The 72,089-nt window shown below is 44.6% G+C and overlaps 1 long non-coding RNA gene across 1 annotated transcript; it reads right to left on the bottom strand.

Annotated features, from left to right (window-relative positions):
* Window positions 1-27,543: 27,543 nt before the first annotated feature.
* On the bottom strand, window positions 27,544-36,248 carry LOC143842711 (uncharacterized). The gene is made up of 3 exons (XR_013233314.1): window positions 36,089-36,248; window positions 31,116-31,205; window positions 27,544-27,675 (listed from the first exon to the last, which is right to left on the bottom strand). It is a non-coding gene; the product is annotated as an uncharacterized LOC143842711 (long non-coding RNA).
* Window positions 36,249-72,089: the final 35,841 nt, after the last annotated feature.

The raw sequence follows: 72,089 nt of genomic DNA, 5'->3' as shown, positions 1-72,089 counted from the left end.
GTAGGTTGTAGTCTTGTACCAACTGCACTGGGCACAATTAGATGTGCTGTTCTTAATGTACAGGACCCCGGATGGCTTGGGACTTAGATATCTAAAGCAGTTCGGGGGCCGGTACTGGTCTGTAGATCAGTCGGTACCGGGCCGCGGCTCCTCTTCATCCTCCTCCCTGGCTGCTGCCTCGGGGGCTGCCCTGCCACTCTGCTGCTGGCTCACCTTTGGTGCTCTCCAGTAGCCACCATGGCTGGGGATCTCCCTTGGCAGGGCACTGCACAGTTGCTGCTGGCAGCGCCTCCCAATGGGTGGCGGGAAGTCAGAGGTGCCGGCGGGAAAGCAAGCAGAGCAGGGGCTCAGGCCGCAGCGGCAACATCCCTGGGCCTCAGTAAAATTGTCAAGCATTGACCGGTCCCCGGTGATAAAAAGGTTGGGGACCACTGATCTAAAGGACCTCTTAGACCCTCATGAACCTGCCCAAGCACTATGGTTATCTTTGGGTGCCCACACACCTTCTGAGACTAGGCAGATAGCAATTGAGGTAAGGGCCTTTTTGGTCATTGCCCTGAAACTCTAGAACTCTCTCCCCAGGGAAATTTGCCTGTTTCCTTCTGTTACCATTTTTCATTGGCAGATGAAGACTTAAAAAAAATGTTTGACAAAGTAATCCCTCTTTCCTAACCAATGCTTTAATTGCTGTTTTTATGTCGAAGTAGGTTTTGAATTGTTTTATTGAGATGTGTTGAAGCAGTTGTTTTTTGCTGGCTTAAAAATGTGATCTTATCAGATATGTTTTAATTGTTAGCCACTTTGCTGGCCCTTGTGATGGCACAAAGGCAGGATATAAATGTAAACAAAATCTACAGGATCACCCCTCCCAATATCTTTGGCAGCTCAGCTCATCTAATCAAAGCCTTCTGAATCTGCAAATGGGTTGGAATGACAGCTGCCTGGTCATTCTCTGTTGTGGCCTGGCAACTAGAGGGGGAGCTGGGGGAAGGGATGAGGAAATGGGGGACAATCATCAGCAATGTCATCTTGTCCCTTCTGGGAGAAATCAAGAAGTGACACCAGTCCTTTCTAGGATTCTCCAGAGACCTTGTGGATTCCCGGAGAGGCTATCCCAGATGTGATGTCTTGCCATATCTACCCATCCATCCATCATCTATCTAGGTATCTGTTGAGACATCTATATCCTGCCTTTCCTCTTAGTTCAAGGTGGCTTGCAATAAAAATTGTAACATCCCAAGCAAAAACCAGGTTCGAACAAGATAAAATCAACAAGATAAAATAACATGCCCTAATCTTTCATTCCTCCCCACTTACAATAAGGTATTTATTAATTAAATTAATTGACTGGCAGATGTCCCTGATGGCCCTGCTCCCACATGCTCCTATCATTCTGCAGAATGAAATTGTTGTTGTTAACTTCTATGGGATTTAAGGCAGTCTTCAATGTATATTTTGTACTATTTTTCTTGCATTGTTCTCTGAGTTTGCATTCTGGCTGTTGCATTGCATGAAGTCTAATATCAAACCATATTTTTGCCAGTCTTGTACTCCTTCTTTGTCTATGTTATACTGTGCTTCTAAATGTTCTCTAATTTTTGGTGGTATTTACTAAACTGTTCTTAAAGCATTGCTTCTAATTGTGATCCGCCTTGATCCTCGGCAAAAAAGGCAGACTAGCAATGAAGCAAATAATTAACGCAAAATAAATGACCCACAAGGGCTGGAATAACATGTAGCCTCTTTCTTAGATTTACTTTTTGTTGACACATATGTTCCTTTCTACCTGGTTCTTCACAAGTCAGAGAAACAGAGATGTACAGTTGTTATTTCCTGTGGTTGTTGTTCATAAGGCTTTATCGATTTTAATAACAGAAAAAATAGGCACAAGGCACCTATCCAGGAGTGGACATCCCGAAAATTGCACCATCAACTGCAGATAGTTCTAAACCTACACAGCAACCTGGTTCTGCTATTGTTGAACTAAGGTTGTAATCCCACACATACTTAATTGGGATAACATCCCACTAAGTTCAGTGGAATGTATCACTTAGCAAGCATATACAGGATTGCACTGCATGTCACCTGCAGGCAAAGAAAAATTTGTGTGCGTGTGTAGGGGAGGGATCCCACTGTTGCATTTAATATATTGGTACAATGGCACACCAGCAATTCTGCATTTATTTGAGACCACAGGGCTTTGCCCTCACCTCTATGTGCCATGAAATACAGTTCACATGTCCCAATGCCTTGTGATAAATGGAAGTACTTACATTTATATAGCTACAATACTCTGAAGACGGAGCAGCAGAGCCATTGCTGACAACTTGTTTCTGATACCAGCGATTCCGATAAAAAAAAATAAGAAAGGCAACAATGCCCTACAATACATGGAGCACGAATCAGGTCAGCCCAGAAATTCATCAGCTAATTGCACTTTCACAAGTGACACTTGCCCTTGGGAATGACTCCGAGGAGTTGCAGGCGTTGGTGGTTGCTGCTAAATGTTCAATGCTGCCCACACTTAGCTGGAAATAAATCCCAGTGAATGCAGTGGAGTTGTTAATAAACATACATAATTAACAGAACCGATACAAAGCGTTCGGATTTTTGAGCATTCGGAATTGAGTATATAAACTCTTGTTAACCAATAGAACTTGACAAGGTATTGGACATCTTTGTTTTACAAGATTATATCGTTTGCCTGTGAGATCATAATCAGAAAAATAAAAAAGGGGAGCGGGGAGGAAAACAGAATTTTGAACTGCTTTAAATGAAAGCAGCAGAATTCCCTTGTATATCTAAACAATCATTGCTTTTTTCTTTCCTTTCTGTCAATGCTGGGGCAAATATCTTGTCACTGAAAACAAAACTGAGAACCAGCATACACTAGTGGTTTAAATTCAGTGGATTCTAATCTGGAGAAGTGGGTCTGATGTCCCACCCCTCCACATGCAGCCAGTATGGTTACCTTGGGCTAGTCGCAGTCCTCTTAGAGGAGAATAGAAGGGGAGAGGAATAGAAGGATGTTTGTAAGCCATTTTGTGACTCCTTCGGGCATGGTATAAAGAAAACAACTCTTCATCTTCTTTCAGGTTAAAAGAGAACCTTTGTAGAAATCTCTCTAGCCAGGCCTGCATCACCCCCCTCTTTTGTTGTAACAGAAGTACTAACCCTGCCAATATTAAATATGCTTCTGCTGACTGGGAAGTTTTGATAGTCGGCATCTTTTAATGCCTCAAGTGTATAAGCAAACAGAGTTAACAGTAGGCATAAGTTTCATAGATCTATTAGACCAGGGGTAGTCAAACTGCAGCCCTCCAGATATTCATGGACTACAATTCCCATGAGCCCCTGCCAGCAAATGCTGGCAGGGGCTCATGGGAATTGTAGTCCATGGACATCTGGAGGGCTGCAGTTTGACTACACCAGACAGACAGACGGACAGACAGACACAGGATGGATGGATGGCTGCAGAGAGGCAGGCAGAACAGTGAATGAGTCTGTGCAAACATCAATAACCATCGGCATGTAAAATGATATCCAGATATGGTTGGAAGGAAACGATACCCCCACAGAGGCATGACGCGACCAATTCTGCAAGCGCAGGAAACAAAGCTTGTCAAGCAGACAAATTCATTCCACAAATGTTTTGATCTTCACGAGAGATCCGCTAGCATTCAAATATTAGCTGCTGTCATTCCCATTGCCTAGAGTTTGGAAATAAAGCAAAAAAAAGTGCAATCTCAGTATTCCTCCCTTTTTCCTCTTCTGCGGTTTTCTGTGCAATCCAATAGTGCTCATGCAAGCACATTTCTCAGTGGAGCAGGCCAAGAGGTGGAAGAGCCAGTAAGCACCTGACCACTCAGCGATGGTGAAAAGGAGACCAAAGATGGCAATAAAAACCGGGGAGTGACCATGACTATGCAAAAAAAGCTAGGGAGCCATGTGACTGCAAGAGCAGGCTCCTGGGTGTGAAGTGGCATCTGCAAATGGATGCCGTGTGTGAAGTTCCTGCATTGAACCAGCTGCTAATGGGCAAACTGAGTGAGGCAACTGCCACCAACCAGCCAATAAGGAAGAAGTGTAGATTGAAGACCATCAGCTAAGAACCAGCGTGGTGAAGGGCAGTAGCTTCTAATCTGCAGAACCAGGCTTGATTCCCCACTCCTCCTCCACATGCAGCCAGCAGGGAGACCTTGGACCCTTAGAACTCTCTCAGTCCCACCTCGCAGGGTGTCTGTTGTGGGGCGAGAAAGGGAAGGTGACTGTAAGCTGATCTGAGACTCCTTTGGGTAGCAAAAAACAAGGTACAAAAAAAGTCTCTCCTTCTTCTAAGTGGCTGATTGAAGGAGGGCCAACATTTGCATGTAAACACAGACTGGGACACAGCCAAATTTTAAAGTGATGACCATCTTTTGACAGCAATATTTCTTACAGGTTTTGCTGGATTTATTTGCAACTGATTTGGGTTGGATGACTGGGATCCTCTGAGCAGTTGTCTACAATCAAAAACAGTCATTGCAGCATCTGAAGGGGCTTCCTCCTGAGGCAAGTCATTGGCCCATCTAGCTCAGTATTATCAGCCTTGATAGGCTGGCTCTCTACGGTCTCCGGTAGGAAGTCTCTCCTGATACTGAAGCTGCCTGCCAGGGACCTTCTGGGTGCAAAATGTGTGCTCCAGAAGTGAGTGGGGCTCCTCTTCCAAGAGCCATTGTGATAACATTTGGCAACTCTGCTCTCCTGGCGATCACTTTTGATCCTACCTTTCCTCCTCAGAGCACACGGCAGCATTCATATTTGTCCCATTCCCATCCTATGGTCACAAACACCCTGTGAAGAATAGTAGGCTAAGAGAGAGACAGACACACACACACACACACATACACAGTAAAGCCCAGAATTGCCCGTGTAGCTGCATGGTTGACGGTGGGATTTCTAGAACCTCCTCTAACAATCCAACCACTCTACCACATTGGCTGTTTCCTTAGTCACAAGACCTGCTGGTCCTCAACCCTATCTTCATTTGTTCTCTAGGGGCTCATGACCATCCAGTGGCCCACCACAGCCACTCCACATATTAATGGAAAGCAGGTGGTCCAATCTCCCTAGGGTTGTACAATTTTGAATTACATGTTTTTGAGTGTTCCAGATACTGAAGCTATTAGCTATCCATCCCTTTTTCTGGCTTAATGACTCTGAACAGTTGTCAGATTTCCTTAGTGGGTACCAACTGTTCATGGTTCGTCCCCTGATAGCTCTGTTAAGCACCCATGAGGGGAGAAGGTGGCAGGAAGGATTGGCAGAAAAATAACCTGTACTGTCTGACTCAAAGCAGATGAAGGAAAGTACCACTTTTCTTCCAGGTTCTCCATACTAGCCAGTATCAGCTTCCTTTCTCCTCTGATGGTACTTTTTAAGCAAACTATTAAGTTCCAGGTGAACATCACCATGAGAAGGGGAAAAAAATCACAGCAAAGTAGGAAAAACAGGTCAATCAAATATACTGTGATAGTTAAAATACTGCGAGGTGCTGGTGAAAATCCTATGGATGAAGGAGTGAATATAATTGGGTCACAAAAGAAAACAACTTATTGTCTTGAGATGAGAAAAAAAAATTATTTACTCCTCCTCAAACAGAAGTTAATACTCTTAAATATTTACAATTAGCCTTAAGGTATAAAATAACAAGCTCATCTGGAAAAAGGAGTCAATAATCATAGAAGGATCATTCAGTGGCGTACATCAATCAATCCTTTAATTCCAAAAGTATACTAGTTAGATTCTGATACATTGAATCTTTTTAAAAATAGAGGAAATGGAGAACAAACTGATGGCTAAAGATAGCAGACCGGCAAACTGTGCATAAACGACTCACTGTGCATAAAGCATTCAGCCGGCATTCCCCAAAACTGACATTAAAGAAAACAATCTGACTTGAATAGGAACTGTTTTATAGATTTTTTGTCATATCCATATCTGAATAGGTACTGGGCATAATTTATCAAAATGTCCGACTATTCCCCTCCCCCGCTATGTTTTTTGTCATTTCAGGATGTCTGATCTAGTGTCAGAGGTGGCCCTTTGAGAGGAATTAATCAATGCAATTCCCACGAAACTCCATTGAGCCACAGATTCCGATCCTCTCCCTTTACAGCTTTGTAGGCTGGTGAAAAGGAGGAGACCATAATGTGCAATTATGAAACTACAGCGAGAAGTAATAAAATTGCTCCAGGATTTCTCTAATAACACATTTATATAAAGGGCACGGCACGACAAGACTGCTGCCCGAATCATGACAGGGATATCTGAAGTCCAGTCACAAAACACGCAAAACCTTTGTACACTGCCAAAGACTATTCTTTGGATCTGAAGCCAGTGACTTGATTGGGAAACTGTGCCCCACATTATATGCTATTAATAAACCTCCACTACAGAATAATAAGTAGCAATTGTTCTCTTCTAGTCACTGGGGTCTGTGTCATTGCTCTAGTTTTATTGCAGACTAGGTCTGAGTTTTCTTTCATCCAAGCCAAGGTCCCACCCTCACTCCGACCAAGCCAATTAATTGTTCTTCGTTGGAGGGTGGGGGTGGCTGTCCTAGATTTGAATATAATAGGAATCAGTCCACATATGACACTGCTGCACCCAGCAGCACTTATGCAGTGCTTGGAGGAACAAGGGAGCTAGAATGGAGGTCATAATAGTTATCCATGAATAAGAGCACATCCACTGGGAAACAAGTGTATTGATCCCATTAGCAGGCAGACCCCCTCCTCTCATAGATAGACATCCATAAACACACTTCCTGAATGTCATGGAAAATAGCATGTACTCTACATTGTCAAGCCAAAACAACACTAAAATAGCTGTCACCCTAGTCTTAAGTGTCAATTGCACTTTTTGTTCCAAGCCAGTCAACAAGAGACACTTTGACATATAGTTTAGATCATGTGAGAACAAGAAGCCTCCTCACACCCCAGGAAGTTGCATAACTTAGAACAATAGGACCACTTCCGCACGAGGAATTTACCCCTGCCTGGTCTCTCATTGTTCGCAAGATTTAATGCTGCTTCCTCATGATGTCGGCAGCAACTTGCAGCTGTGCAGGGGCTGGTGCAGGTTTTCGTCCCCTTTGCCCTGTGATGAGGGAAAGTGGTATAATCCGCTTCCCCTTTCTTGTTGTGGTGTACAACAAAGCACAAACTGGACAAGCCTTTCTGAAAGGGGGGGGGGACACACGTGACAGTCTTGGTAGCAGTTTGCCTGCTCTCGCACCACCCTCCCCTCTCCATTTCTGGATCAGAAATGTTTTTAAACATTGCATGGTCCACGTTGAGACAGGAATGTGAACCAACATGCCCATGTATCATCAGTGGAAATAAAATGTACTGTCATGTTCTCTTCAAAGTGCACAGTAATATGTTGGCAACAGTCGGCAATTCTAGCCAAAAAACATTCATGTTTTTGTTTTCTGGTGGGAGGTCGTGGACAGGGAAAGGGAGGGGAGGAGTGTCATGAAGCAGACTTTTCCCCATTAGCATGGCAGCTGTGTTTTGTATTTTTAATTTGTATTGTGAACACACAAGACATGTTTATGAATCCCGAAAATAAATCAAGAAAAAATGTTTTATTGTTGTTGCGGGTCCGTGAAGCAATGTGGAAGTTTCCTTAAAAACAATCATTTATGCAGACTATTGTTTGCTTTAGAGCAGGGATAGTCAAACTGCGGCCCTCCAGATGTCCATGGACTACAATTCCCAGGAGCCCTTGCCAGCATTCGCCAGCGAATGCTGGCAAGGGCTCCTGGGAATTGTAGTCCATGGACATCTGGAGGGCCGCAGTTTGACTACCCCTGCTTTAGAGGGTGTTAATTACTGGTTACTTCAGATCTAATTGCCAGTAATCACCTTCTATCTTTCAGTTATGTCCATTTACTTCATGAGCTCATACATTTCTATTTTAGAATGAGTTGACTACCGTTACATCTAGTAGCAAACTAGTTGGAACCTATGTGGATTATGAAAAGCGCACGTTAGGGCCACCCACATATGATCGGGTGAGATATCTCCATACATGGGAGAGTCCTCAAGCGTGCAGGAAAATAGAACTTTGTAAATTAAGCCCAAATAAAAGAAAAATTCTTAAAATGAAGATGGAAAGTTGAGAGCCATGCGTGAAAGGGGAAAGTGGGAATGCAGAAAATAGCCTGCTTGGATTCCTGAGAACTCATAGAATGCTTGAGGTGTCTCGAATTTGGCTGGATTTCCAGATTATACCCCTTCTATGATGATTCTTTGCAGGCTTCTAAATGGGAAATGTTACCATGGTGAAGCGTTCGTGTGGCTGCATTCAGTTTCCACGTTCCAAAGGCATCATTTTAAAGTGAGTGGTAAAATACAAAACTGACTAAGTGAAAACATAATAACAGAAACATCTCATCCATATAGATCTTCATGGAAGGATGAAAGGGAAGAAGCACCTCATGAACCCCTCCCCCCCCCACTCCCCGGTCATGGGATCAATATGAACATAGCACTAAGTCCCTACTTCAAACACATGCAAAGGCGATTCTATAGTCTGCACCGTGGAGGAGCAATCAGGTACCCTTTTTCCTTTTCACCAAAGGCTTAAAGAAACATATCACACAGGCAGTTCACATAAAAGTCCCATGAGAAGGTTGACCTGATTGTCCCAGTTCTTCTCCCTCGACAGAAAAGAATGCTATGAGGGAAGGCTACCTGAACAGGGTCATCATATGCATGGGGCCACATCTGATTTTCTTGTCCTTTGGGTGGGCAAATGGATGTCTAAAATAAAGTAAAGGTAAAGGTATCCCCTGTGCAAGCATAGTCATGCCTGACCCTTGGTGTTTTCATGGCAGACTCAGTACAGGGTGGTTTGCCAGTGCCTTCCCCAGTCATTACCGTTTACCCCCCCAGCAAGCAGCTGGGTACTCATTTTACTGACCTCGGAAGGATGGAAGGCTGAGTCAACCTTGAGCTGGCTGCTGGGATCGAACTCCCAGCCTCATGGGCAGAGCTTTCAGGCAACATTTCTGCTGCCTTACCACTCTGCACCACAAGAGGCTCTACAAATGGATGTCTAGAAGAGCCTAAAGACTACAGTTTGGCACTGCTGATGCTTTTCATGTGAGATGCTGGAATAGTGGGAGGGGAAAACGTTATTTCAGTGACAGGCAATAACATGCTGAGGAACAGGGCAGGAAAAAATGCAGCACTCAAGGAGAGAGAGGGGGGCATCCGTAGGAAATTTCTGAGTCATTTCTAGCTATTTAACTGAATAGGATGTTCTGTTAATGAGAGGGATATTGTAATACCCAATAAGGGGTGGCCCCACTCCCACGCAATCTAGCGCCCATTTCATTCCTGAGTGAAATGGGCTTTAGATCTAGTATTACAATATTTGTATATTTCTCAAAGGCTTGTGAATTAAAGTGCGTTTTTCCTGCCCCATCTGAGCAGATTTCTTTCAAGTCCTAGCGACTGTTCTCCATCTGTGAGATGCTGCTTTTATTGATATATACTTGTTGCTACTTTTATAGGCTTTGGCTGGGTTGGGGCTTTTAACTGTTTGTAATATACTTTTTATGTTTCATAAACTGCCTTGATCGGTCTTATTGGGTAAGAAAAGCAGTTCTGCATCTAAAGGATACCAAATCAGGGCCAGAAATGCTATTTATCCTCTGGTATCGAAAACTGGAGAAGCATCATTCATGCAGAGGCCTGATTTGTCCCAGAAAGCGGCTATTTGCTGATTAAAATAGGGTTAATGGTTTAAAATCCAAATTGCTGGGAGCACTAAGGTTTTATGGTTTCACCCTGTTGGCCTGATGGCTGTTTAATCTTTTTTACTTCTGATACCTCTCTGAACAATAACAGGGAACAGGAGGAAGGGTTGGAGAATGACCCACCTCTTCCAGGAGGAAGGCTGGGTACTCTGATTTAAAACCACTTTGTAGGACTCCCTGTACTCTGGACCAAAGGCCCTTCCACATTCCAGTAAGAAAAATGAATAGTTTTAGTGACTGCAGTGAGTATTTTGAAATTTAGGTGAAATACACTCAATGGGATCAAGGCTTCTTCACCCATTTGATACCAATGAGAGCAGTTCTGCAGCTTGATTCCTAAGTATAGTCTAATCTCAATGCTCTCTATATAAAACAAGTAGGACCCCCCCCCCCCAATAACTTACCTGGGATTCACTCATCTACCTATGTTATGCAGTGTAGGGAGTAAGCCTTGATGACAAATCAGTATTCCCTTTTAAATAGCTGGAATGAAGCCGCTTGCTCTTTTTCACATCTTTGTTCCTCGATAAGATCGTTGGTAAGTATAATTTTGTTATGACTGATGTCTTTACTATTTCTGAGCTGCCAAAACTTCCCTATATTCGTGCAATTAACAAAAGACCCAAGACTCCAGAGAGACTTTCAACAGCAACAGTGCAATCCCATGCAGAGTTACTCCAGGCTACATCCTCTGAAATCAGCAGGCTCCAGCTGCAGTAACTTTGTGTAAGACTGCACTGAAAATCAGCCTGGGAACAAGATCTCGGCTCTTGTCTTGCCATTGCACATCCCTCATTTATACGAATCTCACTAAGTGGCTGTCAAAAAGAAACAGAATCATTCCAAATACTCATTCAAAACTCTCTCTCTGACCAAGAAAATGTTTTCCCAACTATTATTTGACTTCCAGACCTATTTGTAAGGATCTGAGAAAGTACCCAGTTAACTCACTCTATTTTACCGTTGCAATGGGGCCTAGCAAACATACAAAACTGTAATGAGAAGGCACTGTTTTTTATACACACACAACTAATGCAGTGCAAGGTAAATACCAAAACAACGAACATGTAAGATACTTCTTTCCAGAAGAACAGCTGCTCAGACTTGTTCAGGTGTAATAAATACCAGAGGGAAAGAAAGAGAATTTGTATGCATCACGGTTTTTATTAAATAAATATTCACTCTCACCCAGTTGGCTGCAGACCTGCTAGCTAAGGACAATTTAATGGTGATGTGTCCTTCATAATAGGTAGGGGAGGCATGTTGACTTGCAGGAGGGCATTTTGGGCTCAAGGAAGACACTCACACATTTTAGTTGGCTTAAACAAGGCCACAGCTTTATTAATACTCCACAGGAGTGTTGGCACAGCATGGGAGAGGGAGCCTGGCTTGCAGTCAGAAGACCACAAGAACCCAGACCCAGCAGCGCCCTGGAGTCCTTCCGGATCCCCCGCTGGGAACACAGGCCTCCTTGCTGCTGGGATCCCATCCATAGGAAGAGCCAGTGGCGCCCTGGGGCCCACCCGGTTCCCCCACCAGGAACGCGGCTCCCCTTGCCACTGGATTCCCACCATAGGGAAGTGTCCACCTGGGGCGCCAAGAGGAAGCGCACACTTCCCTCGGCCACCGCCCCAGGCCACCCGGCACTGTAAGCCCCGGGGTGCCAAGGAGAGGTGCCCACCTCTTTCTTGGTCCCACCCCGGGCTACCTGGCACTGCGAGCCCCAAGCCTTCCCAGCTGGGTCGGCCCTGCTCGCAGACCTGCCACCTAGTAGGGAGGTCCCAAACCTGGGGAGTCCGATGCGCAGACCGAACTCCCCCCAAACAGGCTCCATCCCATGCCAAAACCGCCAGCTGTGACAAAATGCAATATAAAGACATCATCCAGTGGCCATACAGCCATAAGCTTAACAGTCAACAAAACAGGGTGGGTGGGAGGGAAGCTGCTCGGGCGGCAAGCCTGGTGCAAGAGGCAGGGCTCCTCCACGTGGTGCCTTTTAAGGCGCCCTGAGCCCATGCCCAGGCACCAACCAGGCTAGCACAATCCTCTCGTCCTGCGTTATCTTTACTGCTGGCTTGGAACCTCCCCCCCCCCCACGTGTCTTCTTGCCGCCCACTCCTCCGCTGCATCAATGGCGGCTGCTGATAAGTCTTCGCCGCTTTTTATGGACCTTTCTGATGTCAGTATCTGAATTCTTTTCAAATCGCTCTGCAAAGGAACAGCCCTCCAGGATCAGCTTACAGGTTAGCCATCCTATAACTTTTAGCGTTTTTTTTTTTCCTAGTGGAGAAATAATAGCACCTCCAAATCGTTCAACTGGAATAAAAAATACAGAATTTAATGTAGAGAGAAAAAAAACAACAGTGGGAGAAAAGGAGTTTTTATGCACGTTGTATTTAAACTAGACACAACCAATCCATCTCCTTTAACAGCCACTCTCTTTCTAAATCAAAAACATTCTCACCACGGTGGAGCCACAGAACATTGGGGGAGAAGGTGCACATAACTCATCAGAAAGGGAAGGGATTAAAAGGCATTTAAAAAGAAGATGCAGAGTTCAACACATTTTTGGTACAACCAGGGGTAGTCAACCTGTGGTCCTCCAGATGTTCATGGACTACAATTCCCATGAGCCCCTGCCAGAATTTGGGCATTTGCTGGCAGGCATTTGCTGGCAGGGGCTCATGGGAATTGTAGTCCATGAACATCTGGAGGACCACAGGTTGACTACTGGTATATAAGCCAAAGACAATATTCGTGTGAGCAATGCTCTTGAGAAAAGGAGATAGACGGTTCTCTCCTTTGGGATCTGAGAACAGAAATCTGGGGCTGCTTTTTCTTCTCCAGACCATTTCAAATGCATCAGTAAACAGATCCACCTACGACGGCAAAAGCTGATACTGTAATTTGCCTGTTTGAGGAAGGTGTGTTTGTGGAAAGTGACAGAGAGATTTTGGCTGTGCTGCTGCAATTTACCTCCAGGTAACATGTTTTTATGCTTATAGGCAGGGGGGCCAGGTTCCTAGGTAAAATGAAGAGCTTTTCATTGGTAGTCCAAGGCAATAGCAGTCTCTTTACTCCAAACAAACCGTCAATTCCTTTTGGTAACTCCAATCCAATATACATATATATAGGTAAAGGTAAAGGTATCCCCTGTGCAAGTACCGAGTCGTGTCTGACCCTTGGGGTGACGCCCTCCATCGTTTTCATGGCAGACTCAATACGGGGAGGTTTGCCATTCCCTTCCCCAGTCATTACCATTTACCCCCCCAGCAAGCAGCTGGGTACTCATTTTACCAACCTCGGAAGGATGGAAGGCTGAGTCAAACTTGAGCCGGATGCTGGGATTGAACTCCCAGCAGAGCTTTAGACAGCATGTCGGCTGCTTTACCACCCTGCGCCACAAGGGGCTCATATATATATATGAATTGTCCAAGCTATTCCAAATCAGTAATGGATCTTTTTATTTCTTCTTTTTATAATGATTCAAAACTTTGTAAATCATCCAAAATCATAACAGAAATAAATCACAATCAAAACGGGTTCTTAGGAAAATAATATCCCGTTTTCCCAAACTTCCTCAAGTGATTGAGATCCTTCATAATATTTTCACTGATCCATATTAATCATCACATGGGCTCTCAAGCTCATCGTGCTTTTAGATCCTAATTGGCCTCATCAGGAGGCAAAAAGCTGAGATGGGGCAGAGGGAAAATGCGGAAGGGGTTTCCCCATGAGGAGGGCTGCAAATGCAAGGTTTACTATCGGGTGTTTGCAAGCAGGAGGCCATGCGAGTTTTACCCCCTCCTGGTTAAAACCTGATTTTACACTCCTGGTTAAAAAATCCCTGAAGATTTGTAAGTGGAGTCTGGTGAAGTCGGAGCTTGAGGAGAGACCTCGACAGGGTATATTGCCATAGAGCCCACCCTCCCAAGCAGCCATTTTCTCCAGGGGAACTGATCTCTGTGGTGATGAGCTGTAGTTCCCAGGGATCCCCAGTCCCACCTGGAAGAGGTGAGGAGGCAGCCTCTGGAAGACTCCAGCAGGAGCAGACCTGAATAGGCAAATCTGTTTGCTCTTCTGGCTGGTGCTGGCATTGGCAGAGGAGCTGGAACGAGGATAGACCCACCTGCTTTCTAGTGAGGCTAAAGTATATGGATGGAGCATGGCTGGGCATCTCCGCACCCTGCCTGCCTTGGCTCAACAAAGCCTGCCGTTTGGCCACAGAGGAATCATGGGCGCACCCTCTCTTTTGCCGCCTGCATGTCAGTATTTGAAGTGCAGAGCTGGAACTGAACTCCTTCGGACAGAGTTGTGAGATGCAAAGTCCGTGCAGCCACCGTGTGTAGCTACCATTACACGTAAGCCTCTCCGCAGAGTAAATAGCAGGTCTCCAAGACTGACCCTTTCAGCTTGGGAAAACAGCCCCTTCTCCCCCATGCACCTGACCCAAATTGGGGTTCTATGTACCTATAAAGCATGGACCTTCTAGTGCACGTCTGACTTAATGCCTTTGTGGCATCCATAAGAACTTTGCATTGTACAACTCAGGGCTCTGTGTAGATATCTGCTTTACACAGCTCAAGCATGCACACGGACTACAAAATGCTGCATTTTACTCCAACCTTACATTTTCACCCCCTACATTCATCCACAAACAAAAATTCTGCCTTTCGCACAGAAAATTCGGGCAAGTGGGCCAGAGGCCAGAGTTTTGGTTGCTGCTCAGTTGCCTCTGTCCCCTAAACCGGCTTTCCCCTAATAGCTGATCAGCAGATCTGTTGACTTTTCGTTAGGGCACGGAAAGCACTTCAGTCGAAATCTCGGTGGGCGAGAGAAGCGGCACTGTGCTGCATCCCCCTGTTTACCATCCACACGAGCTCCCTGCTCATTTGAATCCCTTCTCATCCTGGCTGGCGCTCCTCTCCAACGGGCCTGCCAGGAACGGAGGGAGAGTGCCAACGCGTTCCATGTGCTGCTGGGGGACTTGGGGATAGGGCCTGCTGCCTGCCAAGAACAACAGAAAAGATCACCAATTCCTTCACAAGGGCTGCCGAACAGTTGTCAGATAGGGATGACAACATTTAGGCACCGGGGAGGCTACTTCTAAACCATTTCAGGCACAAACGAATGGCAATGGGTTTTTTAAAAAGTGGGAAGAGGCGCTTTGTTGGATGGAAGCTCAGGGACCCAGGAGAGCAGAGTTGTGCCCCTAAGCATATCTGCGGGGAAGAAGTCAGCCCCACCACCCTCCGTACAGCTTACTCCTGGGGTAGCCAGGTCTCCTGTTCCTGTGACAAGCATACCAGGGCTGGATTGAAAACGGAGTGCTTGCAAGATGCCTAGCAACCAAACAAAGAGGAGTTAGTAGTTTTTACAAGCCCTGGGCTGAAGTGCAGTCTGTATATTCACTGCAATGCACGGTTGCTGTAATGTACAATTTAACAGGCTCCACAAGCATGCTGTCGGCTGCAAGTGAGAAGCAGTGTCCCTTTAAACATTTTGGTCGGAGGAAAAAGTCTCCCATCAACAATTAATATTATCTGCCTTGGCGCTCGGCGGGAGTCCCTTTACTGCCAGCAAAGCGACACAAGCAAAACTGATTAGGAGGCAACCAGCCTCCTGTCTTTTAGGCCCTGTGTCCAAATAGCCTCCCACTTAATCAAATACAGTTTAGATTTGCTTTTGTTAAATCGCCTCCTCCCGCAGCAGTCATTTGCGCAAGGTCGCCAGGGGAAAGAGATCCTGGCAAGCGGAAGGCGGCTCGACTGGGCTTTGCACACCGTTTCGGAACAGAATTAAGGCTGGTTCAGATCTGCTGCTGCCTCCATGGCAGAGCCCCTAGGGTTGGGAAAGATCTGGAGACTTTGGGGGTGGAGCCGGGCGTGGGTGCGATTTGAGGAGGGGAGGGACCTCAGTGGAGTATAATACTATGGAGTCCACCCTCCAAAGCAGCCATTTTATCCAAGGGAGCTGATCTCTTTAGTCTTGAGATCAGCTAGAATTCCAGGGCACCTGCAAGTCCCACCTGAGGACTGGCATCCCTAAGTTCCCCCCAAATGCTTCTCAGTGTGGTTTCGCTCAGCATAAACTGGTGACATCTCATCGTTTCCATCCAAATATGTGTGCAGTGGCTCATGCCAGCATTGACTAGGGTTATTAACCTCCAAATGGGGCCTGAGCATCTCCCAATGTTACAACTGATGCCCAGAATGCAGAGATCAGTTCCCTCTTAGAAAAAGGCAGCTTTGAAAGGTAGATTCTATGACATCATATCCAGCTGAGGTCCTACCCTTCCTGAAAGCCAGTCTTCTTCAGATTCTACTTCCAAATCCCCCGAAATCTTGCAACCAGGAGGTGACAACCCTAGAACTGCAGGTGGGGAAGTTGTGTGTTTCTGCAGTCTTCAAGGGCATGTTCTATGGCCGATCTACAGAAGTCTTGCAGCACTCTTATGGAACAATTCACATACCGCTTTCAAGAGGAGCAGCTAGTTGCTTCTTTTCATTTAAAGGATGCATATAAACCAAATTAAAATAAATGGTTGATTCTATCAAACTAAGCTTTGGCCACAATGGTCCTTGAGCCAATGTCAATCAGATACTTCTGCTGAAGGTTCACTGTTGATACATCCATGCCCCATGAATTTAGTAAATTATTTTTATACAGTATATTAGCTGTTAGCCCTCATATTCTGGCCCTGAATTCCTAGTTAGTTCCTTCTGATGGACCTCATTCTCAGGAAAGAGGTTTGGGGTGGTGCCGTTCCATAATGTCTGGATTAACCTGTAATAGTCCTTTTATGAGGAAGACTCCTTTCTCTAGGTTAGTCTTATCTGAATAAGTAGTAGTAGAAGAAGAGTTGGTTCTTATATGCAGATTTTCTCCACCCGAAGTAGGCTCAAAGCGGCTTACAGTCGCCTTCCCTTTCCTCTCCCCACAACAGACACCCTGTGAGGTGGGTGAGGCTGAGAGAGCCCTGATATTACTGCTCCGTCAGAACAGCTTTATCAGTGCCGTGATGAGCCCAAGGTTATACAGCTGGTTGCCTGTGAGGGAGCATGGAATCAAACCCGGTTTGCCAGATTAGAAATCCGCACTCCTAACCACTACACCAAGAGTCAAGACACATGTTTATTCCATTCATTTCATTTTAAATGCAGTGCATATCCCTTTAAAACAGCAGTGCATCTCCTCTTCCAAGTATTCCAAATTTGCCAGATTGTTTGCATTTATGCTAAGGATAGATAGGAAAACTATCTAGGGGTCCTCTTTTGTTTTATGAGGATTTAGATTAAAGATCTTTGACCCATTTCTCATATAATTTGCAAGATTGCTATTTTTGCACACTGCTGCTTTTGCCACTCAAACTGGGTGTGTTTAACTGAGAAGCTAGAACAGATATTTATGCTAAGCAAGGGAGGGTGGAGGGAGGCTAAACCAGAATACCTGGAGTCCATGCCAGAATATGTAAGGCTGCTAGGTTCCTCCTGGCCACCAGCAGGGGGCAGGGTTGCTGATCCAGGTTTGGGAAACTCTTGGTGATTTGGGGTGGAGCCTGTGGAGGGCAGGGATCTCAATGCCATGAGGTCTACCCTCCAAAGCACCCATTTTCTTCAGGGGAACTAATCTCTGTTGCCTAAAGATGAGCTGCAATTATGGGTGATCCACAGGGCCTATCTGGAGGCTGGCATCCCTAAGACTATGACTGGAGAAGTGGTGTCCCAAGCAATTATAGCTGTGTTAGCAAATTTGTAACTGCCAAATCAATTAATGAATTGCCTTGCCCTGGGGAAAGCTTGCCGGAGAAAAGAACCTGGATAGTGGATGCATTATACCTCAAATAAAACTTGGTTGGTCTTGAAAGTGCCACTCGACTCAAACTCTGTTCTGCTGCTTCAGAATAACACAGCTACGCACCTGAATCTATCTGGATAGGGAATGTAAGGCCCAATAGTGGATGACCACTGCTAAATAGGTAAGGGCAGGAGAAACTGGCATATACAAACTGGATTAGGGGCTCAGCCCATAGATAGAAGCTCCCGTCAAGGGCAGAAGAAAATGCAGAAGGTCGGGTATAAGAGCCTGAGTGTCACCACTGCTCCTAGGAATGGATCATGCCATAGGTGGATGTGATCTCCCTATGAGGACAAGTCACAAGTCCTCCATGACTGCTCTATGGAACAGTGAAGTAACTACAAGATTCAGGGATCAAGGTATTCAGAAGCAAAGTAGAAATCTCCTCTGCTAGATTTCTCCTGACTTGTCAGTTTTATTCCCAAATTGGCAAGGCATATAAATATATCTTGGATAATCGATTTACAATACATTGTATTCAATCGTTCTTAATTGTTGGTAAGTTAATGGCTACATTTTTAATTTTTAGACTCATAAGTTAAAGGAATTAACTGTTTATGTATGTTGTACACAGCCTCCTGTCCATTATGGGAGAGAAGCAAGATAAAAACCCAATAAATTATTATTATTATTATTAATATTATTAATAGTAATAGCTACAGTTTTCCTTCCTTGAACCTGAAGCTTGATAAGAAGGTCCCTGTGCTAAATTGTTGGGTTTCAAGAGGAAACCCCCAATCAGCTTCCCTTTTGATCCCCAGAATCCTTAGATTTTATTTCTAATATATAACATTTTCACACTTGACAGGGGCGAATGTGTTTTGTGTTTGAGTAGGCATACCTGAGTAAAAATGTAATGCTAGGAACAGTGCTTAGTGGGACCAGGCAGGCTGGAAAACCTATGAGCATAGACTTGATGTAGCTCCCTAGAGGTTTTAGCAATGAGGTCCAATGTTATCATCAATCATTAAAAAGAAGTGCGGACACCACAGATCTGTGATGGGATTACATCATCATAATTCAGTCACCTCTTTTTCAAAGCTGTGTTGATCTATTGTCATGAAACAAAACAATCTGCCTCATCCTTTCACATACAGAGAGAGAGAGAGAGAGAGAGAGAGAGAGAGAGAGAGAGAGAGAGAGAGAGAGAGAGAGAGAGAGAGAGAGAGAGAGAGAGAGAGAGAGAGAGAGAGAGAGAGAGAGAGAGAGAGAGAGAGAGAGAGCATCCTCCCCATGCACACAAACAGAGAAAGTGCATTATTCAATGTGACATATGGCTATTAAAATCAACTCGTCAGTCTCCATCTCCCATTTCCAGGGGCATTGGTTTAACGTGTGATCAAGATGACAGCATAAATCTCAAAAAACCATTGGCTTCCAGCATGGAATCCAGAGCATTTATCAGACTCCTAGGAAGCCAACTTTTCATTTTCAAGAACAGCAGGGTTCTAGCCCTCATGGTCATGGGAAATGCTTACAAAGTTTGCAGGCTCTCTGTTGATGTCTCAAATATTGGGGGGTTCTGAATCGAGCATCGGGGTACCCCAATAAAGGATTCCCCCCCCCAGTTTTCTCAGAGGGTAGCCATGTTTGTCTGCTGTAAAACAGCTAGATTGCCATCTAGTAGCACCTCGTGCTGGATGGGGCTCATGGGAATTGTAGTCTATGGACCTCTGGAGAGCTACAGTTTGGCCAACCCTGACCTAGAAGGCCAACAAGATTTTCAGGGTATGAACTGTCAGGAGTCATAGTATTGCCACATCCACTTTGAGAAAGTCCTGGAGCTTTTGGACTGGAGCCTGGGAACGACAGGGAACTCAACAGGGCCAATGCTATGGAGTCCACCCTCCAAAGCACCTATTTTCTCCAGGGGCACTCTGTAATCTGGAGATGAACTGCAATTCCAAGGGATCCGCAGGTCCCACTGGGAGGCTGGCATCCCTATTCCCCATGAAGGGATTTTTGACTCTGGAAAACTTAGACCCACAAAATCCTATTGAGCTCTCAAGTCCCACAGGACTCAAATCCAGCTGTTTCACCCTTTTGCAATTTTTAGAGGGTCGTCAACCTCCAGGTCTAGGGTTGCTAACATTGAGTTGTAAAAGTCCTGAAGACTTGGGTGAGGTGCCTGGGGAAGGAATGGACCTTTAAAGCCATAGAATTAACCCTCCAAAGCAGCCATTTTCTGCTTTCTCCAGGAGAACTGACCTCTGTATTCTGGAAATCAGCTGCCATTCCAGGGGAGCTCACCTGGAGGTTGACAACCCCACTGGGGCCAGGAGATCTTCAGGAATCATAACAATCCAGGAAATATAAACCATTTATTACTTATTTAACCATTTGTTCCACTTCTCCTGGAGAAAAAGTCTGTTTGGGGAAGGTGGCCTGCATTTCAGTGTATGCAATCAATGCCGGGTGAGGGGCAAGAGGTCTCCCACATAAAATCTTCCTCCGGACCTGCAGGCACGAAAGCAAGTGGCTGGGGCAGGGCCAGCGGTGTGACACTGGAGTCTTTCTTGTCTGCTCCCACGGACAGTGGAGAGGCCAGTGCTCTAGGAGATGCTATCCTGCATGCCACTTCTCGTGGGCTGGAGTCTCTCTCTGAGACTTCGTCTCGCTTGGAAGGAACTGTCTGCCAGAGTAGGAAGGAGCCCAGTGACCAAAAGAGCTTTCTCATGTGAGTGTGTTTTACTAGCTAGCTTCTCTCTTCATCTCCCTCTCTCTGAACTGCCAGTGCCCCCAAGGGAAGGCTTTGGCTGCAGGCTGGCTCTCTTTTGGCTTGAACAGGTTGGCCTGTAATGAGGCATGAATCCTAAGGAACAACAGGCATCTGCAGAGCCACAGCTGTGCCGAGCAATGTCCCACCAGGGAGCTCCATTCATCCCCTCGGATGGCACCACCACTGAGAAGGTTCAACATTACATTCAAACCAGCATTAATGCCTTTATGCAGGGCCAGCTCCATTATGCACTTATGGGGGTGGGTGGGGTGGGAGAGAAACAGAATGGTTGTTTGAACAAAAAAAAGGAGGTAAAGAAAGAAGGGGAAGGAAGAAAGGAAAATGCCACCAGTTCATTCAAGAGCCCGTCTTCTCTCCGTACAAACTGAGCAGGCCATTTTCTCTCACACCCCCCAGCACATCTCAGATTGAGAAGCCCATTCCCAACAAAGCCTGTGCCCTGCCATTTTGTGTATATGTGGAGGTGTGTATGCGTTGCTCTGCTTACAGCACCATTTTAAATGAAAATATATCAGAACAGGAAATAGCGAGGGGAGGGAGGGTGTGAGGGTGGGATAATGCTAAATAGACTATCACACATCTCCCCCTCCATACAGTCTTATCCCTGGCTGCTCACTGATCACTCACAGATGGGATGTGCGATAGAGTGTGGTAAATCCACTTTCCAGGATTTACTGCATTGCAATATAAAAATAGCTGAATCTTGACCCGGCTACTGAGCAGCCTTGGGATGTTGGCGACGCCATGAGGAGGGGGCTCTAAAAACCACCAACATTCGAAGGCTATCCAGGAACATATTCCTCATGCAGAAATGGTAAAAGTTTTTAAGGGAATATATTTGGTATACTCTGGTAGAAATCCCCTCTTGCTAGCTGAATTACCCAGCTCATTTTAATTTTAATTTGGATAACAAGGGTATTTTCTGCCCTGTGGTTTTGCTCCAGCTTGGTTCCTTAACTGCATCACATCCCTCCCCCAACACACAGGATAATTGCCTTCCCTATTTTTACAAATGGGTTTCCTGTGTTTTTTCATACTAGTCCAAAGTGGTCTGAAAAAAACTACAGGAAAAATTCAAAGGAAAACCGGGAGAACAATGGCTGGTCATACCATATTGTTACGCATGGCAGGATCCCTGCCTTATGCCTTGGCACACTGTACTCCTTAACCAATAGCGCAGCGCGACAGTCTAGACTTGGGAGCAAGCTAGACACAGGACAGACCAAGTCACTCTGGCAGGGCAATGTCAGAGCAGACTCCATCTTAGGAAACAGGACAAGCCCAGGCTTGTTCTCAGCTACTGGTTTGGAAATCCAGGTGCCTCCATGCCCTACTCTCGACCCCCCCCCCATTGTATTTCTAAGTGAGTGGACTGGCTTCCTCCTGTTTGCCTAAGGGCTTCTAGGAAAATCCTTTGTCTTGCAACATTTTTCACACTTGGCCCCTCTGCCAGGGGAAATCTCCTCCCCACATCCTGCCAGCTAGACCTGATGGCTCTCTTCCTCAGAGCCATTAATACCTTTATCCAAATCCATTTACGGCCATCATCCCCCCCCCCACTTGGCCAGGTATTGTCCTAATCTCTGGGGACCCTGGAAACTTCCAACACATGCTTACCTGAGCCTTGTCACATAGCCCCCTTCCCAAAATCCTATAAAAACTGTGGCTTCACACAGCCACTCTGAGTGTCTTCCAACCCGGGACCTCCCACGCTGGTTCGTGCTTCTTCCTCTGACCCACCACTCCTTGGACAGGTAACTATCAAGCCTTCCACTCTTCCTCCCCCTTCTCTATATGACTGCTTGTATGTGTGTTAGCTATTTGTGTGTCTTTTTGTTATTTTCCTTTCAATAAAAGCTTATATTAATATTTCACCATTTAAATCTGTATTTGCCTTGAGTTCCCACGGGCGGAATAAACCCTCGTATACAAAGGTAACGATCCGATAACGCTAAGTTACCCCCCTCTCGCAGCATTTGAGCTAATATTCCCCACAAGCTCAAAGATACGTGTTTTAGGACACGTGTTCAGCAATTTGGGTAACAATATGCAAGGGAGGGAAAAAAACTGATGCAGTTAAAAAGCAAAAAGGAGCAAATACCTGATGTGGAAAAGCCCGTGCTGTTTCATTTCTAAATAATAGTATCCATATCTTTGTTAAGGTGTTTTGCAGTCTGATGAGCACGTTTTTTTTATTCCTACTCATAGTGTAAGTTGCCTTTCTGTTTATTTAGTACAGTTTTATTCTGATGTCCAATTTGCATTTAATTGTATTTGTTTATTTATATCCCACTTTTCCTCCCTAGTTGAGACTCAAATATTGCTTCCCACTAAAGAAGTCCAGCTACCCAATATTTGACTGGGACTTGGAGCTTCAATATATACATGAAGTTCTGTGTGCATATTGGTTAAATGTGGGTACTAACCTAAAATTTCATATGCCTAACCGTTCTGGAAGTTGATGGAACAAATTGATTACTCGCCTGCAACTTAAAAATGATTTATTTCTGAACAATGTAGTTAAGCCTTTGGATAATCTGTCTCACAGAGACAGGTCCTTTCCCTGAAGGGGTCTCAGTCGCAAATGAGATAGTCACATTGCATTACTTCCACCAGGTAAGCACCCAAAACCCCAGACCACTGTCCCACCAAACAGACAGGAGAACAGACACTGATATCTATGGCAACAACAACAAGAAGAAACAAAACTGGATTTCTCCAGCAGCTGGGTTCTAAATCGTCCAAATTGAAAAAATGGATGGTGGAGAATATTGGAGGAGAAAAGGAAAAATGAACAAACAGTAAAAAAGAGATGATTTTGACTTGTCCAAAGTGGTGGAAATTCATTACTTTGATAAGCTGTCTTTTTTGAGCTTTGCCATAAAGGTTCCCTGGAGAAATTTCACCATGTTCAAGCTAATCTTCTTATAAACATGGTTATTTATTTATTTAATTTTATCCGACATGTGTCAAGCAGGCTCACTAAGCCTATGAGATCTCTAGGGAGACTGTTCTTTTTCCTCCTTTTTTTCCGTTACAAACTGCCTGTCTTTGTGCTTGGCTGCTCTGGACATTTCTCCATCACTGAGGACAGAGCAATTTCCTTATAATTAGAACTGGGCAAGCTTATTGGGTTTACAAGGCTAGGGAGAATAAATACTCAAAGCTGTGGTTGCTACTCCAAATGGTTCAGATGACAAGAAATTGACTGTGCAATCTTGGGACATAGGATTGCATAACTAAAGTTTTAAAATATCCGGGTGGCATTTCTTATTTATGGATGGCTTTTTGCTTCTGGGATTCAGACCAAATGAAGACAATATCTGTGAATTGAGATCTTCTGTGATTTTGATCCAGAGATCTGTACCTTCTTTACCATTGAAAAGGGCTGGTATCAGAATCTGCATCCTCAGCTCCTTTAATGGCTGGAGAGAGCAATAATGTAAAATCCCTGGATTCAAGTTCAACCTATATGTGAAAATTTGATTTTTAACATAGCTTTCAGTCATGAACTTTCTGTTCATGTAGGAAGGAAGTGGGGGGTTTCTCTCAATCCCCCTCTATGCTAAAGCCTTCCTTGCTACATGGTATATTGTCTACAAGCCTCCTCAGAATGTGGGGAGTTCCCTGGGGAGATCATGGCCCTGACGGAACTTAGAGTACTTCAGGGCTTGCAAGACGGAGCTCTTCCACCAAGCCTGTAATTGAGGACAGTAGAAACATACTTGGAACATCTGATCTGGGCCTCCCTTCCCCGTCACACCTGATGGGCAGGGCCAGTTTATCCATGTCATACATGTAGCACGTGGTATAGGGCCCACGCTTCTAGGAGTCCCGTGCAGTGCCTTCCTCCCCATGGATCAGGGCTGTAGCCTCTCTCTTCCCCGCCTTTTCCCTCTTTAAGGACACTTAAGAGTCCTTTCCATGGGGGGGGGCTGCCCCCACTCTGGTTGCTCCTGCCATCATTGTACTCTGCTAGGGCCTTGCAAATCCTTAATCTGGCTCTGGTGCTACACGCACCACGAATCCTTAAACCACCCTTGCTTATGGGACCAGTGTTTTGAAACTATTTTATACCATTGAAGTTTTTAACTGTGCTTCTATTGATGTACCTTAGTTTTATATTGATATGTTGTGCGCCACCCCGAGATGACTTTGTTGTAGGGTACCTATAGAAGCTCCAAAACAAACAAACAAACAAAATAATCCCCAAAGCCTTCGTTTGGAATATTATGAGGAAGTTCTGAAGAAAGGTATTCTGCCTTTGAGTGGAAAGATCATAGTATCCCACCTAATAATTTTTTTTAATGTTTTAGGGGAGGTTATACAAACGCTGAAAACGTTTTTTGTTTTTTTTAATGAAGAGTCAAAATAAAGAATTTAAACAGAATGAATACATCACTGAAACAGGTTGTGTGTCACACCAGCACAATTGCAACTAAGACTGCAATCCTAAATGCACTTATTAGGGACTACGTTCTTTTGATTTCACTGAGACTTTCATGTATAGTTTAGGGTTGCATTGCAACTTACTTACTCATAGAACAATATGTACAGAGTGAAATACAGCAAAGGAAAAAAAAGTCCATACTGTCATGTATAGAGACGGTCTATAGTTGGAACCATGTATCAAACTATTGTCAAAGATTTTCATACTCATGACCACAAATAAATCCTAAATCTGTATTATTGTTGCAGCCAAAATGGGCTAACTGTGCATTAGATTAGAGCATAAAACCATAAACCCAATGTGAAAACTAATGAAAATCAGGAATAAATAGATTTTGAAAGATAAAAAGAATGGGCCCATGACCTGATGTTACAGTTTAATTAAGTTTATTGCTGCCTTCTCATCTGAAGTTAAGTTAGCATCAAACAATGCCTGAGTTAAGCCATGATCTGCTGCTCTAAATATGCCATGTAACTTTCAGTGGAATGATAGCCAGATATTCCTTATTTTAAAGGTATGCCTCTATTTCTGTTCTACTTCACCTAACTAGAAAGAAATGACAATCACATTTCCAAGAAACACAAAAACCCAAATCTTTATCATCAAGAGAAACTGGACTGACTAACCACAGTTTTGCAACTATTTTCATTTGGTTTTTGAATGAATAGGCTACTGCTGAGCTGTTTGCTGTTGATCTTCTGTCTACCGCATGGAATCCTAATGGTCCGCGAAGAACTGTGAATGGCACTGGACCATTCCATTAGCACTGGTCAGAGTGACAAGGGACGCAATTGACTGTTGGCTCTTATTCCATAACTACATGGACTGAATTAAAGTGGCCCATAGCAAAATCCTAACCTGTAGACGGCTTGGGGCCAACTAATGGTGATGTCACTCTTGCCACCTTCACTGGCATCTTTTGAAAACTGGAAACATATTCTTTAACTTTATGAATTTCTTTCTTGAAAACATTTATATGAACTGTGATTTTTAAAAAATACTTTATAGGCACATTATTGTGGAACAGTGATTGGGGAATTCACTTATATGAACTTTGGTCCACTCACACTAGATAGGACCCACCCTCAGTTTGAAACCTCAATTTGAGAGGGGGGGGGAATTGCTGGAGGACAACCCCATTTCATTATGGGCTTCTGTTCATACATACTTCATGAGGCATATATCTACAATAGGATTGAAAGCAGCATGGCATAGCGTGATCATCTGGACATGGACTACCTCTGGGTGGACAGGTAGTTGTGAATTTCCTGCATTCTGCAGGGGGTTGGACTAGACACTCTTGGAGGTGCCTTCCAACTCTATGATTCTATGATTCTGTGATCTTGTCAGGCCTCAGAAGCTAAACATGATTGGCACTTGAAAGACTCTGCAGAGGAAGGCAATGGTGAACCACTACAGCGTCTCACTTGCTTTTGAAGTCCCTTGCTGGCGTCGCCATACATTCCCTGCAACTTGTCAGTGCTTTACACACACATACACACATATCCACAATAACTATTTCTTGTGCTGCAACTTCATTGTCAAGTTCATTCTAACAAGGCCTTGTCCATCAGGATCTCCAGAGTGGACATTGTTACTGGAAAATATCTGCATGCTTTAAAGAGAGAAGACTCCATGGTTACTGTTGGTTTCAAACACCATAATGCAGGCAAACCGTGGCCCTCCAGATGTCCATGGACTACAATTCCCATGAATTGCAAATGCTGGCAAGGAGCTCATGGGAATTGTAGTCCATGGACATCTGAAGGGCCACAGTTTGCCTAACCCTGCCGTAATGCTTCAGCATGTATTAAATAAGATATGATGAACAGCGTGGAGGCCCAATTCAGAGTCCCATTGACACAAGTTCCTGTTAAGTTCATCCCTCATAAGTGCTCCTTGATTAGATCCGGGAAGATAGATGGAGAGGTGGCTGGACAAGTGGACAGCGTTAGACTCCTGTGTCAAGGGTCTTTGTTTTCTTATCAGTGAGTGTGTAGGCTACGGATGAAGAGGAAAATTGTTCATTTCGGAAAGAATCATCTTGGACAGGATGAAATTTATCACTGACTGGAGAGAAAGGGGCACAAGGGGGAAAACAATTTTTAAGTGGCCATTTTGGCAAGGAAATGTCAGGAGCTCATCTTTCACAGGGGAGATAACAGAAAGAGCAACAGGAGCATGTCCATACCCCCCCCCCAAGGCCTCTGCATAGGAGTCTCAGTAGGAACTCATCAGAGTGCAGCAGAACTGGGACAATTAAAGACATCTCTCAGTGACTGAAATTAGTTTGGGGAGTTGTTCTGGAAACAGTAGAAAAGGTTCTCTGCTGGAGTCCCCTTTGTGAATAAAAAAGCCAAACAAAATATTTCAAATGTAATTAATTTCTTAAAACTATCAGGAGCACTATTTATTAATATTGTCTTAAACCAGAAAAGTAAAAATGGACAAAACAAATGTATCCATGGGGAATAAGCAGTTATAAAAGCAAAGTTATAAATTAAAATGGAACATTAATAGAAATAAAATGTTATATCACCCATTGCTGAATTATTTTACAAGCGGGAACGTAGAATCTCACAATAAACCACTTGATAGAAGGAGCAGCAGAGGAAGACATGCACTGCGGACTCGATTGTCCCTGATCCAAAATACACACCCTGTCCACAAGTGGAATCTTTTTTATTGGCTGTCCAGCACAGCAGACAGTAATGCCTGGAATCTGGCATTTATATCCCACTTTTCTCCAGATTAGCTGCAGAAGACTCTCTCCGGCTTTACTAAGGAATGGTGAGCCAGGTAAGCCACAATGATCTCCTAAGATGAAAGGCAGGATGAAAATGAAATTAAAGAAGCCGACTTATGAAACCTGCCTCCCAGTTTTTTTAGACAAATGGGGTTCAGCTGGCAGCCTGGGAGGAATACAGGAAGGAGGAGTTCTCAGGAAGGATGGAGCTTCAATCCTCAAGGTGGCCAATGTCCTGGGGCTGCCAGTTCTGGATTGGGACTTTCCTGAATATCAAGGGGGTGGGAGCTTGGAGAGGGTTGGGCTTGGGAAGGAGGAGGACTTCAGCAAGAAATAACACCATAGTATTCACCCTCCAAAGCTGGCATTTTCTCCAGTTTGGAGATCAGTTGTAATTCTGAGAGACCTCCAAGCCTTACTTGAAGGTTGGTAAGGCTATCAACACGATCTTTCTCTTTGTTGTGTGGAAGGGAAAGCCTTAGATAGATGCAGCCTGAGAAGGGATCTCATGATCTTAACTTGGAAGACTCTCCTTCTGAGAGGCTGTAAGTAGAGTTTCTGGCTAAGAAGGGCAAGCAGTGGGAAGTTGACAGATCAGGGGCACTCAGATTAGAAAACTGCTGTTTTATCACAGAACCATGGAATCCTATAGCAGTGATGTCACTTCCGGTATTGCTGCTGGGGATTGGCATGAACCAAAAATTTCCAGTTTGGTTCACGGTGTTGCTGAGCCAAACCCTGTGGTCACACCCCACTTCCCCTAGGCCAAGTCCACATAAACCTTAGAGAAGAAGGTGGCCTATGAGAAGGCTCAGGACAATTACAAAACTCAAGGAAGTAGATAACCCAACCTCCTTGTATGGTAGTACTGCCACCACCTCTGAATGGTCCCCTAGGCATTCAAGACCCAGAGGCAGTCTTGAGGCCTATCAGGGGTTTAACAGGGAACATATCTCCATCCAGAGACACGACCCACAAGACAAAAAGGTTTTTCTGGTGGTATAGCATGAGTAAGACAGGCTAGGCTTCGACTTAGCTTGTTCCAGAATCAAACAAGATTTTAAAAACTATTTTGTATATATTAAGGTACACAAATGTAAGTTATATACTAGCAGTGAAAAAATAACATTGTATAGAATTTCTGACTAACACAATATACTCATGAGATTGACAAAGTTGTAAGATAGAGTTTCAAAGTCCAAATGAAACTTGAAGAATAACCTGAACAACATGATGTTACAATATAAAACCTTTATGGCTTGTTCCTCCTGTCTCATCTAACTCAAGGCCTGTTCTCATAACAAGCTAATTGGGAACAACTGAAGCCAATTGTCTTATCAGTATACATGACAGTGTTAGACTTCTCAAGGGCACAGGTGCAACTAATTGGTAATACATTTTTGCACTAAAAGAAGCAAAAACTTTCTCATGTGGCCCACTAAAGATTTCACAGGGCCAAAGCTTGAAGCAAAGTTTCATGAACAGGATTAGAAGCCATTATTTCACTGCAACCCCCCAAACCAAAAGCCCTGAAATAAACCATCCACTTTCAGCCAGTCCATTTCACTTTTCCTCACTTATAAGTGGGGGGAAGCGAAACAGACTGCTGAAATTATTTCCAGCCATTTAAACATAACAGACTGATGGATCTGCCCATCAGAGGTTAGGTTTAAATGGCTGACAACCATTAATCCCTTTGTTTTGCTTCCTCCTGTTTGGAAGGAGGAAGTGCAATGAACAATTTAATGGCTTTCAGCTGACTGACATACCATCCTGCTCAGTTGCTAGGTTTAAAAGGCCCAACCCCCCAAAACAAAGCGCACAAAATTTAATGTGAGAAATTATCAGGGGAGGTGCCACCTCTGAACTTTGGTTCAGAGGGGTATGCACTGGCCCAATTTGTGATGAATTTAGGGTTGTGCACCCATTCATGCCCATCCCTAATTACCATAGTATCAGTTTCCCCACCATTTTTCTCCTTCTGCTGGCATCTTTAATTGCAAATCAAGGCTGAATGGGAAAAGAGTGCTAGGAAGAAACTGTTCCATTCAGAACAAGTCCCAGAAACCCCTGACCTGAACATCTCCTTTTAAGAGACTTTCTGGGAGTTAGCCTTAAAGTGACAGTACACTATAGAAGGAAAAGTCAAGGCTTTTTGTGGCATAAAACATCCTGCACCTGAAAGCAAAAAAAGACTGTTGTCCTCCTATTGCTTGCATGTCTTTCTTTTGGGCTCATTCCTCATTAAAGGCAGAGACAGGGCTCTATGGCTGGGACTAAAAAGCCCTTACTAACCTGATTTGTAGAACCAGGAAGTTGCAGTTGTCCTCCAAATGCTGAGGACCACTTCTCTGCTTATTTTACAAGATGGGAAACCAATTTAACCACACTAGAGTCCACTAACGAGCTGCCCCACTGATTTTGTAGCATGTCTATATGTGCAGGACATGACTGTGAGAGCTGTGGAAGCCAATGTTTGCCAACTCTGTGTCTTCTTTATTGCCAGTAATTCATTTGGCTGCATCTTCAGCAACCTTCAAGGTATGTCATTTCATCCAAGATTTTCTTTTCTTTTGGAAAAAATGCTCTTCCCAGATCTGGAGCCATAAGAGGCTTTTTTTGCTGTTTTTCCTTTTTGGCTTGCAATGTCACTTTAACTCACTGAACCGTAAATGGAAGCCAAGGAAAGATGGCTATTATTTTTTTTAAAGCCTTTACAAATAAGATTGCCCTGAATGCAGCTGCTAAGCTCCACTTTTGCCTCTATTTAGCAGTTGTAACAGGAACAGGCAGAGAAAATCTGATCAATACTGCTCAAAAGTGTGTTCGAATTAGAGAGGCTCTGAAATGCCCACTCACCCTGCCTTTCTCCACGGGAAGGAGCGGCGCAAGCAGCCCATCATCCCTTGCTAATAATACAATTCCATAAATAAGTGGCACTTAGAGGCAGAGTAGCAAGAAGCCAAATGGTTCGGCTGTGCCCCTGCTCTTACTTGTCTTGTGTTTTTGTACTGCCTGTAATAACTCTTTCTGGAAAATGACTGCCGGTTCTGGTCTCTTTAGCACTTGTTCACAGCTGCTGTTCCATCTCCACCTTGGGCAGAGTACAAAACAGTTTGGGGTTCACAATGCAGTGATACACCCCAAGTAACCATCACAAAATTCACCACCTGAGGTAGAGCTGGGAGTTTTAATTCACACCTTGTTGATGTTTCAAGGTTGGCCTAAGGATGGCTGCCTAACGTCAAATAGTATGGCACCAGGCTATGCCTAGAGCAAAAGATGGATTGTTATGAAGATTTGGGTCTGCCTGAGAGATAACGAGGGGGTCAGCTCCTCAGTGGAAGCTTCTGCTAGCCCGTACTGAGAGGTAAAAGGGAAAGAAACTCCTGTATTGTGGAATTAGGCTGGAAGAGGAAATCTGACTGAGACCTAGTAATTTGGGATTCTTGATCAGTTTCCTAATCCAAGTTAAATGGAGAAGTTTGTAGGGACATTCAGTACTACTTACCAATTCTGGTAAGTGGTTGGAGATTCTGGGGGTACAGTCTGGGAATAAGGGTCGTCAGGTCCACTGGTCTAGGAGTGGGTCCCCCACTTTCTGGATACAACAAGAACAACACCACATTTTAACACAATGGGCTGATGTCACCCAGAAGCAATGTCAACACATCAGGGAGAGCAACGGGGGCGGGTGGGGGTGGCACTCTAGTTTGGGGGCAAAACTCTACGCTTAGAAGCAAGTTTTACCAGAGAGTCACCCTTCCAAATTGCCATTTTCTCCAGGGGAATTCAACTTTTTAGTCTATAGTGGTGAATCTGAAAGGCCCCATCTGGAGGCTGACAACCCTAAACTTACTCCTGTGAAAGCGGTGAACAGATATTAAGGTACTAATTAGCATGGCATCAAGGCCCATTAAGATCTTTGGCTATATCTCACACTGAGTAGATTGGAAAGACCTTTTGTTTGTGGGACTGGATTTGTGTGGTTAGGGAAGTCTAGCTGGGGCTAGCAAGCAACTCCCTTCACACTAGTGTCTTCTACCTTACAAATGAAACAGTTGTTGAGTAATGGAATAAATACATTTTATGTAAGCAAGAGTACAAAATACTACTACTACTACTACTACTACTATTAAAGATAGTTATTGGCATTAAGCCAATATGGAATTGGTATGGTGGCTAGAGACTAGACTGGGACCAAGGTGAAGCTCACCTTGAGCCAGTTACTCTCTGAAAACAACCAACCTCACAAGGTGGAGGGGATGCATGCCCCCCTCTTGAGGAAGGACAGGATAAAAGTGTGATTGATTGTTAGATCAAAATCAAACTAACACAGTGGCTGTTTACTAGACACCAAATCAATTTGCCCTCAGAAATACACATTTGCAAAACTTTGAGAGCGAGCATTCTCTAAATATCCCCCGAATGCTCAAAAAATAATGTCTACACATATTTGAGATTCAGCATTCATATTCTACATTTCATGATAGTTAAGTGCTTCTTATTTTCTCCTCTATTTAGACAAGATGTGCGACTGTTAAGAGAACTTATGTAAGAACCTCTTTTGATATTTAACTGCTTGCATTCTGGAAAAAGGTATATCAGGAAATAGGAAAGGTTCACAGGTATCTCTCGTGGTGACATGTGAACTCTTTGATACAATCAAAAGCAGAGAAAGAGTTTCACAAGCAACGGCCTACAAGGGAACAGCCAGCTCATCTGTATCAATGAGAGAGATTTTTCCTCCCTCGTAAAGACATTTTTTTTCAGAATTTTTATATGCCTGCCTTTTATCTAACCACTTAGGACGCAAGGTATGTCCAGAGACAGAGGATTACTCTAGAACCATTCCCTAGAGAGAGAGAGAGAGGCATCTTCCCCCGAAACTCTTTAAATCACTCTTCCTGCCCCCAGGGACAGAGAATTGCAGAAATGTTTACTCCCTTCAGACATAAAGTCTGGAAGAAAAAGTAGATTCCTTATAGATGCCTGTTTCCCCCACATCTTGGCTTGGGCTGAACCTGTCCAATCTTCCCAGGCTTCTGTCAGGTTATATTTATTTATGTACGGAATTTCTGCATCACCTCATCAGTGTGCCAACTTGAAGCAGCTTGCAATTAAAATAATAGGCTGCCCATATAAAAACATCCAAGCCAGTAAAATAAAACTTGGGCTGCAAAGAGCATGAATCTACAGTGCAGCTTATTATTGCCCATCAAATCAAAGGCTAGAAGATGATTTAAAAACAGCAAAAGAGTTAAAGAAAGCAGCGAGGAGAAATAAATGTGTTATAATAGGTCATGTTTACTCACACATCGAACAGGTCGATATGTGTTCAAGTCTGGAGAAAGGAACCAGGTTTCTAGATATTCTCGGTCAGTGTGCCATGGAGCAGATGGTCACAGAACCAATGGGGGAGGAGACAGGGCCCCGTACTTCCAGGGGCCCACACAGTGCCTCCCCCCCCAATGGATCAGGACTGTAGCCCCTCTCCTCCCACATTTTCCCTCTTAAAGGTCACTTGGAGTGACACTCCCTCTGCCCCCAGTCTGGCTGTATCTGCTAGGTCCTTGCAAGTCCTTAAACTGGCTCTGGTGCTACAGACACCACAGATCCTTCAACTACTGGGGAGCGGAGTGATCCTGGAGTGTACCAAATTATGCATGGAATAGAGAAGGTGATCTATGCTCCAAAGCAGCCATTTTCTACTGGAGAGCTGATCTCTTGTCAACTGGAGGTCAGTTTTGAGATTCCGTGGCTCCACCTGGAGAGTGGCAGCCTTCACCTCACAACAAGTGATAGCATATCTTTCTGTGGTGTTATGACACATCTGCCCACAACAGCTAGTGTGCTGTAGTGGCCAGAATGGCAGGCTAGGATCCGGGAGACCCAGTGTTGAATCCCTGCTCTGCCATGCCCCTGGTCCAGTCACACCAGACCTAGTACTGAGCCCTGAGGTCTCCCCCTGCTTACCATCTTTCATTTTTATTCATTCTCCGTTTCCTGTGAATTAACCAGTTTTTAATCCACAAGAGGACTTGTCCTCTTATCCCATGACTGCTGAGTTTATTTAGGAGCCTTTGGTGAGGAACTTTATCAAACGCTTTCTGGAAGCCTAGCTAAACCACATCTGCTGGGTCAGCCTAACCTACCTCAGAGTGTTGCTGAGAAGATCAACTGGAAGAGGGGAGAATGCTGTTGCAAGCCCGTGCCTTTTGTCCCCATTGAGGACAAAAATGGGTTATGGATATAATCATCAGTGTGAATAAAATTCCTGGGGAGCTTGTGGCCGAAATAAGCACTGAGCTGCGTGGACTCCTCTTTGCCACCCTGGTACGCACGGATGTGTCACAGAAGTGGAAAGAGAAGCCTCAGGAATGACTTGCCCTTCCTCTAAACTTTGAAGGATGGCACACAACTAGCCCCTGCAGGGCAGTGGGTACAGAGGGTGCAAGTCTGTATCCACAGAGGGAGACACTCATCTCTTTCCATACCATGAGACCTGGGAACACTTGGCAGGGGAGACATAAGTTCTTCTTCCCCTTCTTGCTGCTTCTGCCGAACGTCTCTAACAGCTCACAGATCCATTGATGGTACAGGAAGATCCTGCTTCTCTGCAACAGAGGCATCTCGGAGTGTTCCTGTAAGGACGCGTGTTTACGAGACGGCTTTGCCACTGCCCATGTTCCTCAGAACCCAACTAGGGGAAAACCGATCTCACCCTCAGCTCTGCAAGGGCTGCTTTGATACTCTTGACAGACCTGCAAGCTTTTATTTCCTTAAAAAAACAAAAAAACAAACACCATGTGATTTATATAATTGCTGGGGTGGGGAGATGAGAAGCTGAAATATTTCCCCGTGTCCTGATCTGAAGAATAAATTACAATGGGAATAGGCCAGGCGAGCGCATCATAATCCCCCAGAAAGGTGCATGATGAAATGTCTGGGCTTGCGGAAACCCCCCTGGGAAGAAGTTGAGTTGTTATCTCTGTCACTAGGCGCAGTCAAACACAGCCCGTTCGGTCTGACCCGGCCTCCTGCCTCATTCTGGGGTGACTCCAATCAGGAAGGGCAAGAATGCCGGCAGATAAACGTGTGTGCTCAGAGGCCTGATTTCTGTAACTCATTAGAGGCCTGGGTCTCCAAGTGCAACCGGGGAGGGGGAAGACTGACGGTGGGAGTCCAGGAGGGTGAGGGCGGGAGATAAGAGCAAGCAGGCTTTCCCTTAATTAAACAAAGCCCGGTTATCAAGGATTTAAATGCAAGGGGCAGGGAGGGAGAGGTGGGGGCAGAGGTAATGGGGGAGGCAGGTGCAAGCATTATCACCAAGAAGCAGTTTGAAAGATAGTCTGAGAAAAATCGTTGCCTGCCGTTAGCGCTCCTTTCTTTGTGGGACGGCGATTTGGGCACCTCTGGGCATCTGTCTACAGCTGTAGGCCATTGCTTGGTTAGCCGGGATCAAGGACCCCCAGAATGGCCTACAATAAAATGATGATTCGCAGTGCATAAAATACATCATCATAATACAACGGCAGTTTAAAACGGGCAGCTATTTAAGAGACATAAAGCAGGAACTTGAAGAGTCGTACAATGCAAAAGCCAACATAGGTAAAGATGAAACCAGAACTAGCATAAAACGTCCACATTAACACAAAACACCTTTTGGAAAAGAATGGCCTTCACGGCTCTTCTTGTTGGCAATGTAAGACGTTAAACAATAATAAAGAATGTTTTTAAACAATGTCCTTTCTTGAGTTTACTTTCAGTGTATTTCATTCCAAGGATATCAGCCAGAAAGGTTTTCCAGATAAGCTCCATTTCCTCAGTGGCAAGGCCTCTCTTCTTTTAAGTACAATATTTCTAAGTAGTGTTTCTTCCACAACCTCAATACAAGTATTAATATAAATTGGCCAATGGCTCAAAACAGTATGGAGATCCTGGTCCAAAAAGACAAGATCTTCTTGGTTTGGGCAATGTAAGGCAGATATAAGGCAGGCGGTTCCAGAGTTTGCCACTGAGAAGGCACTGCCACTAAGAAAGTCCAGGAGACAGCATGCAAAATGTCTAATGATGGTGGAACATGGAATAGGGCCTGCCATGGCAGCCTATGTGTATGGGTAGGTTCACACTGGAGAAAGTGGTCCTCAAGATGTCTCACTCTGTCCCAACCTATGTGGACTTTAAATGTCCAAATGGGCTTGGAAGCACCCTGGAACTTACTTTACAGCATGACTTTTGCAAAGGGAAGCCCTGCCTTGACAACCTTTTGGAATTCTTTGAGAAAGCGGACAAGCATGTAGACAAGTGTGGCCATCTGGTAGACAAGTGTGGCCATTTTATACCTGGGCTTTCAAAAAGCTTTTGACAAGATACCTCACCAAAGACACCTGAGTAGTCATGGGATAAGAAGATGGGTTCTCTTATGGATTAAAAACTGGTTAAATGACAGGAAGCAAATATAGTTAAAATGAATGTATTTACCTCTCTGGACTCCACATGTGATGAGTCTTGGCCATCAAGGATTTGTATGGCTGTGGTCCCTCCCCTTCTCTCCCCCTCCAGGCCCATAGGGTTAGGCTTAGCTGTAATAGTGATGGCTTGCATGGAATACACTTAGCAGCAGTGTTAAGCACATTTCACTTATGCAATTTTACAGAAGATAAGGATAAGGATGAAACAGGATATTATTCTCATTCTGTACTTCCCTTTACACCCTTGGTTATGTCATCTCATAGCCAAATCCAATTGGCTCATAGTATTGTGAGATCATCACATTCAGTATATGATCTCTGATTTGCAGAGCCAGGAAAACTAATCATAGCAAAGTAATAATAGCAAAAAGATACATTTAAAGATGTTGGGAGAGGGGAGCTTTTCCCCATCTCCTTTCCCAGCATGTCTTCTTTCTCCCAAGATGAAATGGAAGAACATTCAGTTGCAGACCTGGCTAAAGGAAAAGGTGCAAGCAATAAATTGTTCTGAGTTTTGACTGTCATGAATTCCAATCCCACCAAGCAAGATATTTTTCAGTGTCTGATTTCCGTTGTTTACATCTGAGGGAAATGGTTTCAGAACAATACTGCAGAACCAGTGCAATATATTTATCAGTGGTAGTTTGACATTGCTCAGTTGCAAGGAAATATTATCCAAATGATATTCATTACATTCACCTACACTGTGCAAATGGGTTTTGGATACATTTCCAGATTGTCTTTCAGGCTGAATAAGTTATGTTGGAAAGTTAGATGGCATTATAGGGATGGGCCTCAGTTTACTGGCATGTTCATCTGCAACTCCTGCTGGAACTTTGGCTGTCCAATTCTGTACTCAGGGTTAAGCTCTGAGTAAAAGTTAGAGGGTGCAACTAGGGCCAGGGATTTTACCTTCAGTTTTCACTCACTCAGGATGGAATGGAGGAATAGCAAAAATACTATTTTTGCTCTGAACTCCCTAGAAGAGTGGAATAGAATGCTCAAAATATTAGAGGAGAACATAGTAGAATCAGACATAGCCTACTCTAGAACCAGGAGTATCACCATACATATTTTACCCTTAGTGGGGACAGTTGGTGCAAATAACTCGTGCAGTCGTCAATTGACTCCTCAGGCAATGACTTTAGATTATTGTCTCGTTCCTGCAAACCTACAGCTTGGCATACCATTAGGCAGCCTTTGTACACCCCCTAGATTTGACTAGGGTGGGTGGAGAGAGAAGGTGAAGATAAAACAATATACTTAATGAAAGTATGTGGATGGCATTAAGTATGGCTGTTGGTTCTCAAGCTTTGCATAGCAAAAATGAATGAGGAGTCTGACAGTGCTTTTGAACATTATACTGATGCAAAAAAATTTGGAGTACTGAATGGTTCATGGATATTCAAAACCAACCTGTGATCTGGATTTTGTTCTAGTTGTGTTGCTTGGCTCACTTTACTGTCAACTGGCATATTTAGCAGAACAAGAGGGTCTGGATTACTTCTTACATCAGCCAAACAGTACTGTATGGGTGTCGGTCAGCTCAGAAATAAATTATTATTATTCCATGGAACTTACACCCAGGAAAGTGTCCTTGGGATCGCTGCCTTCATCCACTACTAGGAAGGTTCTCAGCAGTCTTGCAAAAACTTTTTCCTTCCATTATCTTGGATGTAACCCAGCTAGATAATCAGGGAAATCTCATGGTGCAACTTTTGCTGAACCATAGTCAGCAAGTGGTTAATCCCACATTTGAATCCTTCCATACATGTTTCCAAATCTATAAAATTAACTTGTCAGGAAGAAAGCTTACAGCATACAAGCCTCCCCCCATACTACCCAGCAACCCCTATATTTTTACACCCCAAAGGACTCTCTGGTTGCCAGAGTGATGGAAAAAAGATCCAATTTGATTTCAAAACAAGGGGCCCTGGTCTAGCAGGAATTTCCTTTCATATTCTCACAGAAGAGTAGCCCCAACTAGTGGAACACTCCATGATTGGACATGTCCGCTGTCAAATTCCTTGCGTGTAGATAGCAGAATGCTTAAGGCTAAGCACCACAGAAGCTAAAGATGCTCCATCCTGGTCGCAGGTAAGAAAATAACCAATGCGATTAAGCCAGCTGCAGGCAGAGCTTCTTCAGTCTAATACAGCTAATATAGGAAGTCCATCACTGATAGGAAAGGTAGAGATGATGAACAATTCAAGGCTAAGCTGCCTAAGATGGAGGGGAGATGCAAACCCCATTTTTGCACCTCAGTCTCACAGATGGAGAGTCTTCTCAGAGAGAGATAAACAGCTGTAAAAGGAGGAGGAAGAGACCAGAATTCCCTGAGAGCTACCAGTCTACTTCAAAGGAGACAATAATAAAAAGAAGAACATGGAGTAAACAAGAAGCTTAGCAACTTGCTTGGACTAGCCTAAACTGATCACGGTGCCCTCTGAAATATGGAACTCAGAGACAGCACAGCTTGCTTCTCTTCTAACACTTCAAGAAGCACACTGATTCAAGAACTTTTGTTTAAGACCTCTGCAGCTTGCTCACATCCTGGCTATGAATAATTGGCTCAAGTTCACTGGACAATAACCTAGGAACCCAGAGCCATCTTCATGCTATAGCTGGCATTTCAACCAGAAGCCTAGGGAAGGCAATCAAGCTGCTGCTTAGTCTTTGATAGACAGCCACTCAGGTAACTCAGTCACCCCCTTCCTGAGTTTAGAACCCAACATTCCAGCACACCAAAGGGAAACTAGACCCCACACCCTCACTCCTGCCACAAATCCTACATTCTGCACTGACTCAAGCCAATGAAATAATTCCCTGTTGAGGTCAAGCTCCTGGAGAATAGGGCCTCTCAACTACCACCACTAAGGTTGTATTCCTGTACTGCCACTATCTCCTGGTTTTGTTCTCCTTTGCACTTCATCTTTCTAGCCTCGTATCTTGGTAGGAAAATAAAAAAAATTCCTTTTTTGAGATTCTCTTCGTATGTCATTTTTCCTTCCTAGTTGCAGTGGGACCCAGTTATACGGATGACTGTCCCACCCCTCCCCCCACACCAATAGTTGCCGTGGTCTGACTTGACACAGGAAAATGACACTCCACAGATTTCTGGTCTGTTTGGGTAACAGCTTAGGTAGCACCCTTCTCCAGTTAGTTTTGAAAATGGGAAGGCCCCCTGATATTCTACCATCCCAAGTGGTGCAGGCCATCAATGGTAGCAGTTTATAATTTTGTCTTGACTCCTTGTAGCCTGCAAGAGGTACCTCATGCCCAGGGCACTGTGCAGACTCTACAGTTTAAAAGATCAAAATTCTGCTCCTGGGTTTTAGAAAATGTGATTTCAGTAAATGTGTCTGATTTCCCTTCCCTTGCATAATGTATTCTGTTAACAGTTTCAGGGGAAGGAGCTATGAAGGGCACTAAGGCCGTGCCCTCTGGCCACTCAAATAATTATTTAGCAACTTTCCTGACTTCTCATATTCACCAGGTAAGTGAATTTCTGAAGCCCAAAGGCTTTCATCCTCTAGAATGTAAAAGGGAAGCATTCTTGGGAAGATTATTTCTATGACTAATATAATATTTGGTCACTTTTCCATGCTTTTCCAGTATAAGGTTACCAACCTCCAGTTGATGCCTGGAGATCTCATGGGATTGCAGCTGATCTCAAGGTGACAGATATCAGTTCACCTGGAGAAAACTGATTCCTTGGAAGATGGAGTCTACGACATTATGGCCCATTGAAATCTGTCCCCTCCATAAAACCTAACCTCTTTAGGCTCCACCTGCCCACCAAATTTCCAGGTGTTTCCCAACCTGGAGTTGTCAACCTTATTCATGTGGTTGCAGACTTACAGGTAGCACCTGAAATTCTCCCAGAATTGAAACTGATTTCCAAACTACAGATACTGGCTGTAATGACACACATAAATACAGAGAAGGAAGAATTATGACTAGTGCCGTGAAATGCTAGAAGCACAGATGGGACATTTCTATACAAACGAAGAGTGCAAGATGAACACCATCATCATTCACAAGAGCCGTCACAGGAAATAACACAGTTTCCCTAAGTACAGTAAGCTAACTTAACACAAACATCTGTTGCAAAGGACAATGTATCTGTTGATGCTTTGGTTAAATACAATTATTGATAAACATTTATCGAGCAATTACTTATGCTCAAACACAACTGTAAGTCCACAGTGCCACAAAACTCTTTTCTTAAGGCAGAGATCAATTGCACCATCCATTAAAATGCATTCTGCCCCAGAGGGACGATCCCTCATGATGGCTTATCAAACATTATTTAATGTTAGGCACCAAAACTAAATTACATTATAGAAAACTGTAGGTTTTCTATTAACCTGGGCTGTGTGTCATTTAGGAGGAGATTAAAGCAAGTTCTAACCTTCATGATGGTGCCCAGTTTATCAGTCACAAAGAGAACACTGCCAGATTCCAGTTCATATCATGGCAAAAGCAAAGGGACATGAATGAGATCAGAAGCCTCCTACTGTTATCCTCTGAGAAACCAAATATGAATGGTAACCAGATCTTCCAGATGGTCTTTGATGCTCACATATCTCTGTATTTTACAGGAAATATGCCATGGGAAGGGTAACTTTTTGTTGTTGCTGCTGCTGCTGTTAGAAGGCACTCCTGGTGTGAATCTGCCAAGGGCTGGTGGTGCCAGAAATGAGGATGCCAGAGGCATTCGGGGCTATGAACAATAAGTTTCATGCCTCCCCTTAGGTTCAGCTGTAATCTAATATGATTCAGAACAAGGACAGCAGTTCTTTGAGTGTTTTTCCCACAGACTGTTGGCATGGCATTTCCTTCCTCGGCTGCTTGACTGAGAGCCTTACTTTGATAGCTAAGCTATTCCCAAAATGCAACATGACAAGGCTGCAGAGCAATCTTCTCTTTAGGAGGTAATATCACAGTTCAATATGTTCTCTGTTTAAGGCCCTTTAAAAACCAATAACCTCAAGCGTGGTCTGTGGAAGCGATACAAGGCCAGTTGTTTCTGTTATTGTACCATCTGGTTTATAGAGGCAGGGATGAGTGAATCTGAGAACCTCTTAAAATACATGCATGGCTTGCATAAATTATGTTTCCATTTCCAGGGACAAGGTCTCGCTTGTACCAGTAATCCTGTTGGCACAGCAATGATACACTAGGCTTGCACACAACACAACCATTTGATGGCGGCAATCAACAAGGGATTGCACACTCATCACACATTGCAAAGTTATCAAGATTAACTCATGCGAGCAGGGTATCTAATGTTACACTATGCATCACTCTAAAATCCAGGAGGCGTGTTTTTCATTCTAGGGAACAATCTGATCTTTGCAGGTCTATCACTGTATTACAAGATGATCAAAGTGAAACCACAATCTTAATAGCATATAATATTACCCCCCAGTAGGAGCTAAGGTTTCTTCTCTGAAGTGGGGAGGGAAGGTGGCATGGTCTAGCCTAGGGGTTCCCAAAGAGGGCAATATGCCTCCTCCGGGAGTGATGGAAGGATGCAGGGGGTGGGTGAGGAACTTTGAGTTAGTAAGGGGGCAATGAGGAACTTTGGTTAAAAGGGTGTGTGTGAGGAATTTTGGGGAATTCAGAGGGCAGCAGTCTGGGCTCTACTTGCCAAACTGTGTTTTCCTAGAGACATTCCAAAGTGGCTTGCCATTGCCTGCCTCTGGGTAATAGCAACCCTGGACTTTCTTGGTGGTCTCCCATCCCAGTGCTGACCAGGGCCAACTTTGCTTAGCTTCCTGAAGAACTTTGCTTAGCTTCCAGTTTCAGAAGCTGGGCTGGATGGGATCACATTCCTGCTGAGTTCCTTCCCCTCCTCAGACTCTCCTTCCCAGGCCCCATCCTAGATCTTTAGGAATTCCTTAACTCAGGGTTGGCTACCCTTCCCCCAAAGTTTCCATCTTTTCTTCTACCACCATTGTACATTTACCTTAAAGCAATATTTGGAAAGGAACTCCAGCAACTTATAGTTGGATTGCTTTGTACTATTCTTATTCACTAAATCCAGTTGTGGTAATACGTTCTTGATTACTCTTCTGGAGGCCTTTCATCATATCCACGAAAATCCTTCTTATGTCTGCTTGTTTTGGACAGTGCTTTGATAATTGCTACTCTTCAGCTGGGGCTTACTCATTGGTCTTGATCATTGCCTCATTCCTGAAGTCCACAAGGCATTATTGTCAGCCTGTGACAGCAGCAAGAAGAAGCTCCTTGACAAAGTCAGCCTGCACATTACTTTCTGACTCCACGGATCATTCCTGGTGTTGTGCACATTGTTTTTTCTTTCCCTCCAGAAACATGAAGATGTAATTCATATTGAACTTAAATATCCCGTCTTTTTTTTAATGGAAGCTTCATTGGAACACTCAGTGGTAGCTGCTTTTGACTGCTGATGGAAGTTGCGTTGGAACACACTGTGGTTGTACTGCTGCTGTGTATACTGGGCTGCCCCACGTTTTTGAGCATTCAATGCGTACATTCTGTTCTTTTTGGGTTCCTTTGTCCCATCCTCTCTCATTTGCATAGTTAATTCCATCACTTCTTTATTTTCCTGTGTCACGTAACATATGCTTTGAATCCCATAGTCCATCATTATAAAGAAGTGCTATATTTACACAATGCTTCCTTCTAACCCCCCCCCCCAAAAAAAAAAACTTCATGCATCACACACTGCAACAAGAAAGACAATCCCATTACTGCAAATGTTTGTTCCAGACAGACTGTAATACTCACCCACCCAGAACTCTACTTGTATGGGACTAATTCTGTACGTAGAATCAAGGGCATTACATGAAGGTTCAATTTCTGTTTATACACCTCTGTGGCGTGTAGTGATATTTAAAATTATAATGTGAAAAGCCTAGTTAGAAACCATTACAAAACTACTTCAGCTGTGTTTCTATATGTTTCTAAAATGAGCATCCTACAGTCAATCAGAGTTTATTTATAAATTTAGCACATTTCAAATGAGCCGCACCATTTAAAGATCCACTGACATGCATTTTTCAAAATGTGTATCCGTTGAAATAAAAATAGGTTTGGCATTTGCAAAAAAAAAAAAACACCTACTTCAAAGAGAGAGAATTTTGTTTGCAGTTAGAGTGTCAGACAAAGAACTTGGAGACCCAGGTTTGAATCTCCAGTCTGCCACGGAAGCTTGCTGGGTGACTGGAGTGGCTATGGGATGAGAAAGAAAGGGGAGGGAAGGCTCTGAGACAACTCTCTACTGGACTGGAGAATATTCTGCCTCCCACTCTGGCCTTTCACATAGATTCTTTATACTCCAACTGCCCACAATCAAAGTTTGACAGTGTGTAAGCTAGATGCTCCCTTACGGTCTCTTATTTAGTCTCTTAGACTAAAGCTGTGCTTGTATGTGAGGTAACTAGAGACCACTGCTTCTTTGATTTTTAACTTGACTGGCAAGGCACATGTGAAGATGAATAACAAAAGTTTATTTAACAGGAAATAAAGCATTTCAGAAGGTAAATATGATGTCCAGACTTAGGTTTATAAAGTAAAGCTGGCTCTCAATTAAATAACTCCTGAGGAGAGATGTAATTCCCCTTGTTCTGGACACGGGGCCTCAGCAGATTCAGGACTGCTCTTTTCTCTCACAGAAGACCATTCCCACAGAACCTCTACACATGGGGTGGGTCACCAGTTCTGGGTAGGGAAATACCTGGAGATTTTGGAGGTAGAGCCAGATATGGGCAGGATTTGGGGTGGGGAGGGGCCCTGCTATGGTGTCCACCTTCCAAAGCAGCTATCTCGATCTACCCCACAAGGGGTCCCAACTCCCAAAGGGGTCCCAACTCCCAGGTTGAGAACCATTGCTTTAGTCAGTAGATGAGCCAGGGAGTCCCCAAGTCCCACCTGGTATCTGGCATCACTGCAACACACAACAGTTAGGAACAATAGGCCCTTAGCAGGGTGCTTATTTGTACCACTAAAATAAACTTTCTTTCCTAAGCTGACTCCCCCTGCATACTCCACTGAGGTCCCCCCTCAGACATCCCCTCCATGGCCTGAATCAGTCTGTCCTCTCTAAGGGCCTTAGCTAAGTTCCTGTTCCTCTACCATTCCCCGGAGTCAATTTAAGTTTGCACCTACTGCTTCAGTGATCCCCCTTCAAGGATTGCTGCCTTGCCATGGCAAAGGGGCTTGTGTAGCTCAGTGAAGCTATGAGCTATGCCGTGCAGGGCCACCCAAGACGGACAGGTCATAGCTGAGAGCTCTGACAAAAGGTGATCCACTGGAGAAGGAAATGGCAAACCACTCCATGAAAACCCAATGGACAGGTTCAAAAGGGAAGGGTGGTATAGAAATCAAATAAATAACTAAAAACCCAAATAGAAGCCTGGCTAAGCTGACACTCCTTTTCAGAGCCACGGAATCCCTGTCCAAAAGTTTAAAAGAGGTTTCTTCACCCTTCTTAAAAGGAGGCTGGCTTTCCCTCTCCCACCCAGTTGAGTTCCATTTGGTCTGACTGGCTGACCATCACTTGGGTTTATAGGTGGCTGAAATCACAAGGACTGGTTCAGCACTCTGGAGGAAAGGCAAGACTTTTGAGGATGATGGCCCCAGTGACCTTGGGTCAGTAGCATACTCTTAACCTAGTCTACTTCTCAGGGTTGTTGCGATGGCAGAAGGAAGGAGAGGAGATGGATATCACCCCCTTCAGCTCTCCATTTGGGGAGAAATGTGAGATATAAATGAAGTTTAAAATAATGGGTTTTGTTGATGGATTTCCCCAGACTTTGACTATGGCTTTGGAGCTCTTTCTGGGTTATCCCCCCACATGTAATATGTTTTACAGATTTTGTTTTGCTTTTCAGGAAATGACTGCCCTAAATGGGTTTGGAGACTTGAGTCCTTGAGGAAAACAGTCAACATATAGGCCCTTAATGCATTCTCATTCCGTTCTGTCCGGCAGGCTTAATTCAAGGGTGACTAGGTAGGATAGAGTCTCAAAGTCTGTTTCCCCAGCAAGACTCTCACCTACCTCGCAGGGGGTCTGTTGTGGAGAGAGGGAAGGGAAAGTGATTGTAAGCCACTATGAGACACATGAGGCCTGGTTGGGTGACCTTGGGCCATTCACAGTTCTCTCTCAGCCTCATCTACCTCACAGGGTAATTGTTGTGGGGAGAGGAAAGGGATGGCAATTGTAAACCACGCTGAGACTCCTTCTTGTAGAGAAAAGTGGCATATAAGGGCAACCACCTTCACTTTCTCTTCCTCCTCTTCCTCCTCCTTCTATTTCCCCTGAATTTCAGTGTAGTTCAATCTGGTGACAAAGCAGGTATTTCATTCAAATCCCAGATGCAGAAAAACAAAAGCATTTAAAACAATTTAGGCGTCTCTTGTGATAGCAGCCCGAACTGATTCTGTATTTATTCAGTGGCTCCCCTCAGATCCCTTGCAAAGCTGCATATTTTTTTAAAAAAGGGAGTCATGTATTCTCCATTCACAATTCCTCAAAGCCGGGAGGTAAGAAAAAGACTTTATTAACGGCGAAAGAAAAGGTTTCCCTTTATAATGAACCTTCTGCCTGTATTGAAGAAAAGCCATTGCTTGCCGCTCCTTTTCTAATAAATGGTTTCTTTAGGCTTTAATTAACTTCTCTCCACTCTCCCTTTGTGGAGAAGTGTCACTCTAACCACAAGACAAACTCGGCTTGCCCCTGTTCTCCGGAGTGCTACATTGTCAGATAACTGTTCAGTATGCTGGAACCTTCCTGTTTAAACAAAAATGATAGCGCTGGGGAGGCGAGGGGGTGGGTGGGAAAGGTAATAATGAAGTACAAGGCTCTTCTTCTTTCCATGGTCATCGGTTTTAATGTCAGGACACAGACAAACGGAGTTGCAACGGCCTTTGCTGTCTGATTTCCTATGCAGCGGGAAAGGTTGCAAGCCCCCGATATTGACTCCTAGTGGACTTGGAAGGGTGCTTAGGATTGCACTGCACAGCACCTACGCCATGCTTTGGGTAGATGCTGGGAGGTGTCTGTATTGCCAGCTCTGGGTTGCCAGCTCTGGGTTGGTTGGGAAATTCCTGGCGATGTTGGGAGTGGAACCTGAGGGGGGACAGGATTTGAGGGAGAGGAGGAACTTCAGATGGGCATAAAGCCATAGGGTCCACCTTCCAAAGAAGCCATTTTCCTCAGGGGAGCTGATCTCTGTCATCTGGAGATCAGTTGTAATCCCAAGAGACCTCCATCCAGCACTTGGAAGCGGGCAACCCTGCATTTGTAGAAAACATACATGTGAGGGATTCAGCCTGGCTACCAGGTAGTGCTGGATTCAGGTTTTGGGAGGCCCTGGCAGATAGAACCTAGGGACCACCTTCAACCTACCACCAGCTCCCCCCCCCATGTCCTCCTTTCCCAGAGGAGAGGACCTGCATTAAAGGCTTTAAACTACAAATAGAATGGTTTTGGTTAGATAGCAGGAGAAAAATTGTTCAGAGTAGTTCAGCAGGGGAATTGGCTGCCTAAGAAGGTGGTGAGCACCCCTGTCATTAGCAGTCTTCAAGCAATGGCTGGACTGAAACTTAGCCTCGATACTTTGGGCCAGTGCTTCTCAACCTGGGGGTCAGGACCCCTTTGGGGGTCAAACAACTTTTTCACAGGGGCCGTGGTGGCAGGGCAAGCAGCTTGGCCAGGGGTAGAGGGGGGGGGCACTGCCACTGTTGTTGTGAGATCAGCATGGTGGGACAAGAGGCAGAACTGAACTGAGAAACCCCAGGAAAAAACAATTTATCTACAATCATGAACAATGGATCTTCACGCCATTGGTCAGTTTCGGTTTAATTTCTGTGAAAGAGCACTTGCCTAATTTTATGGTCGGGGGTCACCACAGCATGAGGAACTGTATTAAAGGGTCACAGCATTAGGAAGGTTGAGAACCACTGCTTTAGGCTGATCTTGCATTGAGCAGGGGGTTGGACTAGGTGGTCTATTGGCCGCTTCCAGCTGTATGATTCTACGTTCTATATGGGATGAGGTCTAGGCTGCAGCTGAGCTCACCTGTGTGCATATTCAACTCTGTACTTACGTTTTCATCCTTGGTTGACACTTATGACCCAGGAGCAGCCTGGATTCTGTTCCTTTTACCTGTGGCTAGTTGAGATGTGGTTGGTTTTGTTTGCTAGCAGGGGACTTTGAGACCCATGTGACAGCTCTACACCAATAAACAGTGTGTTCTGTAGGCTGTGTCCCCAGGCCAGGTACCCAAACACTTTTAATTGAAAAGTATTCATTTAAAGATGTATAGCCTGCCTTTCCATAGCTGAAGACAACCCACACTCAATTAAAATAGCATGCTAGAAACAGAGCAATTTCCCCCTAAATCCCAAGCTGGCAGTCTGGCAGTCTTCCATTCAGGTGGTCTAGGTTGGCAGGCATACCACTTCCCCACTTCATTTTCAATCTGGATCAGGTTCTATTCCTTCTTCAGAGTCTGTCAACTTTTTGTTTCTGCAGGGGGAAATATTCTTCCTGTGCTTCCAGGCCTTGTTGTTTATTTTTAATCCTTCTATAAAGAAACAATCGATATCAGTAAAATTGGGTCATTGTATTACTGAGGCACAAACTACAAGCAGCAAAGCAATCCTCTCTTGTACTGGATTCATCTCTCTTGCTGTGCTGCAGGGGACAGCAGGTTTTCCTGGGCATAAACAAGCACTTGTGCCCCTAATGTGACTGGAATCAGTTCTGGTCAGGCAGAGCAGGGGGCAAGAGGAGGATGGAAACCAATCACCATTGTTTGGCATTTGGTAATGAAAAAAGTTAGCCAGGATCTGCCCATGAACTTTGTGTGTGTGTGTGGGGGGGGGAGGTTGTTTATAAAACTTTCCCTATTACAAAGCAATCATCGATTTTTTTCATTGAAGCACATTATGTTACTGAACATGCACACACAAAAATTCAAGCTGACATGCATGTCGGTTGGTGACATGGACTATTTCCAAAGCAAACTGTGCAACATATTAAGTTGATCTGGCCCTCACTTCAAAGCCCTAATGTAGAATGTGTGCTGAAAATCTGAAGCAACAAATGGGGACTGTCCTAAAGCATCCAGGAAAAGTATGTATCCAACCTTTGCTTGAAGACTGCCAGTGAGGGGGAGCTCATCACCTCCTTAGGCAGCCTATTCCACTGCTAAACTACTCTGACTGAAAATTTTTTTCCTGATATCTAGCCTATATCGTTGTACTTGTAGTTTAAACCCATTTCCTAGTTACAGTGATTTCATTTTTAGGCAGAATCTAATTTTGGACTGCCTAATGGAAGAAGAAGAGTTGGTTCTTATATGCCATTTTTCTCTACCTGAAGGAGGCTCAAAGCGGCTTACAGTCGCCTTCCCATTCCTCTCCCCACAACAGACACCCTGTGAGGTGGGTGAGGCCCAGAGAGTCCTGATATCACTGCTTGGTCAGAACAGCTTTATCAGTGCTGTGGTGAGCATGCCAGATTAGAAGTCCACACTCCTAACCACTACTCCAAACTGGAGAAATGCTTGCCAAGAAAAAGTTTCCCATTGGCTACCATTTTGATTCATTTATGCACACCCCTTTCCTTGTTGCTCTCCTCCTTCCCCCCTCCCTTCCTCCCTTCCCTCTCTGTCCTGAAACATCTGATTTTTTAAAAGGGTGATTGCATCACAATACTGTTTCTATTTTTTTTTAAGCAGCAGTCTTACTCATTATGTTGCTGCAGCATTGTAACAAGATAACCTACCTTTAAAAAAGATCACATCCAGTATATCTGGGGGGAAGGGTGGAGGCAATCAAAGGCACAGAGTGGTGAAATGAAGGGACACAATTAAAAGAAAAGTGCAAGCAGGCACCATTTTACAAAAAAAAAACTTCTTGGAAAAGGGGAAAGAAGAAAGAGAATTTGGTTCTTATATGCCACTTTGCTCTACCAGAAGGAGTTTCAAAGTGGCTTACAGACACCTTCCCCTTCCTTTCCTCACAACAGACATCCTGTGAGATAGGTAAGGCTTAGAGAGCCCTGATATTACTGCTTGGTCAGAACAGTTTTATGAGTGCTGTGGAGAGCCCAAGGTCACCCAGCTGGCTGCATGTGGGGGAGCGAGAAATCAAGCCCAACTCGCCAGATTAGAGGTCCGCACTCTTGACCACTACACCAAACTGGGAACAAAGCATCATGGGAGGCTGCCTCCTTCTGAATCAGATGCAGAAAACATACAGTGAATTTCAGCCTGGAAAACGAGGGGCGGTAAACCTAAATGCAGAAAGCCTAGTGTTGACTCACAGCATCCTATTGAAAGCCAAAGTGAGGCTAAAACAAAGTATGTCTCAAATGTGGAAACGGTCTAGAAGAAATTTCTCACCGGCTTGCACTGTCCCTCTTGTACCGACGTCAGTCATGTCCTATTCACAAAGATGAATAGTCCACAGGGGAGAATGAACAGTCTTTCCTAGAAGGACTACCCAATAAGCTTTTTGCTAGTGGCAAGAAAAGTATATGTCATAGCTTTTAAATCCAAATATTGTTGTTGTTGCTGCTGCGGCAATCAATGTCGGTCCTGGAAATTTAGAACTGTTGCATTAATGAATTATGGATGAAGGGTGCAATCTGTTTCTCGAAATACTTACCTTGCCATTAAAAAAAATATATTATGTAATGCTTTCCAAATGGTTACTTCGGGCACTCAGAGAGACATGTCTTAATACCTTGGCATGCAATAACATTGTCACCTACATTACATAGGTGAACTAGCTAGCGGGAGCCCTGAAGGCAGAGGAAGGGCCTTTGCCTTTATGGAGCTTACCCACGAGCTACATATGACAAAGAGTTGGTTCTCAGAATGTTGAGTCAATTTATTGGCCATACCAAAATCTGTGGGTTTCCTGGCCATGTAACCTTCCACTATACACATAGACACATACATAAGAGAGTAATCTCTGGGCACAGCAGTGTCATGCAGCTTGTGCACTTTAACAGAAATGGTAAACCATGACCTCCTTCGATGTGCACCAGGCTGAGTTCAGCTGAGCTTACTTCCTCATAAATGTGCTTGGGCTTGCAGCCTGAAACCCTCCCAAAAGCACCAATAGAACATGGTTGTCCCTAAGTAACACTTTGGATTGGTGCCAGAAGCAAGACTGACAGACACCGGACAGAGAACCTGGAAAGGCAATGATAGTGTGACATTATTTGCATCCCACGCAAGCAAGCTGAAGAAGATACTGTCCAGTCGATTTCACTCAGCAGACTGACAGAGGCATTTTAGCAACTGGCTGGAGGAAGCCTGAGGCAGATTCTAATCTCCAGCAGTTAGCGAGAGTGCTTGTTTACTCTGTTCCCTGCTCCAGTTATTGACTGCGCAATGACTAATCAATGGTGGGCATTCTTTGGTGTGCTTTTTGGCCTTGTCTGGATAGGCCTCCTTTCCTCTGTTACATAGCAAAAGATTCAGTGAGGCATCACAAAGAATGGGCCTAGTCAAAGATATTCTTTCCTCCTGCAAAGGGCATAATGGGAGCCAAAAAATCCCTTTCTGTGTGTGGGGTAAGACTGTGATCTTCAGCCTTGTTGAGCATGAGGGAACTTTTGGAATCTTAAGAAAGAGTGGTGAGAGCTCGGGGTGTGGGGTTGGTGTTGTGAGCCCAGGTCCTGTTAGTGAAGACTCCCCGGAGGAAGAGTCTTGCCAGGAGCTCCCAGCTTCACTCATGCCTCTGTTGGATGAGAACTTAGCCCAGCCAGATGTTCAACAAGCAGAGAGCTCTTACCAGCAGAAGAAAATTGAGCTGCAGACAAATCAAGGCTTAGACTTCAGTGGTTGCAGAAGCCCCTCATTCTTCTGCCCAGACTCCAGCTGCAGCTCCCTATCCTGTCAGCCCACCAGAGCTGGTTAACCAAGGCGGGCAGGCTATGTGCTGAAGAGCACCCCAGTCTACAAAGCGTCAGGCTAAGTTGGCAAGACCGCTGCTGACTGCAGAAACCTGTGAGTCGTCACTGGATGTGGACCGAAAGGCCGCTGGCAGCCTATATTAACTGAGGGCTAGGAGGCCTCGCTTGCTGACACAATTAACCTGTGACTGTTTTCTGCTGATGTTCCTTTACTGCCTAAATGCACTCTTGATCCACTGAACCCTCTTGAATTCTGTCTGTCCCTTTGGTGTTCTTTCCTTGACCCCCAAGTCAGCTTGGCTGCCTCCTGTGCTCCCTTCCAGCAGGGACCTGAAACCTAAAATCAACACAGCTACATTCTGAGGGGGGGGGAAGTGAGTGGAGAAGAACTTCACTGTGATTGCTGCTTTTGGGGTTGGATGTTACAGGTTCACGTTTTAAATCAGTGGGGCAGAGTTTGGTGGGCTGCAGGGTTCTTGGAGCCATTCGTTTCAATAGGGAACCAATTCAAAGTTCTGGCGTAGCTGAAAGGAAAAGCACCTCCCAGTCTAAAGACTCCCTAGGTTTCAAGCAGAATGGACAAAGGGGGTTGGTTTTTACAGGGTCTAGAGGCAGGTGCTTTTTGGAGCAGGGGCACTTTGCTCCACTGCTTCCTGTTGGGAGGAAAAGGTATCATTGTTGCCAACCTCCAGGTATCACCTTGAACTCTGCCATGACAATTAATTTTCAGATGACCAAGGTCAGTTCCCCGTGCAGCAAATGGCTAGTTTAGATGGTGAACTCTATGGCCTTATTCCCTGCTGATGAGGTCCCTTCCCTTCCCTAGGCTTCACTCCCCCCCCCCCAAAAAAAGAAAAGTCCAGATACTTGTCAATCCAGAGCTAGCTAGCAACTCTATGTGTCAGCCACCAGCATTTTAAAAAATCCTGACTGGTTCTGTTTTTTTTCATCAAACCCTACTGACAATTTTGTTTAACCTTTCCACTGAAAATGCTCCATTTCCCATCCCTGTTGTGGTTCATTTTTAATGTGGCAAACTTGTGTCTGGACCATGCTGGAGGGAGTTCACATTGACTGAATGCTTTTCCTACAAAACAACAAAATCCACAAGAAGGCAGATATCAACCTGAGGTCCCTGCTTCCCATTTTCAAACTTTCTGCATGGTGTGCCTTCCCGCCCCCACATGCATTCTGATTGGCCTGGCCTTGACAGAGGTTTACTGCCTGATCTGTTGCACCGGGAACTTGTCACTGGTGCTGGGGGTGAGGAGATGCTTTGCTATTGTTACCCTCCTAAGTGGCATTTGAGTTGGTGTGGAGATCTCACCTTTTGACAAGCATTTATTTCAGAAAACACAGGAGGCTCCGTCTGAGCCATATGACTCTCTTTGGCGTGGAGGTGATTTTGCTTCCCGCAGCCAACGCATCTCTTGTAAATAATCGTTCTGTGCATGAGTTGAAGAATATCGGTTCAGTGTAAGCATGTCCTGGCATGCTTGTGGGTTTGATAAATGAACCCTTCACACCAATCTATTGTGCTTTGAGAAATAATGGGAAGCCAAGCATCATCTATCTGGCACGCTGTTTAAGAACAACATTTAAACCAGAAATGCTTTGGGGAGGGGGGAGGCAGACTCTACTGAGGTCTGTGGCCTGCATAAAAACATCCTCAAATATGAATGTTTCCTTTGGTTTTAAAGGTGTCCCGATGGAAGGCCCAGGTCATGTGTCAGATCTTGGCAACTCAGGCTGGAGCTGTGAAATGAAACTTAACTTCGCTTATTGTTTTCTCAAGGAAGAGAAGGAGACGGGCATATTGGCCAGCCCCAGGTGAACAAGAGGCTAAAGCTGCAACACTTTCGGACTGGGCAAGTGGGATTTGCCAGCATCCTATTTGACAGTTGCCAGCAGAAGTTGATTGTTGTTGCTGCTGTCTGTCTCTCACAGATTTCACTTGCCGTACAGTCAAGTCGGTCTAGAATGTGCCCTGATGAGGCCCTACGTGGTTGTCCTCTGTGCTGCAGGTGTCCAAAGTCTGAAGCTGGCTGTTATTTAGTGTTATTTCTAGAGCACCATATAATTGCATGAGTCATTGGAGGGCGTAACAGAAAAACAGGTCCCTGTCTCCAAGGAGCTTACAATATGGATTTTAGCAGCTCATGAGCCAAATCTGCTATCTTGTAGGGACCAGGCGAAACCTTTTTTATTCTCTCCATCTTTTAGGTAATTGCTCCCACAGGAGTTTTATCAGCTGTGCCTGAGAAGTGTTATCAGCTACAAACCCCTTCTCTTCTATTCTCTGCCTGCTAAGGTCTAGGGTAGCGCTCTAATTTTTATGACTCCTGTTCTTACCGATATATTTAGAGCTGTTATTTCTCTTAATAGTTTTATCAGGTCATCTTTATCTGCTTAGGTGCTATGCTCCCATTTCTGTACATTTTAGATTAGTATATTGTACCGTTTTAATTTGATAAGACATACATTGCCTTGACCCTTACCTGGATAGTCTGGGCTAGCCCAATCTTGTCAAATCTTGGTAGCTAAGCAGGGTCAGCCCAGACGAGTATTTGGAGAGGAGATCTCCAGGGAATCCCATGGTTATGAAGTGGAGGCAGGCTCGTTGCCAGCTCTGGTTTGGGAAATACCTGGAGACTTTGGGGTGGAGCTGGGAAAGTGGAGGAATTGGGGTAGGGAGGGATCTCAATAGAGTATAATGCTATGGAGTCCACCCTCCAAAGCAGCCATTTCTCAACAGAGAAACTTATCTCTGTTGCCTGGAGATGAGCTATAAAATTAGGTATCCCCAGGTCCTACTTGGGGACCGGCATCCCTAAGGCAGACCACCTCTGAACATCTCTTGCTTTGAAACCCCCAGAGGGTTGCCCTAATTAAACTGTGACTTGATGGCATTTTCCATCACCAAATTGCCCTTGAGCAAATTATTGAAACTATGGGATATAAATGTTTTAAATACAGAAGTAACTTGAATGGAATCCTTCTAAATCATGATTAAGTACTCTTAACAGCATCATAAGCTGAATGTTGTTTTTGTTTGGGGTTAATTTTTCAGAGCTGAGCCAAAAATGCCATGGGCTACCTTTTGTTTCTTGAATACCAGCTTGTTTTCTGAGTTTGTTTGGAACCACCTTTGGGAAAATATCCATGCATCTTCATCATCATGACTCATCATCACTCTAACATTCAGTGACATTGCAATTCCATGCATCATTCTGTATGATATTTGGCATCTTACTGGTCCACATGGTAAAGGTATCCCCTGTGCAAGCACCGGGTCATGTCTGAGCCTTGGGGTGACGCTCTCCAGCATTTTCATGGCAGACTCAATACGGGGTGGTTTGCCAGTGCCCTCCCCAGTCATTACCGTTTACCCCCCAGCAAGCTGGGTACTCATTTTACCAACCTCAGAAGGATGGAATGCTAAGTCAACCTTGAGCCGGCTGCTGGGATTGAACTCCCAGCCTCATGGTCAGAGGTTTCAGACTGCATGTCTGCTGCCTTACCACTCTGCGCCACACATGGTTAGATTTCCTTAAACATCAAGGCACTCTGTGCATGGATGGTGTCATTTTCTAAGTTTTCTCCATCACTGGGAAGATAATTTCACAGGATCCACATTGAGAAACAGCCAAAGGGAGTGTGGTGGGACAAGAGTTGAACTCTATCCTCCTTTGTTTTCTTCAAGCACAGCTCTGCTGAAGTCAATTTAATCCCTTTGTCCCTCCTCATCTCAGCCCACCACCAACCTTCTTCTGCATGGATCTTTTCACTCCAGGAACGATATTTCCAGGGGAACACAGGGAACCTTTGAGTGTTTTGTGTACAGGTACTGCCCATCACTTTTCCATTTCTTACGCAGGACCATAATGGCCTGAGCAGACCTGCACATTTTTATTTACAATGGTCATGGCCACTGTAGAGTAAGAAGAAATTTCAAAAGAATCAAAGAGAAAAACAAGGATGGCAGAACATTGTGAAACAAACCTTTTTCATGAAAAAAAAATTAAAAAGAATTATACACTCCTGGGCAGAGTCTGCACTTACTTTCTTTATTCCATTGTCAATCCTGTTGAATTCAGATCGCTTTGAACTCAGGTCTTCCTCTCCCCCCCCATTGAAACACGAAAGTCTTCTGCAAGTTAGGGTAGTTCAGAACGGGGGGGGGGAGCCAAGCAGGGAGCCTCTTTCTTTTCTTGGAGGGGGGGGGGAGAAGATCGAAAAAGGCAGAGGAGGGAGGAAAAATCCAGGACTGACAGAAGTTGAGAAAAATTAGGGGCTTCTCCTTTTAGGCAAGTTTGTCACATGACCAGGTTCTCTACCACAGAGCTTGGTTTCCCAATCCAGATATTGAGCATTAAAAGCACTCTAAGATACCGCACAATAAAGGTAGGGTCACTCCGGATCAATCCTTCTTGCTGCAGAAGGAACATTTAAATTGCCCAAAATCCAAATGGACATCGCATTCTGTGTAGAGGGCAGGGACTGAATCGATCTGGGGTTGGAATAAAAGCTCCGTGCAGTTTACACCCTGGTTACCAAAACCTGAAACTTGACATCATTTTCTGAGATCTACCATGTGCCACAAACTTGGCTTGGATCAGAAGTCCAAATATATACTACTCCCAATTCTCCAGTCTAAGCCAAGCACCAAACCGCCTGGTCTCCTTGTTTTTCAAGTGTTCCCAAGCCTTCTTGTTGGCACTTAACAAAGTGCTTGTCAGCAGTTAGTCAATATCAATTAGCATACTTATTAAACCCAGAGATTTGTTAGCTATGGCTTTCTAATTGCCTCAGCAAGTGCTGCTTTGGTCACCCGCAAATGGTGGCATGTTGCAGGCTTCGCTTTTAGCCTTTAGAGTCCACTCAGGTGATTCTTGAGGGTGAAGAGTGAAAGGGACAGATTTCCCGTGAGTGATGTGCGTTTCTTTTACTGTTTCCTGAGGTATTTTTACATTTGGGGAGCTTGAAGGGCATCATTGAGCCTCATTGCATAAAGATCTGCATGATGGGTTAGATCAGTGTTTCTCAACTTGAGGATCGGGACCCCTTTGGGGGCTCAATGACATTTCACAGGGGTCGCGGCAGGGCAAGCAGCTTGGCCAGGGGTGGGGCATCTACACAACAGCCTTGTGGGGTAGATTGAGATAGAGTATTCATCTGCCTGGAACAACAGAAAAGAGCAAGATTGGCATGGCAGGACAAGAGGCAGAACTGAACTGAGAGACCTCAGGAAAAAAACAATTTATCTACAATCATGAACAATGGATCTTCACGCCATTGGTCAGTTTCAATTTACTTTAGGTGAAAGAACTCTTGCATAATTTTATGGTTGGGGGTCACCACAACACAAGGAACTGTATTAAAGGGTTGCGGCATTAGGAAGGTTGAGAACTACAGGGTTAGATATAAAGGCTCTGCCCTATCAGAGAGTAAAAATCAGAAAAAAACATTGACTGAAACTCTATGAAAAGAATATACTATTTAGACACCCACCTGGGCTATTTCCAGAGATTCTGTTGCCCTTTGGTGTCTCTGCTTCTCAGGAGACCATAGAAACATGGGAGGGGGGAGACTTGGAAACTGTGATATAACCTCCTTTGCTATTAGGGCCAGCGGTATCACTGAGTGGCATGCCTCAAGGTGAGCTTTTGTAGTGCCATTAAGTGGCAGCAAATGGTCTGTGGTTTATTTTTATTTTTTTAACAGCAAGAGAGATACAAGAACCACTTGGATTTTCTGCTCTGATTGCCTAATTGTTGTGGTTCTCCTCTTCTCTCCTCCCTGCTTCATACATAAAGCTACAAAAGATGTCTTTAGAGGATTGTGCTTTCAGGACTTTACATTTTTGCATTTGTATTGGGCTTCAAACTGTGGACCGTTGTTCATGTGATAAAACCCCTAGACAGGAAGTCAAGGGAGTTTATACATGTCCACATCTTCTTTTACAAATTCTGTTTGTTTTTGTTGCATGATGACTGAAAATGCTAGAGACTTTGCTCCCCATGAATATAATCCAAGCTATGTGTGTTGCATTAGGTTTATCCAAAACTGACTGACTTGGAATACTGGAACCTTGACCTGTTCTAGGGTTGCCAGCTCCAGGTTGGGAAATACCTGGAGTCTTCAGGGGTGGAGCCAGGAGTGAGCAGGATTTGGAATGGAAAGTATAATGCTATGGAATCCACCCTCCCAAGCAGCCATTTTCTCCAGGGAAACTTATATCTGTTGCCTGAAGATGAGCTGTAAAACCTAGGGTGCCTCTTCACAAAGTTGATCATCATCCACCTAAATTAGCCCACCATCATATTTCAGTTCTTTTGTATGCAGATGATGTTTTGCTATCTTGGACCCCCGTGGGAATGAAGAGAGCCTTGGACCATCAAGCACAGTACTGTAGGGAAGAGCAACTCCAGATCAACCACCAAAAAAAACAACAAGATTATGACCTTTGGAAGACACCTCAAAATCAGAAAATGGACACTGAATGGCCATAAGTTGGAACAGGTTCATAAATTTAAATATCTAGGGGTGATTTTCCAAGCTTCTGGCGCTAGGAGTGCACACTACACCCATGCCACTGACCAAGGAGGCAAGTCAGCCCTCAGTGTAATAATGTTTTTCACCTCTAGGGGAGGCTACTCTGTCCTAGCGGCACTAACATTGTTTCAAGAGAAGTCTTTGGCTCAACTGTTTTATGCGTCCCTCCTTGGTCCTCCTGAATTCTGTTACAAGCCCTTAGAGAACATTTAATCTAAGTTCCTGTGTTACAAGCACCTAGATGTATCTTGAATGCTATGATCAGACTCGAGACCAGCATGATAAGGGTTAGAATCATAGAATCATAGAGTTGGAAGGGTCCATACAGGCCATCTAGTCCAACCCCCTGCTCAACGCAGGATTAGCCCTAAGCATCCTAAAGCATCCAAGAAAAGTGTGTATCCAACCTTTGCTTGAAGACTGCCAGTGAGGGGAAGCTCACCACCTCCTTAGCCAGCCTATTCCACTGCTGAACTACTCTGACTGTGAAATTTTTTTCCTGATATCTAGCCTATATCGTTGTACTTGAAGTTTAAATCCATTACTGCGTGTCCTCTCCTCTGCTACCCATTTGTGATGGTCCATGTGGGAACGAATGACATGTCCCTGAATACCATCGCTCCGATTAAAGGCAAGGGTCTGTCTTAGGTGGCTACATGTGGCTTAAGGCAATTATGAACCCACAAGGTCTTCTCCCTCTGACACTCCAGGGTGTAAACTGCACGGAGCTTTTATTCCAACTCCAGATCGATTCAGTCCCTGCCCTCTACACAGAATGAGATTTCCGTTTGGATTTGGGGCGATTTTAATTTTCCTTCTGCAGCAAGAAGGATTGATTTGGAGTGACCCTACCTTTATTGTGCGAAATCTCAGACTGCTTTTAATCCTGAATATTAGCTTGAGAACCTCTGATAGGCTACACCTGGTCATGTGACACGCTAGCCTTAAAGGAGAAGCCCCTAATTTCTCTCAACTTTTGTCGGTCCTGGATTTTTCCTCCCTCCTCTGCCTTTTTCAATCTTCTCCCCCTCCCCTCCAAGAAAAGAAAAAGGCTCCTTGCTTGGCTTCTCCCCCTCACCTTCAAGAAAAGAAAGAAAGAAAGAGGCTTGGCTCACCCCCCCCCCTTCTGAACTACCTTAACCACGTGCAGAAGATTTTCCTGTTTCAATGGGGGGGGGGGAGGAAGATCCGAGTTCAAAGCAATCTTGACAATGGAATAAAGAAAGTAAGTGCAGACTCTGCCCAGGACTCTTTCCAATCAAGCTGGTTTAAAATAATGGAATCAAACTGGCAACCTTTGGGTTCTCCCTCAATGACCTCCTTAGGTTTGGTGAGACCCAGGCAAGGCGATTCACCAAAAAAAGAATTGAAGATACCGAACGACAGAAGGACATCGCAAGCGCTTCTACCTTCTTAGCACCAGCATCTTCAAGATATGCTTTAACACCTGCCACCTGTTTGTCAACTTCCATAAACACACATTGATTAGATGTTCTGTGTTGCCTCCTGCAGTCCTGGTTGGCAGATACAGAAGAATTCCTCTTGCAGAGAGACTCTGTTCCTGTCCTCTTAAAGAAGTTGAGACAATAGAACATATTCTCCTCTGCTGCTGGCGTTACAGTCAAGCCCGCTCCAAACTTATTCGCCCACTAATTGACGTATTGCCACATCAAACCAATGCAGAACGGATTAGAGAACTTCTTGATGAAAAGCCTCAGATCTCTCTGCAGAGGGCGAAATTCTGTGCGTTTGTGATTCAAACTCACCAGAAGGATAAGAAATATACTGAATGATTCTGAACTTTTAATCTCTTAAACTTTTAATCTTTTCTCCATTAATTTGTCATAATGGTATCTTTTAGCTTAATTTTAACATAGCCATAAACTGTTTTAAATGCTTGAATATCATAAGCATTATGTCTTTTATCATTTTATCCTTTATATGTTTTTTATATTTTGTATTCTGGTCTAAGGCTGTACAACTTCAGGGGTAGTCAAACTGCGGCCCCTCAGATGTCCATGGACTACAGTTCCCATGAGTCCCTGCCAGCGAATGCTGGCAGAGGCTCATGGGAACTATAGTCCATGGACATCTGAAGGGCCACAGTTTGACTACCCATGAACTAAATAAACAAGAAGCTGTAAAACCAGGAGATCTCCAGATCCCACTGGGGACTGGCTTCCCGAGCCTGCTCATCTGACTGTAACTAACATGCTGCTCATTCCAGTGGAATGCATCTTTGGCTTCCAATGGAGCTTGGATCAACATCTACCCCACCTGCAACTAATCCCTTATTAACCAACTATAAGCTTTGGAAAGAAGAAGAATGCGCTGTTTTTTTATACCCCACTTTTCGCCACCCAAAGGAGTCCCGAAGTGGCTTACAATCGCCTTCCCTTCTTCTCCTCACAGGAGACACCCTGTGAGGTAGATGGGGCTGAGAAAGCCCCAAGAGAACTGCTCCATGAGAACAGCTCTAAGAGAACCCAAGGTCATCCAGCTGGCTGTACATAAAGGAGTGGAGAATAAACCCAGTTCTCTAGATTAGAGGCTGCTGCTCTTAACAACTACAGCACGTTGGCTCTCAAACGAAAGCGTCTATCCTGAATAAGGAAAGGGAGCCTCGGAATTTCTGTCCTACCTTAAGACAATACTAAGAACCTTTAGCAGCCTCTAGGCAAAATCCAGCCCTCCAAAAGCTTCCATCTGTTTCCCCCCACCCCCAGTTTGGCATCCTTCTAGGCAAAAGATGGTCCTGGATGAACATTGTCTCTGGGTAGGAATTTAGTAAGAAATTACAAGAACAGCCTTTGTCATTCCTTTGTCTTAATGGCCTTCCAGTATCAGTAAGTAGTGATGACCTCATGCCTGTTTCAATAGCTGGAAGTATTTCCTTGAAGGGTTTGAGCCACTGACCTCACAGCTGGGTCTGTGTCCAAGGAATGCTGAGCAGTACACAGACTTGAATCCTCCCCTTTTAGCCTAACAACAACTTTGTGACACGGCTTAGACCAAAAGACCCATAGCAACTTGCCCAGATTCCCCAAGCAAGCTTCATGGCCAAAATCAAATTTCACCAATCAAAGTGCTGTACGATATGACAGGGTCCTTCAGCGATCCAGCCTCACATCTCTATGTCTGAGATAGGCAGTGTAATATGAGACCCCTTGGTAGTCTGGCCTCACAAAGAAAGAGTGCTTCACCTCTGGGCAACATTTCCTACCTCAGCAGCATGAGGATGATGACAAAGAAGAAGAGTTGGTCCTTATATGCCACTTTTCTGTGCCAGAAGGAGTCTCAAAGCAGCTTACATTTGCCTTCCCTTTCCTCTCCCCACAACAGACACTCTGTGAGGTAGATGAAGCTGAGAGAGCCCTGATATTACTGCTTGATCGGAACAGCTTTATCACTGCTGTGGTGAGCCCAAGGTCACCCAGCTGGCTGCATGTGGGGGAACAGGGAATGCTTTAGGATGCTTAGGGCTGATCCTGCATTGAGCAGGGGGTTGGACTAGATGGCCTGTGTGGCCCCTTCCAACTCTATGATTCTATGATTCTATGATTCTATGATTCTATGAAACCTGGCTCGTCAGATTAGAAGTCCGTACTTCTAACCACTACACCAAGATGGATAGCTGGATTTCGTGAAATTCTCTCTGCCCCACAACAAGCCCCAGAGATGAACCTGGAATGGATAATAGTTTTTATAGACTTTTCCCCAACTTGGGGTGGTTTTTGTCTGTTTGTCTTTTAGTTGTTCCAAAGCCAATGGACATGTTTGGCCATATTAGCCAACTCACTCTTTAGGATAGCATATTGTAGACAATCAATCAATCAATCAATCCATCAATCAATTACAAGCTCAGCTCTAGATAAGGAGAAGAATTATGCATTAATCATCTGGAGATTAATGAATTCTCTGCCAAAACATGGAGTTAAGCGTAAATGAGAGTTAATCAATAGTGTAGGTTAATTAAGAATATCTGTATTTTATAAATTCCTATGTGGAAGCAGGGTGAGAAGTTAATGTGGTATTAACCGATGCTTTATTGTGCAGAGTTTGGAAACAGATGAGTTTCAGACAGTAGCTGAGAGAGACTAAAGAGTCCTCTGCTGTTCCCCAGAATTCAATCTCTTATTAGAAGATATGGCCAGCTTGGCCTTCATTGTTAGAGCAGGCTTTTCAACCTTTTGACCATGGGGAGCCCCTGGAATAGTTTCCAGGCTTCACGGAGGCCCGAAAATGCCACCTCCAGGGCAATGGGAGCAGCCATTACATGCCCTGGGTGGCTGGCCAAGGGGCACATGGGTTATGTTGCTTGTTTAATTTGCTATATGTCACAACTTGCGGGTTGGCAGAGGACAGAGCCAGTTTGGTGGGGAGTATGCCCTGTGGGACATACCCCCCAGGAAAGGGGCCTCTTTAAAGAGGTGGCAGCTGTGAGCAGGTTCCAAGCCCGACTGGGTGAGGCACGGATTTCAAAGAGCCAGGTGTCCCTGGATGGGTCCAGAAGAGGTTTGAGCCTCCTCTGGCATCCAGGGTGGGATACCTCTCTGGATAGGAAGGGCAGTGGCTTGGGGACCCACATTTCCAGATGAGAATTGGGGCAGGACTGGTTCAAGCCATTGCCAGGGAAAATTAGGGCAGTCAGCTGACTGCTCTGATTCCTAACTCTCTGCCATGTCAACCCTCTCAGGGTTGTTGTTAATAAAGTTGTGGTCTCTTTTCACACCAGCACATTGTGTGTATATTTATTAGCCCGGGACTCACACCCCGCAAGTCAATTATGTTGGTGACATTGGGGGGGGGGGGGCGGGGGGCGGGGACGCAATACATGTTTGAGGCAAAAACTCTATGTTAGAATTAGCTTCTTATCATAGAGTTTTGCTCAAAAACCTGAGTGACATTCCTACCCTCACACAAAGACATCACCAGTGTACCTGTATTGTTTTAGGGTGACATCAGAACTTCATGTTTACCTCCCGCTTCTTCCAACCATGTGCCTGGTAAGTTCCCCCAGTTTCTGAAAGCCCTAAAATGGGAGGGAGATCCAAACTGGGGAATCCCCAGGCCCCAAGTGGGGACTGGCAACCCTACTCCCCATCCCACCCCACCCCAGTTTCCAGGAGGGATCTGACAACCCTAGAGGCTGGGGCAATCTCAGTAATACTGAGGAGCTGGCAAAATTTGAGGATGGGGACCCAAAATCAGTACAGTGGCTATCCCTGCTACCACCAAGGAGGAAGGGAAGGGAGAACAAGCTACCCCCCCCCCCCAAGCTGGCCTGTCCAGTATGTGCTGTGTCAGGCACTTCCTCACTGTCCTTCTTGGGACTTGGGTGGATTGGAGGCAACATCTCTTCCCTGTGCAGTTTGTATGCTGAGAGCCCTCTTCTCCATGCACCTCAGGCTGCTGGCCATCTAGGTGCCTCCTCCTCCTCCTCCTCCTCATGCTGTGTGCATGGTGAGGGGCTCAGCTGGCCAGATATCAGTTCCCCTGGAGAAAATGGCAGCTTTGGAGGGTGGGGTGGTAGATTCTACACAATGATATCTGGATTAGATCCCTCCTCACCTCCCAATACCACCTACTCCTGGCTCCACTTCAATGCCTCTGGGTATTTCCCAAGCCAGAACTGGGAACCCTATCCCAGATGTGTGTCCCCAGGAATGCAGCAAAACATCCTGTAAAGTTTATAGTGTAAACTGATCTAAAGAAAGACAGACAGAGAGAGAGAGAGAGAGAGAGAGAGAGAGAGAGAGAGAGAGAGAGAGAGAGAGAATCTTTTAAAAATATTCCAGCATGATGAAAATAAATAGGCTTCAGATGGGAATAGTGTTAAGAACAGCTACTGTTGGAGCCACACATTGTTGTCTAGAATGTGGTTGTCCTTACTCACTTTTGGGCTTTTCCACAGGAGATGCAAGGTTCTAGGGCTGGCAAGTCCTTGTAGGCCATCTAGTCCAACTCCCTGTTGGCACAGAAAATCCCAAACTAACTATGCCCAATAGATCAGGGGTGGCCAATCAGTGGCTCTCCAGATGTCCATGGACTGCAGTTACCATGAGCCCCTGATGACACATGAGGCTTGCCTATCCTTATCTTGAAAAAGATTGTCCCTGGGGGAGAATCCACCCCTCCTCTAGGTAACCGGTTGTGTTACTGACCTGCTCTCACCCTTTGGAAGTGTGTCCTAACATTCCACTGAAATCTGCCCTCCCTCCTTTATTTAATAGATCAAATCCATGTGTTAAATAATTACAATAGCAAAATGTAGTCAGTGCTGTGTCAATTCCACTGAGTGATGATTAGAAAAAAAGGTGAGGGAGCAATGACGGGAAGGGGACGGTTTGAGCCTGCCCACTACTCAAGTTGATGAGTCTAGGAAATCCTACGGGGGTGGGGGGGGGGGTTTGGGTTTGGATGGGATTTCTGGGTCCACCCCCTTCCTGCCGCCCATTGTAGGTCTGCAGCTTGTGTAATCCCCCTCACAACTATCAAATGTCTTTGTAACTCCCTTCGTAATCTCAACGGGAAACACAGGTCTGGTTGATGAATTTGAAAAAACGCTCGCTGTCCGTGCTCTGTGTGGAAACACAGTGAAAGTGAGCATGTTCTATTAATGCATTCGACATTTTTACTAATAACCTATCCTGTCGCGAAAATGAATGCGTTAAGGAACAGTCCTTCAGGTTAGCACGACTCAAAAGTTATTGTTTGTATCCACCTGAAGGACGGGACTTCTAACGTGTTAATTTTCACGGTAAGAAATGTCATTCTCAATGTTTTGCTTGCACAAAGGGACGGCTCTTGAATAATTCATTCCTCACATTAATTCTACTCCACATTAAGTCAAATGTGGCTTGTGGGGAAATTATCTAAACATTTGCACACACCTTTTATGAAAACATTAAAATAAACTTCTGCAGTCATGAGGGGACAGAAGGGTCATGAAGTAATCATGTTCAACTTCCTTGTGACTGAGCTATTCTGTCCCCCCCCCCTCCATAGATTAACCAAGAGGATTAGGAGGTTCTGTGCTCTGGAGCTTGCTTTGCTCAAACTATTACAGGCAAAGCAATAGGAATTATTCCCTCTTAGGCTGCAGGAGTGTGCCTTGAGAGAGCAGTGCTCTGAGATTACTTCTGTGCATTTTTGCCCATATTGCCCACTGTACCGGCATCTCAGTGGAGACAGAAGGGTCCTGGAGCGGAACCAGTGAAGGTCAGATGTGGGACAGAATGCCTGTTTCTTTATTATTTGCTTATTTTATTTTTTTAAATGTCTGCCCCTCAGTCTGAGCAAAAATGTGGCTGATGCCAACAATAACTCAACTGCCATGTGACAATACAATATAAACAGAACAACAGAACTGAGGAGCACAGAAACACAAAGACAACCATCTTAATCCAACTTGAAAGATATTATTTCCCTGAAAATGCCTAGGAAGATAACCAGGCTGGTCCTAGGGGACAGAAGAGGCTACCAATGAGAAGGCCTTATTGCCCGTCAACACTGGAGTCAGTTATAAGCCTAAAGTTCTAACAAAGCCTATAATGATGGGAGATATTCTGATGTTCCATTAGGTCATCCTTGCTGCTTGCTACATCCTTGGGATGATGGAGGATGCTGGGTATTATATTTTATATGGTTGCCTTTATAATGGCCCCTGTGCAACGGCAGGTCCCTTTACAGGGGCTGAACTGATTAGGCCACAGTCGGAGCACTTATGATCCCGGTTCTGTTCATTGCATATAAAATGACCCGTATAGCAAATAAAGCCAGCCCGATTCATTGGAAGCATCTCTGGAATGTAGCCATAAACCGTATAGGGGCCAATTAAATTTAGAAATATAAATGATGTCCTCTGCTTCCTTGCAAAAAGCGTTCTGTCTTGAATTTTGGACTGTTTTTTTTTTTAATGCAACATGGTTGGTAACTTGGGGAGACACTATGTTTAAACTATGATGACAAATGGTTGCCCCCAGAAGTGGCAAGTACATAAGTAAGAGGGACGGAATATTATCATCTCAATGGCACTTGGACCTCATTAAGATGACACCACATGACTTACTCCAGACCAACATTTTGAATAATGGCTACGTTAGCTGGGATGGCTGAGGCTAGCCTGAGCTGCAAGGGAGGGTGGTTTACAGAAGTAGATATAAATACAATAAAATAAATAAAGCTCATCAGATCTCAGAAGCTAAGCAGGGTCGGCCCTGGTTAATCCTTGAGTGGGAAACCACCAAGGAAGTCCGGGGTCACTGCACAGAGGCAGGCCTGGGACTTGACAACACTTTCCACTACCAGTAATCTTGGTGTGGATGAGTGCCAAAGTCAATTCAGGAGCCACTGTAGCTCTTAGCAGCCTGATTCCTTAAAATGCTGGGTATATATCACAGAACATGAAACTTGCTGCAGCCGAGACCTAGAAGCTGCTAACCTTCAAATCACATTCTCACCAGAATGATCATTTTAAAAAAATAAATAATAATAATAAGGTGGGTTATTAAACCCTGCTTTTCATTGTCTGAAGGAGGCTCAAAGCAGCTTACAATCATCTTCCCTTTCCTCTCCCCACAACAGACACCCTGTGAGGTCGGTGGGGCTGAGAGAGTTCTGGCAGGAATGCTCAGTCAGAACAGCACTAGCAGGGCTGTGAAGAGCTCATGGTCACCCAGCTGGCTGCATGTGGAATAGCAGAGAATCAAATCCGGCTCGTCAGACTAGAAGCCGCTGCTCTTAAGTACTATGCCAAGCTGAGTCTCAAGATGCAACTCAATATATCATCAGTACAAATTATCTTCCATTTGTTGTGCACCAGAACCATCTCAAGGGGGTTGGGGCAGTACCTTTTCAGGCCTCACGTGATTGAACCTGAATAAGTGCCTATCTTACTAGGTCTACAGTATGAAGCTCTGTTCTGATGTCTCATATACATATGCCAGCATCCAGGGGGACCTGGGGATCCCCTGGATTTACAGCCTATTTGAAGACCACAGAGATCAATTCCCCTAGAGAACATGAATGCTTTGGAAGGTGAACTGGATTCATTGTGCCACACTGGAGTCCCTTTTCTCCCCAGACTCCATCCCCAAATCCCCACCACCCCATCCCCAGCCAGTGGTCTTCGTGTACTAGTTTCCTTCTCCCACCCCAGAGAGCTATGACAGCAGATTTCCTAGTTTCAGAAATCCCCCATCTGCATTTGTGTAATTCAATAAATTTAAAGATACTTTCCTGCCCACAAACTGGGTATCCCGGAATTAAACCATGGTTAAAGTATCTCAATCTGGATTTACAAAAAAAAAAAGTGGTTATACTGAAGACACCTGAAACCAAAGTTCTTGATCTTGGCATTGTCTCTGAAGGGGAAAGAGCAATTATGAGCCTGAGAATAAGTACAGCAAATTCTCAGTCCAAATTGAAGCTTTATGATGTCTGAATCCAACTCGTCTCAACAATGGACAACCCTGATATTACAGCTCAGTCAGAACAGCTTTATCAGTGCCGTGGCGAGCCCAAGGTCACCCAGCTGGCTGCACGTGGGGGAGCACGGAATTGAACCCGGCTCTCCAGAATTGAAGTCTGCCCTTCTAGCCACTACACCAAGCTGGCAGCCTTGATAGTGAACCAAATTATCTTCCAGAGATTCTTTCCCAAAACGCATAACATGTGAAGAGAACCAACTTAAATAACGTAACTCCCATATGAACTGTTTGATATATCACTTCCGAGTAGAATTATCTGAAATCGCAATTAACTTAAAATTTGGCACGCATGTAAGAATGCAAAACAAACTACAGGGTGTTGCTTATCTGGTTGTTGGTATCTCAAGGGTGGCTCACCGTAATGCCCTTTTCTGTCACTTGGAATTTATTTCCTCTTGTTTGAAATAACCTATTAACCTGCTTGTATCTCTGTTTCACTTAATAGCCACTTAATCGGGTCAATGCTAAACCGTGTAACAGTACCTTTTTTTCTTGAAGAAAAGGTCATTGCTTTTGTTCTTCTTTTTGATTTTGACAACCGTATGTCACAAGGTAGTTGATGCTGATTTTCTTTTGATACAGAAGAGTGTGCCGGGGGGGGGGGGGTGGAAGCCATTTTACATGTTGTTTTCAGTCAGCAGAGCTTTACTGCCGAAATGTTTCTCACTTTTAAAATTGTTTAGATAGTGATATGTTGTGATGAACTAAGGGTGGGGGAGGAGGGAAATGTGTGGGTCAAAAAAAGAAGAGAACAATTTTGTTTGCCCCCAGAAGCTCTTTTTACCCAAGAGTTTTGCAAGCAGCTCACAGCAACTAATCAGCCTTAAAACTGTTCTAATAGTAATCCTCTTCCCTCAGGGCAGCTATGAACCATGAGCGAGGCTTGGGATTGTTAACAGAGACTTCTTAGCACCCTCGCAAGCCCTAATTCCAAGAATACTTTGGAAGAAGACATGGCAATTATACTCTTGTAAAAAGTTTGAGTTCAGGGGCACCTTTAAGATCACTAAAGTTTTATTCAAGGTATAAGTCAGGGGTAGTCACACTGCGGCCCTCCAGATGTCCATGGACTACAATTCCCAGGAGCCCCTGCCAGCGAATGCTGGCAGGGGCTCCTGGGAATTGTAGTCCATGGACATCTGGAGGGCCGCAATTTGACTACCCCTGGTATAAGTTTTTGTGTGCATGCACACTTCTTCAGATACGGTGAAAAAAGACATCCTTATCCACTACACACAGGTAGAAAGGGAGGGGTTTAGTTTCCAGGAAAGACTAGTTAGAGTGAAGGCGCATAAATAACTGGGCGCATATAGCTGAGATTGGACTAAAGTAGATGGTAAGAACAGTGAATAGAAGTGGTTGCCTGCTAATGGCCACTGAAAGTCTTCATTTCTTAAAGCTTCAAGCAATGCTTCTATTATTCTGGATTTTTTTAGCCCCAAATATGTTTGCGTGTGTATAAATAATTCCACGGGATTCTGAAAAACTGAGGCATTATAGACAGATCAGTCCTGTCTGTTCATGGCTTCAGTCTCTGTATTTAAGTATCCACAGTTTTCGCCACACTGAGACCGATTCCACATGAGGAATTTGCCCTTGGATAGCCTCTCTTACTCACAGGTTTTAATGCTGCTTCCACATGACCCAGCCCCTTTCCTTATTAGCTTGGTGTCCGTGCTCTTTGCTTTAAATCTTTATCATGAACACACAATCATCAGGGTCCAGTTACCATGGCCAGCCTATCACAAATCTACCAGAACATAAAGAGAGACCATTATACAAAGAATCCAGAAAACGGATCTAAGGAAATGTTTTATTTTTGTGGCGTGATCCAGAAGCAATGTGGAAATGCAAGCATAAAAAAATAAATGTATTAGTGTTGTGGCATTTCCCCATAGCAATGTGGAAGTGGTTTTCTTTAAAATTATTTTTGGGACTTGGGGAGGGTGGGAAGAAGTCTAAGTCCCTAAAACAACCGCTTGCATTGATTGACAACCCAAGGAGCGAGAGAGGGGAGAGTTTGGGTTGTCTATGCTTCCTGCTTCTCTGCCACCTCGTCAGGAGGCAAAAAGCTGTGATGAGGCAGCAGGATAATGTGGGAGGGGTCTCCCATCAGGAGACATGAAAACACGCAGTTTCCTGTCACATGTTTGCAAGTAGGAGGTGATGCACACTTTACACCTCCATGCGGAATCGGTCTGTGAATTAGAAATATTGATATTAGCGGTAAATGAGCTAACATATGAATGTGAAAGTTCTTTTAAATGTGACACTAGCCAGGTAATGCCCACATACGGCAAGGGGCTTTTTGTTATAGTGGCATGTAAGCTTCAAGGGCCTATCAATATTTGCACAAAAAAGGCAAATCTATAATTGCTGAACCACTATGACAGGAGCTTGTGTGGTAATAATCCTTCTTTCATGTGGTCCATGGTATTGAAAGTAACCAATAAATACTACATTCCTTTATTGGATTTTCCTTTTGATAGCCTCTGATGGACAACACTCCAGCAGCTCAGAGCTGTTGTTCAACCCTGCAGTCTTCTTGGGTGGAGAGACCCTCTTGAAGTTTTGCATGCCCCCCTCATGACCGAGAGACATGGCGGGCCCTAAAATGGAATTACATAAGGTGGTAGTCTCAGGTAGCACAACCCTAACTGAGGGAGAGAGAAAATGGGAATAGATAGCGAAAGACAGGGGCAGCCATACATTTCTTCTGTCTTGCCTCACAGCATTCTGAAGTTGCTATACGAAAGGATATATCTCCTTTGTCATTGGCCTCCTCATTCCCAGCCTCATATTCACATTGTATGCCTAAGCTTTCCTCTTTGAGAATGTTCCTGAGAGCATAATCATCCCCTGGTGGAAACTGAACACTGGGTTTGCAACCAATTTAAAACAGGTTGTAACTGTGCCTTTTGCTACTGGATGTTACAGTGAATTGGAGGGGAAGAATTCTAATTCCAACGAGTGAATTCACATCAGGCTTGGACAAACAAGTTATTTATTCAGAACGAATTAAACCTCCCCATGGGAGCTTACTGCCTGATCTGTTCCTTGATCTTTTCATGTGCTAATATGCAGATATCTCCCCACCACCACCACCACCACCACCATTCCTACTGAAACACAGCCAAATGGCCTTATTCCACCCCCACCCCTAATGCAGCTGTGTGCTGGTAAGTATTTGCATTCCAAGTTTCCTGGTGCCAGATTTGATTAATGTGAAAACAAAATTGAGAGACTTGATTAATATTAATTAAGAGAGGATTGTTAGCCAGTCCATGATTGATTAAAATCTACATAGGGGTTTTCAGTGGGAGATTAAGGGAAGACCAGCAAATCCGTTGCCCACCCTCAAAACCTCGTTTGTATATCAGGGAGTAAATGTTTCCTGTGTACTTGGATCAGGGTTTCAATTAGTCTACTTTTCTTTTGATATAGTACAGAATATTTAAATTCTCAGCTGTGTAAATATGAAAAATACATTAGGATCTCATAACTGCTCTAGAAGGTGAAATTTACTTTGGGTAAAGCCTGCTCTACACATTTCCTTAGGTTCACAGTAGTTAAGGCTCTTTGGAGTTAAGTGCTAAATACATATTCCACGGCTGCTCTCTAGGTCAGTGATCTCCAACCTGGTGTCCATGGGCACCATGACATCCATAAGTGTGCTTCCTGGTATCCATTTGCCTCCTTGTGTCCACTTCTTGGTTTTTTCCCAGTAGGAGGTGCTTCATAAGAGCTTAGCAGACACCACCTTTGTGTCAGAAGGGAGCACCTATTAGGACAAAACTGGCTCATAGGAGGATGCTTGACTTGGAACTTCCTAACATTTTATTTATTTATTTATTTTTAAATTTAGATTTCTATACCACCCATTTCTTTGCAGCTCTGGGCACTTTACATTGAGCATTATATAACTTACATAGAACAATATATAGACTGTAACATCAACAACTTTCAAATAAGGCATCAAAAGATTACAAAACCACATTTATAATATATAAATAACAACATTGGGGGGTTGGTTCTTTCAGTCATGGAGTTGGTTCTTTCAGTCTGGGGGCTCAGCAGGTTTTCTAAGTCGGTTGGCCTCAAGCGAATGCCTGGTCGAAGAGCTCCCTCTTGCAGGACCTGCGGAACTGTGGAAGTTCGGGCAGGGCTCTGACCTCCTCAGGGAGCTCATTCCTCAAGGTGGGGGCCAGGACCGAGAAGGCTCTGGCCCTTGTTGAGGACCGACGTACTTCTCTGGGGCCAGGGATCCACAGCCAGTTGGAAGTGGTGGAGTGTAGGACTCCTTTGGGGGTATAGGCAAGGAGTAAAGGGAAAGGTAAAGCACCGGGTCACGTCTGCCCCTTGGGGTGACACCTTCTAGCGTTTTCATGGAAGACTCAATACTGGGTGGTTTGCCACTGCCTTCCAGAGAACCAGTTTGGTGTAGTGGTTAGGAGTGCGGACTTCTAATCTGGATCCAGGATAAGGGTAAGTCTGCATAGAGCGAGTTGCTGAAGTCCAACCTAGAGCTGACTGTTGCATGGATCACTGTGGCTAGGTGCTCTGGGTCCAGGTAGGGCGCTAATAGCTTGGCTTGGTGGAGGTGGTAGAATGCCAGCCGCATTACCTTTGTGACCTGGGCCTCCATTGTAAGGGAAGCATCCAGGGTCACACCCAGATTCTTGGTAGAGTGCGTTGGTGAGGGCTGCACACCGTCCAGGGTGGGCAAATGCACTTCCTCCCATGGTCCCTTCCTACCCAACCACAGGACCTCCGTCTTTGCAGGGTTGAGCTTCAGGTGACTCTGCTTGATCCATTTTGTCACTGCTTCCAGACATCTGGCTAAGGGTTCTGGGGGGGAGTCAGGGCGGTCATCCATCAGGAGATAGAGCTGGGTGTTATCCACATATTGGTAGCAACCCAGCCCAAACCTCCTCACCAGCTGAGCCAGAGGACACATAAAGTTGTTAAATAGGAGCGAGGACTGCTCCTTGTGGGACTCCACATGTGAGCTGGTGTTGGTCAGATACTCTCTCCCATCA

The sequence above is a fragment of the Paroedura picta genome, chromosome 8, assembly GCF_049243985.1.
Source record: "Paroedura picta isolate Pp20150507F chromosome 8, Ppicta_v3.0, whole genome shotgun sequence".
NCBI classification, from domain to species: Eukaryota; Metazoa; Chordata; class Lepidosauria; order Squamata; family Gekkonidae; genus Paroedura; species Paroedura picta.
Note: the sequence above shows the minus strand (reverse complement) of the source record. Positions and strands in the feature narration are given on the sequence as shown.